This window comes from Cenococcum geophilum, assembly GCF_001692895.1.
Source record: "Cenococcum geophilum 1.58 unplaced genomic scaffold K441scaffold_33, whole genome shotgun sequence".
Taxonomy (NCBI): Eukaryota; Fungi; Ascomycota; class Dothideomycetes; order Gloniales; family Gloniaceae; genus Cenococcum; species Cenococcum geophilum.
In genome coordinates this window covers 1,773,753-1,843,232 of record NW_027137591.1, presented here as the reverse complement: position 1 = coordinate 1,843,232, position 69,480 = coordinate 1,773,753, and the positions used below count along the sequence as shown (strand labels likewise).

The 69,480-nt window shown below is 43.6% G+C and overlaps 15 protein-coding genes across 15 annotated transcripts; 12 read left to right on the top strand and 3 right to left on the bottom strand.

Annotated features, from left to right (window-relative positions):
- Positions 1–4,000: 4,000 nt before the first annotated feature.
- K441DRAFT_688558 (carbohydrate esterase family 4 protein) lies at positions 4,001–4,714 on the top strand (the record flags this gene model as incomplete). The annotated part of the gene is made up of 1 exon (XM_067652205.1): positions 4,001–4,714. One exon carries the CDS (start codon positions 4,001–4,003, stop codon positions 4,712–4,714), a length of 714 nt encoding a protein of 237 aa, XP_067501808.1.
- A 20,569-nt stretch (positions 4,715–25,283) lies between these two features.
- Positions 25,284–25,595, top strand: K441DRAFT_571298 (uncharacterized protein; the record flags this gene model as incomplete). Its single annotated transcript, XM_067643977.1, is given in 2 exon segments — positions 25,284–25,361; positions 25,377–25,595. Coding segments are annotated over 2 exon segments (297 nt in total), but the record flags the coding sequence as incomplete, so codon positions are not given.
- A 3,153-nt stretch (positions 25,596–28,748) lies between these two features.
- On the top strand, positions 28,749–29,333 carry K441DRAFT_467646 (kinase-like protein; the record flags this gene model as incomplete). Its single annotated transcript, XM_067641831.1, has 1 exon — positions 28,749–29,333. A coding segment is annotated over one exon (585 nt), but the record flags the coding sequence as incomplete, so codon positions are not given.
- A 3,932-nt stretch (positions 29,334–33,265) lies between these two features.
- On the top strand, positions 33,266–35,615 carry K441DRAFT_469774 (ankyrin; the record flags this gene model as incomplete). The annotated part of the gene is made up of 4 exons (XM_067641852.1): positions 33,266–33,675; positions 33,725–33,756; positions 33,820–34,573; positions 34,625–35,615. Coding segments are annotated over 4 exons (2,187 nt in total), but the record flags the coding sequence as incomplete, so codon positions are not given.
- Positions 35,616–37,880: 2,265 nt separating this feature from the next.
- On the top strand, positions 37,881–38,105 carry K441DRAFT_461523 (ankyrin; the record flags this gene model as incomplete). The annotated part of the gene is made up of 1 exon (XM_067641781.1): positions 37,881–38,105. A coding segment is annotated over one exon (225 nt), but the record flags the coding sequence as incomplete, so codon positions are not given.
- A 663-nt stretch (positions 38,106–38,768) lies between these two features.
- K441DRAFT_190422 (uncharacterized protein) lies at positions 38,769–39,514 on the top strand. The gene is made up of 2 exons (XM_067640433.1): positions 38,769–39,451; positions 39,513–39,514. The coding sequence occupies exon 1, from the start codon at positions 38,909–38,911 to the stop codon at positions 39,296–39,298; it is 390 nt and encodes a 129-aa protein (XP_067501803.1). The 5' UTR covers positions 38,769–38,908; the 3' UTR covers positions 39,299–39,451; positions 39,513–39,514.
- A 912-nt stretch (positions 39,515–40,426) lies between these two features.
- Positions 40,427–40,651, top strand: K441DRAFT_663580 (uncharacterized protein; the record flags this gene model as incomplete). The annotated part of the gene is made up of 2 exons (XM_067649219.1): positions 40,427–40,527; positions 40,561–40,651. Coding segments are annotated over 2 exons (192 nt in total), but the record flags the coding sequence as incomplete, so codon positions are not given.
- Positions 40,652–41,348: 697 nt separating this feature from the next.
- K441DRAFT_663576 (uncharacterized protein) lies at positions 41,349–42,790 on the bottom strand. Its single transcript, XM_067649218.1, has one exon. The coding sequence runs from the start codon at positions 42,533–42,535 to the stop codon at positions 41,636–41,638; it is 900 nt and encodes a 299-aa protein (XP_067501801.1). The 5' UTR covers positions 42,536–42,790; the 3' UTR covers positions 41,349–41,635.
- A 679-nt stretch (positions 42,791–43,469) lies between these two features.
- Positions 43,470–44,136, bottom strand: K441DRAFT_688555 (uncharacterized protein; the record flags this gene model as incomplete). The annotated part of the gene is made up of 2 exons (XM_067652204.1): positions 43,470–43,672; positions 43,746–44,136. 2 exons carry the CDS (start codon positions 44,134–44,136, stop codon positions 43,470–43,472), a joined length of 594 nt encoding a protein of 197 aa, XP_067501800.1.
- A 1,222-nt stretch (positions 44,137–45,358) lies between these two features.
- Positions 45,359–48,758, top strand: K441DRAFT_679189 (uncharacterized protein; the record flags this gene model as incomplete). Its single annotated transcript, XM_067651235.1, has 5 exons — positions 45,359–45,381; positions 45,429–45,602; positions 45,659–46,042; positions 46,094–48,481; positions 48,533–48,758. The coding sequence occupies 5 exons, from the start codon at positions 45,359–45,361 to the stop codon at positions 48,756–48,758; spliced, it is 3,195 nt and encodes a 1,064-aa protein (XP_067501799.1).
- Positions 48,759–49,080: 322 nt separating this feature from the next.
- On the bottom strand, positions 49,081–50,167 carry K441DRAFT_190060 (U6 snRNA-associated Sm-like protein LSm7). The gene is made up of 3 exons (XM_067640432.1): positions 49,512–50,167; positions 49,384–49,455; positions 49,081–49,320 (listed from the first exon to the last, which is right to left on the bottom strand). The coding sequence occupies exons 1-3, from the start codon at positions 49,711–49,713 to the stop codon at positions 49,190–49,192; spliced, it is 405 nt and encodes a 134-aa protein (XP_067501798.1). The 5' UTR covers positions 49,714–50,167; the 3' UTR covers positions 49,081–49,189.
- A 496-nt stretch (positions 50,168–50,663) lies between these two features.
- K441DRAFT_571263 (uncharacterized protein) lies at positions 50,664–52,583 on the top strand (the record flags this gene model as incomplete). The annotated part of the gene is made up of 2 exons (XM_067643974.1): positions 50,664–51,270; positions 51,343–52,583. 2 exons carry the CDS (start codon positions 50,664–50,666, stop codon positions 52,581–52,583), a joined length of 1,848 nt encoding a protein of 615 aa, XP_067501797.1.
- A 4,869-nt stretch (positions 52,584–57,452) lies between these two features.
- Positions 57,453–58,952, top strand: K441DRAFT_706889 (uncharacterized protein; the record flags this gene model as incomplete). Its single annotated transcript, XM_067653688.1, has 2 exons — positions 57,453–58,873; positions 58,935–58,952. Exons 1-2 carry the CDS (start codon positions 57,512–57,514, stop codon positions 58,950–58,952), a joined length of 1,380 nt encoding a protein of 459 aa, XP_067501796.1. The 5' UTR covers positions 57,453–57,511.
- A 5,958-nt stretch (positions 58,953–64,910) lies between these two features.
- K441DRAFT_571034 (uncharacterized protein) lies at positions 64,911–65,171 on the top strand (the record flags this gene model as incomplete). Its single annotated transcript, XM_067643955.1, has 1 exon — positions 64,911–65,171. One exon carries the CDS (start codon positions 64,911–64,913, stop codon positions 65,169–65,171), a length of 261 nt encoding a protein of 86 aa, XP_067501795.1.
- A 744-nt stretch (positions 65,172–65,915) lies between these two features.
- On the top strand, positions 65,916–66,242 carry K441DRAFT_571523 (uncharacterized protein; the record flags this gene model as incomplete). The annotated part of the gene is made up of 2 exons (XM_067643985.1): positions 65,916–65,988; positions 66,091–66,242. Coding segments are annotated over 2 exons (225 nt in total), but the record flags the coding sequence as incomplete, so codon positions are not given.
- Between the last annotated feature and the right edge of the window lie 3,238 nt (positions 66,243–69,480).

The window sequence follows — 69,480 nt, the reverse complement described above, 5'->3', positions numbered from 1 at the left end:
GGTGATCAAACCCTTTAAAGTAATACGCACGGCCATTTCAACGTATTTTTACCTTCTTTTAGGTATAAATCTACGCATTTTAATTAGCGTGATCAACACGCGCTTCCAACCGGATGCGCCAGGGTGGTGTAGATATACTAGGCTAGGTTAGCGTTACGCTACATTAAACCAATTACTAAGTTAGGTAGATAGGCGGATTCAGTTTCTAGTAGGTGGAGGTCGAAATAAACGAAACTTTGAGGGTGGGTTTCGTATTTATCCCTTTTCACGCAGTTGTAGACAAGTACGCCAAATGCCAGTCTAGCTCGGTTTCCTGTACTAGTGGCTTGTGTGCTCGTGGCTTGAGCGCTCACGACATGCATGCCTATTTGCTGGTTGAAATATTTCCGGTTATACCATACATAGATCCTAGGGTTTATCAGGAACTGGATTTTTCTAATTATTGGCCGCATTTCGGTTGAATCAAGTTTAGAGTAGACTTTTATGAGGTTTAACTGACAGTTCTGGGCAAGTCTGAAGGAGAGAAATGTGTTTGCGCTTTTGAGAATCTTGCGGTCTGTCTGCTGGTCTACGCTAAGCAATCAGTATACCCCAATCCTTCAACTAAAGTCAGTGATCTTCTTGGACTGGGTTAATTCTAGAGCTCCGTGGCGGAGCCGTCTTTGGATTGGAGTGGATCCTGTTAATTTAATTAGTTGGATGGAGTGGATTTAAAGCTACGGAGCTCTTAGAGCTCCAATTCTCTAACCCAATTTAGTAGGTGTCACATAAGGATAGAGCCAATTAGCGACGTCAACAATAAGATCCGATTTTAATTGGGTGTACGAGCTATATAATCTAAAAACTCTGGTACATACAAGTGTAGTTCCTCCTGCCCCCGTCGTCGTCGTCATCATCATCGTCGTCACTTTAATTAATTTATCCTTATCTTCTTACTGCCACCATAGATCGATATTTGTCAACTTAATCGCCCCCTACATCCGACAACATAATTCTTACGCCTAAGAGCTTTAACCTAAAAGCTAATAAGTCAAAAACGTTTAATAAGTTTAAGCTTTATAGAAAGCAATATATTCGGTGTAAAGCTCTTACTAAAGCTCCAAAGCACACCAAGCAACAATCCTTATACATTTAAAAGTGGGGTAAGGATATCCAGTTAAAATCCTCTATAGACCAGCAAATATTCTTCTACTACTATATTTGCGAGCAATTAAAGCATAAGCAAGAGCTCTGCGTAGTATCGTCAGGAAGATTAACGGCCATAGATCACCTTATAAAAGATTACCAATTAGATAAGGTAACGGGCGAGATTCTCTCCAAGAAGAAGGAGCCAGATCAGCCAACGATTAAGCAGTATCCAGAGGCTAGATCGCTTAATCTAAATCGCAACTTTAAAGGCTTTAAGGCTCTCCTAATTCAATGGATTGTTTGCTACCATATTGCCTTCTTCCAATTTAAAAACGCCTACTTCCGACAGCTCTTATTTTATCTCTACCCTAGGCTCCAAAAGTTTCTTCCACAAGTAGGGAAGACGATTCGCGAATAGGTTATACAATCGTTTAAACAGCGGAAGGAGTTATTAAGGAAAGAGCTTAAAAGCGCCCGCAGTATAATATCGATTTCCTTTGACCTATAGACGTCACCAAATACGCACGCGATTATTAGGGTAGTGGGCCATTTTATCAACAAAGACGGCAGGCGTCGCCACGTTGTTCTCAGGCTTTGTGAAATTATAGGTGAGCATACTGGTGAGAATATAGCGGGCGTCCTCATAGATCTATTTCGCAACTATAGGATCACAGGTAATATTAGGTATTTTATGGCCGATAATACGGAGTCGAACGATACGTGTATTAACGCAATCCTTCATGCACTATATCTAAATATATCAGCAAAGCTTCGCAAAGGACGCCGACTATATTACTTTGGCCATATTACAAACCTTTATACCCAGGCCTTTATCATTAAAAGCAATGCGGAGGGAGTTTATAAGGAATTAGCAAGGGCTTATCGCGAGATAGACTTTAAGAAGGTTAAGGAGTTATAGAAAAAGCGCGGAGCCGTCGGATTGCTTCATAACCTCATACAATATATTCGTATAACTCCTTAGCGTTGTAGTTTCTTTCAGAGGATTAAAATAGGAGGCCTATTAGCAGAATTTAATGGCTTAGAGGTAAGTAAGAAATCTTATATAGAGCTTTAGTGTTAAGATTTAGCAGCAGCTTAGCGTCGGATTTTATTTTATCTAAAGGAAAATTAACTAAATCGCCTCTTATATACTTATATAACCACCTATTAGCTCATTTAAAATAACCAGACGCGTTAGAACTCATTGTTCTTAGCTATATTACGCTTTCTAAACTATAAGGAACGTATTACGAAGTTCTATAGTAGCTACCACCTAGTAGTAAGTGCAAAGCAGCTTTCTAAGGATGATCTACTTTAAGAGCACCATTGGAAATAACTTAAACACCTATATAATTACCTAGAAACGTTCTATAAGGCTACTATAATAGTAGAAGGCAAGCATACCGGCCTTACTAATTACTTCCAAACCCTAGACTGGCTTTTGCTTAAGCTTAAAAGAACTAAGCATAGGTTTATTAAGCTCTTAAAGCAATTAAAGAAGAAGGCCGAGGCGTAAGGTTATTGCTACTTAGCCACCTACATAGAGGCTGCCTAGCAAAAGTATAAGAAGTATTACGTTAAGGCTAATAATATAGGAGCTTACTATACAGCAATTGTTCTTAACCCAACGCTTAAGATGTAGTGGTTTTATAACTAATGGGCGCAGTATAAAGAGAAGGCGGCTTAGATCTTAAAAGCAGAGGAGGCAGTAAGAGAGCTCTAGCTCGAATATAAAGGCAAAAGCTTCCTACTACCACCCTCATCTACGCCAGTAACTCTACAGCCGCTAGTTACGAGAGAGAAGATCTATGCCTCCGCCCAAGCTCACAAGCGCCTTAAAACAACTCACCCTAAATATAACAGCCCAACATTAATTGATCGCTTTAAAGAATATCTTGCTACCAACCGTGTACTTCTTACTAAGAACCAACACTTTAACGTCATATAATACTGGCAGGATCGCTATAAGAGCCAGCCGAATCTCACCCGATTTGCGCTTAATATATTAGCCGTGCCTCCTATAAGCGATAAATATAAACGACTCTTTAGCAGCTACAAGATTCTTCTTAAAGACCGGCGCTCCCAATTATAAATAGATATTATTAAGGCAAATAAGGTTCTTTGGCATGCGTATAGGCCACCGCCAAAGGGTATATTTAACGATAAGGAAGTAGATAACTTAGTAGGAGAGCCTTGCAAAAGGGTGTCCCTTAAGAAAGCGGCAAAGGCCTAGCTTGCTGCTGCGGTTACCATAGAGGCCTCTAATCAGGTAGAAGACGACATAATTAATAAGAAGGAAGAGGAGCTAAATAAGTAATATACGGCTATTAAGATTAACTATAAGACTAAGGTTATTGGTAAGGAGTAATATAGGTAGCTTTTAGTCAGTTATTCTACATCTACTCTTCCTTTTACAACACCATGCCGATGCCAAGCCTTTCTATTTTTAGTATATAAATGTACTGGAGCTCCAAGGAGCTCTTGGAGTCAAACAATTTACTAGCTGGATGGAGTGGATTTGAGCTCAGATCCACTCCACTCCAGTCCAAGAAGATCACTGACTAAAGTTCAGCTTCACATTAAAAAATGCTTAGCTCTGAGCAACTCACGGCTTAGTTGAATTACGTCCAAGGACAGGAAGATCCGAGCCTCTTATATCAACGGATGTCCCAGTCACGTGCACCGAGCCGTTAGCGCGGGGGCTTTCTACAACTGTCGCTCCTTAACTGGCACTTGAACAGCCTCCTAGCAACGTCTCCTACCTCTAACACACGAAATATGGGAAGTTGACTCTTCCATGCCTCATGTCTCCTTTCTCTTCCGTCTGCCCTCTAGGCTACGCAGGAGAGCCCGCCGCTCCCGTCTTTTCACCATGCTTACGCTCCTAAGCATCATGTGCATCGTGATAGCAACTCTCTACATGATCTACAAGCCGCCTGGCTTCCTAATCCGCTATTTCCAGCGGCGCTGGCCGGATGTGCTCTGGCAGGTTAACACATCCTCCAAAACCATTGCGCTCACAATCGACGACGCGCCGTCCGAATATACGGACGAGATCATGGAGATCTTAAAGGCAAATGATGCAACGGCCACTTTCTTCATCATCGGCTCGCAAGTCTCAGGCCGCGAAGAGACGCTGCAGGATCTCGTTCGCAACGGGAACGAGCTGGGGAACCACGCCATGCACGACGAGCCCTCGCGGTCTCTCGCCGACGCCACGCTCGTCGAGCAGATCCAGACCGTGGAAGAGAAACTCGATGCTGCGTACGCCGCTGTTGGAGCTGGCGAGGCGCCTAAGTTCTTCCGCCCTGGGTCGGGGTTCTTCAGCACTAAGATGCGCGAGATGCTGGGGCGCTTGGGGTACAGGCTTGTGCTTGGGAGTATCTATCCTCATGATCCGCAGATCCCGTATTGGAGGGTTAATGCGGGGCATGTTCTAAGTATGCTGAAGCCGGGGGGGATTGTAATCTGTCATGATCGGAGGGGGTACACGGTGCCCATGCTGAGAAAGGTGTTGCCGGAGATGAGGAGGAGAGGGTATCGGATTGTTACTGTTTCGGAGTTGCTGAGAGAGGCGAGGGCCTAATTGTTTGAGGGCAATTTTGTGCTATGGATACACCGGTGTTGCAAGGTACGACTCATGCAACAGTGCGCCGCAAACGAATTCATATGGCCACGGCTTTGGTACCATCTGTGGTGCTTTACCCTTTAACTTCTAGAACTTCCCTCCCGCCTTTTAATGCGGCCATTGGCTTTCTAGAACCATAAGACATGACATTCTTCCCCCGAATGAGGAGATGGCCATTTGGGGGGTAAGAGAAAGTTTAAGTGAAGGCGAAGATGCGTCGGATCGAGCACTTACACAACAGGGATACCCTAGAGGTGTTTGTAAAGAAGAGCACGCCACTGCCCGATCTTTGGAGGCATTTTATGTCATTGGAAAAGCAATAGTAACCCAACAGAAATGTTGGAGATTTCCGATAAAGAGAGCAATCTTGATGACGCCGACTCTCCCATCACTGCTCGCTCTCCGACAGCTATCCCAAAGTAAGGCCTCCCATTACTCTTACTAACTCAAGCCTCACCCTACCTCCGCCCTCTAGGCAAATCAGGTGCTCATCTGAAGCGACCAAACAAAGTACATTACAGCACTCACTCACTCACCCTCATTTCCGGTCTTCTTACCTGCATTCCCCCGCCTCTCATGCCATGTTTCCTTTCACTAAATTCCTCCGACACAGAATTTCACAGGCGCAGGGTCTCGGACCTGTTCCGGGTCTTCAAACAAGTCCCATCAGGACACAAGGGGGCTGAGGCGGAGTAAGTCTGTCCGCTTCATGCCCTATTTTCCTTCCACAACAGCGATAGCAACCGTTGTGATATACAAAAGACCCTAACCCAGGGCAGAAGATGATCGGCTACCGGAAAGGGGAAGGGCTGCATTTCTAGAGCGTTGCCTGGGAAGTGGATATTCTGTGTGCTGTTAGGAAGGAGGACAGACATTATTGAACTGGCCAAGACTGGCTGGTGGGTAGCAGACGACTTGGGTAATGGAGTAATGCTGGTGGTTTGTAATGAGTAGTGAGGCTAAGTGGAGTATAGGGTGGCGATAGCAACTATTATTAGAGTGTGGAGATGAGGGAGAGCGGGACCCAGGAAGGTGATAGCGATGAGCGTTAGAGGAAGATTGATGATGAAGGAAAAAATTTATTATGAGTGACGTCAATCAAAGCGCTCATTTGTTTTAGTATCCAATGCCATTGTAGGTTGGGCCGGCTGCGGATTTTAAATCGCCGTTAGTGCTTTAGGGTACCGCGGAGATTGCGAGGGTTGCGGATATTGTAAGAGGATGGAGGTCTTTTGTTAACTTGTATTAGAATAATAATCGGAATTCCCACTTTATCTTAATAACTAGTATTTTAGTGGATTCGCCTAAAAGGAGCTTATATATTTAAATGTGTAGTTTAGGCGGTAGTTTAAGAAAAGGTCTACGCCGCAGCGAAGGGCCTTTTGTAGGTTAAAGCTTACAAGACCTTAAGCGTAGGGTTAACGTATTTTAAGTAGGCGTTCTCTAAGACTATTTCTTAATGCCAAAGGGCGATGCTGACGCGTTTTTTAGCGGATTATTGGTTTTGTAGCATATCATAGTCGTAAAATTAGTATTAGAATTGGTGAACATTAAAGAGGTCTTAGTTAGTAGGGTAAGTATTTATAAAAGAGAAAGCGTATAAACTAGATATAATTAACTAAGCGGGGAAGATTATGCAAAAAATCTAAGGGATTAAAGAGTGCTAGAATGCTTATCTGTATATCTAAACAGCGAAATTCCGCGCTAGAAAATCCTATATATTAAGGCAAAACGGAGATTTTATTAGGTATATTAGTTAATTTAAGGACCATCTAATGGAATTAATATAGCAGTTAGTACCAGGGAACCCCCATCCACTAGGCACTCCGGATACACTCTACTCTAAGAAAAAATAGCTATCCCATGCGCTGTTGAGGCGTCCAATAAATGTGGCCCGTGCACGAACACCAAAACATCAATAAACGCCTCTAGTATAGGATCTATGTAGCTTTCTACCTTAATTATATCACTACAATGGGTCGAAAACGTACTTCTAATGATGCAGATCTTGTGCAACCTGATTAATATATTGTTCCAAAGAATAAGCGGGCCAAAATCCCACCGCTAGAGCCCTGGCCACTGCCTAAATTCGACCCCTTACCTATCAATCCTCATACTAATGGAGCTCTAAATCTACCACCCCATATAGATCCGACTGATCCTCTTGCCTTATTTAAGCTTATATGGACGGACAACTTACTTAAAGAGCTAGCAGCTTATATAAACGAGTATGTAAGGCTTTATCCCTACTAAGAATATAAGGATAAAAGTAGGAAAGTTCGGAGACCTTATAAATAGAAGCCAACTACTGCAAAGGAGCTTCTTACATACTTGGCAGTGACAATTTATATAGGGTTATCACCAGAATTAGACATTGGAGAATATTGGACGAAAACCCGTAGAAGAAGAGTCGATTATTTTGCTGTTAGGGAATATATTAGTAAGGACCGTTAGCAGCAGATTAATTTAAAGCTTTATATATTACTACCTAAGCGCCCTAACAATAAGACAAAGGAGTCCCCTTTCTATAAGATTGCGACACTTAGTGATACCTTACGCGACCGCTTCCGGCAATATTGGAAGCCTAGAACTCACCTCGCTGTTAACGAGACGATTGCTTGGTTTACCGGCCGAGCTTTTGAAACTATTAATATTCCGAGTAAACCTACACTAGAAGGCTTTAAGATATAGGTCGTGGCCAATTAGGGCTATATTCTAGACTGGCTTTGGCATGCAAAGGGTAATAAGAAGGGCCCTATTAATTTAGACAAATATTGAATAAAGGAAAAGGGATTTTCAAAGACGTAGGTAGTAGTGTTAGATCTTCTCCTACAGGAGCTCGACGGTAAATGATATTTTAATAAGCATAAATATATTGTCTGGCTAGATAACCTTTTTATTTTATAAGTGTTAAGCTACTTAACCAGCTTCGCGAGGAAGGAATTGGGGCTGTAGGAACAGTACGAACAACCAAGACAAGACGTAAGGTAGTGGAGGAATGGGAGAATAACTCCAGTATACCTGCCAAGCGGTTAAAAAAGGAGGGTCCTGAATAGATTAATCGGTCACTCGCAGATCTTAAGCTAGTGCATTCGGGCTAAATTGAATGGGGTAAATTATACGGAAGGCTTTTAAAAGACGGTTCTGTTATGGAGTTTGCTTGGAAGGACGCCGATATAGTGCTTTTTATGAGTATAGTTGATTCGGGTGAGTTGGCCTCCTAAAAATAAAGTTCTGCGAGCTCTGATGTTATACATCGCTAGGTAGAGTTGAGGTTTAACAAACTCGATGACGCCCAGCTACAACTATATCTGGCGCCCGCTAGACCCGGAAGATCTTTGGCGACCAGGCTATAAAGGAGCTCTTAATACCACAGTTTATTGATATGTATAACCACTTTATGGGCGGTGTTGACCAAGCTGACTAATTAAGGTCTTATTACAACACGTAAAGGACGTATTTAAAGGCCTGGAAACCTCTCTACTACTTCCTCCTTAATATAACTGTTGCTAATTGCTATAAACTCTCTACTAAATCTATCCCTGGCTGCTGGCTAAAGCGCAGCGCCTATAAAGCTTTCCGCGAGGACCTCGTTGAGGCCTTATTCGACCACGGCGAACGTCTTACCAACCCCCCCGGTCGCGTTGCTATAATGGAGGAAAAGGATATACATAAGGCACCCGCAGAGGAGCACGGGCAGGGCCCTGTTCGACTGTTTCCTAAGAAGCCTAGCTGCGCAGCCTGTGTGACTGCAGGCAGAGGAGCTACAAAGGAAGGATTCAAAAGGAAGCCTCTTATGGAGCTTTCGGTGAACACTACACAGAAAGCTCGCGATAGTAAGGAGTGGGTAAGACGACGTCGTCCTCCAAGAACACGATTTGGGTGTGCTCTATGCAATATACCGCTCTGCAAAGAAGGACCTTGCTGGCAGGAACACGTTACCTTAATCTAGTCACGATAGAGACGATAGTATAGCAAATTTGAGATTTATTATAATGATTTGGAGCCTCACTAATTGATTAAACCTATGACCTCATTTTGCCAAGACTCCATTTGATTTAATGCCTTTGGTTGGCTCGTCTATTTGGACGCCTTTATCAACAGCGCATGGGATATGATCCTCCTAATTTTCCCTAAGCTGGACTAGTAAGCGAAGTTAGGAAACTAAAATAGCTCCACCTTATAATAAGCTAAAGAACATAAAGGTTTCTTATTATAAGTTAGCTTTAATAGCGCCTCGTTAAGCCACGTTGTAGTCTATATAGACTTTAGTTGCGCTACTAACTATATAAAAGACACCTAACACGTTAACGAAAATAGTACGCCCAGCTGTCCTATATAATTGCTGTATAATAGCCGCTCCCTATAAACTTAGCTATCTCTTTCTATGCCCTACCCTATTTCTTTATCTATTAAAACCTACTTAATAGCGAAAAAGAAATGCGAAATATATTACAGATTACTATTATATAAAAACTATAAAGATTATTTGGAAATATATAACCCTAACTAGAGAAGACCTTATAAGTGCATATATTCTGGTTGTAAAAGAAGATTTATAAGACTTAGCAATCTTAAAATTTATTTACTAACTTATAACCTTACCTAAGTAGAACCTTATAAATGCTTATATACTAGGTATAAAAGAGAGTTTATAAGAAGTACTAATCTTTAAAGGCATAGGCCGGTAAGAATAATTTAATATTAGTTAGAGTATATACTAAGCAATTATAGTGCCATAGCAAGCAGCGCAATTATAAAAAATGCCCGCACTATAAAGAAGAATTTAGTCAGAAAGATTTGTTATAGAGGTAGAGTTATCTATTAATCTATACACGTAATACTAATATTATTATAGGCATAAAAGGCGTGGGTGCCCTACACTTAAAGAAAAAGTGAAAGCAGTATTAAAGAAACGAAGTTTAAGTCGTCGTCTCCCCCTTCGCTCCTAAGGACACGTCACCGGACGCCAAATACCAGACACATCACAACCTCTACTACAACCAGTCTACAGCCATCACGCTGCAGACGACCTCCACCATCACCTGTCTACAGCCATCGCACTGCAGACGACCTCCACAACCTGTCTACAGCCATCACGCTGCAGACAACCTCCACCATCACCTGTCTACAGCCATCGCGCTGCAGACAACCTCTACCACAACCTATCTACAGCCATCGCGCTGCAGACGACCTCTACCACAACCTGTCTACAGCCATCGCGCTGCAGACGACCTCCACAACCTGTCTACAGCCACCGCGCTGCAGACGACCTCTACCACAACCGCCACCACTACCACCACCACTACCGCTACAATATACCACACAACACCGCACTATACAGCTTGTACCAGCTTCGGTGTCCCCCCCCCCGTGCGCGCGCAACACCACACACCTAATTTCGCTTCGTCTGCAGCTAAATTAGTATGTAGAGCTAGCAGAAAGCGGTGTAGTACGTGGCCAGGGCTTAAGCCACGGCCCACATCAATTCGGAGCTCGGAGCTCAATTTTGAAGCTATCCTGAACTTCTCTCCCTCACCAAATTGTGATATCACCTCTAGATCTTAGTGTTTTACCCCGTTACCTTCCTTAATATGGCTCCAAATATGGGTGACTGGCAGTACGCCTTTATTGAAATCCTTCTTGCAGCCGGCGCCAGTAAGCGTATATGCGCCCGTTAAGCCGATTGCTCTCCTAAGGCAATCCAACGTATTCGGAAGAAGATAAGGCTGTATAGAAAAATAAGGCTCGGTTGCAAATATAAGTTGAGACGTATACTAAGTAATGAGATAATTGTCGCATTGCTCTGCTAACTATATAAGGCTCCGAACTTGTATCTTAACGAGATAATATAGTTTATCTACAATCGGTTTTAGGTAGCTATAAGTAGGCAGACGCTTAGTGCAGAACTAAGAGTCGCTGGCTAGAGCTGGAAGCTGGTAAGAAAGCTTTTACGGGCGTACTTAAGGAAGTTACTAACTATATATAAGGCTTGTTAAGTCGCCCGCAAGTAAAGCTAGGAGGATCGCACCTTATTCTAGGCCATAATCTCACAGTTTACCGTTAATTAGTTAGTGTTTATAGACGAATCTAGAGCTAACTTAAAAACGGGTATATAAAAGGCGTCTTAGTTACCGGTAGGAGTTACACTAGTTTTATATACACTATATAATTATAATAAGTAGCGAGTTAATATACTACCTGCCTATACCGTTAACGGCGTACTAGTATCGTTAGTATATACTAGCTTAATAAATTTAGAGGGCTACGACTACTAGATTAAGCATGTTTTTCTACCTTATTATAATCCTTATCTAAAACTAAGATTAGTAGTCGTTATAAATAACGCGAGCTTTTATTACTTAGCCTATATTAGCCCCCTCTTTAAGCGAGCTAGCGTAAAGCTTATATACTTGCCTATATACTTACCCGATCTAAATCTAATTAAGGAGTTCTTTAGTAAGCTAAAGGAGTTTATTTAACAATACTTTATTATATGGAAGGAGGTGCTAAAGTAATAGGGTAATAGCTTTAATAGCTTTCTAAGTTAGTATATAAAGATTATAGGAAGTAAATCTAACAACGCAAAAGCTTATTTCCGCCATAGCGGGTATATTAGTAAAGGAGAGTGAGATTTTATTATACGAAGGAAGGCGTGGCTATACCTTAAGCTTATAATATTTAATTTATATAAGAATTACTACTAAAAGAGTATATTATAATAGGTGCCTGCAAGTAGGCGCATACTTAAGTTAAAAATCTACTACTAGCCGAGCCTAAGGCTTTCTAGATTACCACTATGTACGCCTCTTAAACTTCTCTACTCCTTAATATCTACTTATAATCTCTTAGCAATTGCCTCTGGAACGCCTACCTTAATTATTACCTCAATTGGTGTCTTTCCTTGCTTATCTAGCTTCTGCTCTTTAATTGTCTTTAAATCCCACCGCTTAGTAAAAGCAACTTAGTAGGCAGCGTTAATATCTTCCTTCTAGGCCTTTAAGTCTTCTACCGCCTTCTTATACTACTTAAAATACTTCTATAAATCTACAAGCCGATTAAAGCCTTAAGGATATAGTAGAGGAGCAATTAGTAATAACTTTAAGCTAGAAAGCGAGGCCGCTAGAAGTATAGATGGGCGCCTATAGTAACTGCTAGTTAGGTTAATATAGAATTAGTTAATAACGCCCAGAGTACTTAGTGTAGAGGCCTTAGAGGTAAGCTGCTCCTTCTTTTTACTGCCCGTCTTCCTCTTAAGAAGCTTCTATATTAAGCTAACCGGAGGAGTATATTTAGTAGTAAGGCCTTAATTAATTGCCCAACCCTATTCTCTTACATCCTCCTATATAAGCTTATAATTAACTTGCTAATATACCTAGCACTAGTTACTACCGCAGTTTTTACAACACTGCTACCGTTAAGATACCTTTATAAAGCTTATTTTAGGAATTATAAAGAAAGCGGTAATATTACCATCTACTAGCTATAGCGTATTTAGTAAAGAGCTCTATAAGGATTCTAGAGCCGACTGTAAAGCTAATTATATTACTATAGAGGAACGGGCAGGAGCACAAGCAGCTTACTACTTAATTATCTTAATATAATCTATAGCGAGTTCAACTTTAAGCCGCTTAAATAAGCCGTCGTCGCGATTATAACACCCTTTCGCCACTCTTAAGAGTTCTTCTTCGGAATTAATCCAATTAATTATACGGCTTAAATTAAGATAGAACGTAGATCTAGTAGAGTTCAATCGCCCGGTAAGCTTTATGGTAGCATTACACAACTTCCTTTAAAAAGTACAACCAGTAAACTTCTGCTGTAAAGCCTTATTAATTTTAAGAAGAACTTCGCGATTATATATCGCTAAGAGGCTAAGGCGAGCCTTAGGAAATATATAAGCCAATATAATAGTTAAGCGACTTGTCTTTTAAAGCTTTACTAATAACACTAGGCGATACTTAAAGAATAAGCCTCCGCCTAAAGGCTTCACTATATATTCCTCCTGCTCCGTTTAAAGCCTTAAAGCCAACTCCTCTTCACTCTCTACTAAAGGCTTATATACTGAAGTCTCTAGTAATTAAGGCCTCTTAGCGGGTGGCTGGCCTCGTAATATAGGGGGAGCTACGCCCGCACGCCGCGAGGCTCTTACTATATTCCGTTCCGGCGGTATATAAAAGTGTTAAACTTCCTTATCGTCGTACTTTTTGGCAGCTACCGGATTAGTTAGAATCTTATTAAGCTCATCTACAGTAAAATAGGCAGCCTATTATAATATATGCGGGGTACTATGCATTAGCGGTAAAGGGTAGTTAAGCTGCATATTAAGTTGGCTACTATATACGGGTGGAAGATTCACGACCGTACTTATACTTAAGCTCTATATAAAAGGAGGTGGACCACTAATCGCTAAGGGAGGCGGTACTAGTAACAATCGAAATCGCTAAGTAAGTGGGCGACTAGAGGGACTACCTGCAGAGGCAGAAGTAGGGCGTTTGGAGCTTATATTAATAAGAGAAAGAAGCTTTACAACACCACGATCCGGAACAGATATCACGACTTTTGGTAAGGGAGAGAAGTTTAGGATAGCTTCAAAATTAAGCTCCAAGCTCCGAATTAATGTGGGCCGTGGCTCAAGCCCTGGCCACGTACTACACCGCTTTCTGCTAGCTCTACATACTAATTTAGCTGCAGACGAAGCGAAATTAGGTGTGTGGTGTTGCGCGCGCACGGGGGGGGGGACACCGAAGCTGGTACAAGCTGTAGGCGTACCGCAGATGCGCAGATAGGGTAGCTACAGTAGGGGGGGAAGGGGGCTGGCCCGTGTTACTTTAGCACGTAAAATATAAGGTGTATGGGCGAATTGGTATTTATACCCTATACAGACAACCTCGTGAAAATTTTCCTATGGGAGTGGGTTTACGTAACGAGGTTCGCCCTTATAAAATACCATTAGTAGGTTACTTTTGGGGAGAGTACCTACTAATTACTAATTCCTTACCCTTTTCTTAAGCAAGGAGAAGAAATAGGGTACAGAATTCCAAAAAAAGTTATATAGGGGTAATTGGTAGCTGCTTCCAAGCTAGCAAGCTATTAGGTTTCTCTTATTCTTATATACAAAACTATTTTATTAAAATTAAAATCTATCTTTTAGAGCGCTTTTTCTACTCTAAGAACAGCAGAATACGGCAGAAATAGATAAAAAAGCCAGGATTTCCTTTTCTTAGTGTAAACTGGACCATAGTAAGCAAAATACTAAAACGAAAAAACACCAGTTGCTAGAGCTCCCCTAGCATTTTAAAAACGGGCTAGAGTGTCCACTTAGCTACTAGTATATATTAAGCTGCCTAGGAAGGATTCATATATATAGAACTATAGCGCTATAGCCTAGAGGCTGCATGCGTAGTATTATACGTAGTATAATACAACGGATTAAAAAAAAAAAAAACCGAAGTTTAAAATCACCTAAGTCAACAGATATTGATAAAGAGTATTTTATAGCGGAAAGTATATCTGCTATTAATAAAGAGGAATCAGATCTTAAATAAGTGGTTATATTAATAAAGTAGGAAGGCATGGGAAGTACAAAGCGCTCCTTAAAACTATTTAAAGTATTAAGTCTTTACGTAGCAAGAGCTCTAAAGAGGACCTAAATAGGCTTATATAGTTATAATATCAATATGCTTAATAATATCAATATGCTTAATAGTAACAATAAATAAATATATAGATTTTTTATTACCCTATAAATATGCTTAGTAATAAGGGTATAAAAATATATAGATTTTTTATTATACTATAAATGTCCTTAGTAATAAGGGTATAAAAATATATAGATTTTTTATTATACTATAAATGTCCTTAGTAATAAGGGTATCCCTTTAACCGCTAAGTTATATTTAACGTTATTAATAAGGATCTAGGCTAATTAGAGACTCTTCTATATAGCTGCTATTACAGTATAGCTATCCGTGCGGCCTTAGCGTTAGACGCCAGCGGTTAAAGAGATAAAAATATATAGATTTTTTATTATAACCTAAATTAGCTTAGCGGTAAGGGTATATAAATAAATAAAAAAAATTCTATTTATTGCCTAATTCGGTCCCTCTTTTAGGTATAGGCTTTTACCTTCTATATATAGGAAAAAGCCCCTAGTAGGGGGAAAACCTAAGTATATTCTTCTAGCTAGTCTTATACGCTCTACCTTTACTTAGCACCCGTGCTATATATTTAAGTGTATAGCGTGCCTGGACCCTTATTAAGGCGCTTTAACTTTAGCCACGGTTTCTTTAGCTAGAGATATATATAGCTACCTTAAGAATACACTAAACTCCCTTTATTTATTAGTTGTTTTATAACCTATAATCTAATAGCCCTCTATATAGTAGCTTTAGAAAACTAAACAGTACATATCTAATCTTTAAAGTGTGCTATGCCAAAATAAAGCATATCTGCCTTTCCCTGGCGGTATTAAGTTATATAGTTGCCCTATATATTTATAATTTCATTATTAAGTATAGAGATCGCTAGATAAAGCCACTAATTATCTAGCTGTTTGCTAAAGGACAACCTACTAACTAGACTAAAGGCTGATAGGGCTATTAGCGAGCGCTATAGATGTCTTCCGCCTCTAAGACTTTAAAACTAAAGGCTACTAGGTATTAACCGCCTAGAGTAAGTCTTTAGAGCCAATATAGAGTCTTAATTAATAGAACTATTCCTTTTTTATTTCCGCCAAATAGGAAATACGCTTAAGTAAGTCTTTCTTAGCATATAATCGTTTGGTACTATTAACCTAGCTAACCTTAAGGCTATCCTATCTACTAACTTTAAAGGTCTGTATAAAGCCTTAAAAATTATCTCTTACCTACCCGCTGCTAATTTTATTTAGACTAGGGTATGGGAGCGCGGTAATAGATTACATTCCCTATATTTAGAGATAGTATCTTTACTTAGGAAGGCGCATTATGGAAGCGTTTACGAGAATTACTAAAGCCGTAGTTTTATTATAAGCAGTATGATAACCTAGAAGTATTCTAGAAAGCTATTAATAACCTTATTAATATTATCTCTTAAAAAGATAGTATTGTTAACTTATAACCTCTTTTCTTCTGTATAACCCTAGATATAATAACTAAGTTTCTTTTTAGGGAGTTAGTAAAAAGCCTAAAGGCTCTAAAATTAACTAGGGAGCAGATATTTACTAATACCTTTAATATAGCATAGGCGTATATCGCAAAGAGGTTTCGGCTCCTAAATCTCTACTAACTTATTAAAGGAAAAAAGTTCCAGGACACTTATAATAAAGTCTATTATTTTACGGACTAGATTATAGATTATAAGCTCTTATAAGATATATAAGAGGATAAAGGACAAAAATATATCTTTTTAAACTCCCTTACCTAAAATACCCCTAACCGCATAATATTAAGGGGTTAGATAATTAACATTCTAACTATAAAAAGAGACACTACGGCCTACCTTCTTTTATGGACATTGTAAGTATACTCCTAATACGGCGTAGTGCTTCGCCTTTTCCACTTCTAATCTTTTGTACAGCTTCCTCCTCGTCTAATATTTAAATATTCTTACTAAACTAAGAGCAGAAATAGCTGCTGCGTGTAATAGTAGTGTAGAGTTATACCGCACAGACCTCCGGAATATAGAATATCTTTAGAATATTTTAAAAGAGAGTAAGTTCCCTAATCGTTAATCTATAAAATATCACTAAAAAACGTAGCTCTTTAACTCTATCCTTCTATTCCTATAAACACCCGTATAGCTCTAAGAACTACTATATTACCTATAGGCGGCGGCCTTAATAGAACTTCTCCTGTTCTGATTTTTAAGGGAACGGCTATAGTATATAGTGTTTATATAATGCATAGACGACCTAACCTTTACGGAATAAACGCTAAGCTTTATCGTCCTAAAAGATAGGATAAAGATATACCTCTAAACCATAACAAAACCGACGCGAAATGGGGTTATTTACTATATAATGGTAGTCCAAGAATATATCTAGGAAGTAAGCGCCCTTTACTATTAGTTAAGCTGGGATCACTTCTTGATATTAATTTATACTTCCTTTTATAGTTAATTTTACGCTTATAGAAGCCGCCTACGCAGTTATACGGATTATTTAGAGATTCTAGACAATTAAGTTACCTAATAGTGCGGTTATAGAATTAATAGGAGTGGAACAGCAGATAATAACTTTAGTAATATCTACTACAGAAGGCTGTAAAGTAGAGTTACGATAGTGTATAATAGATGCTATACTATAACTATTTAAGGCTAGTAGGAGGGGGATTAATTCACGGTGTTATATAATTAAATTTTATATACGTATAAGATAAGAATAGAGATAACTAGTAGTATATAAGTTAAAAGCTTTTATAAATATGCACGTTCCTACTATATTATTAAATAAATAATTAGGAATAAGAACTCTGTAGTATTATAAAAGGCTTTAGAGCCTCACTATATACACTAAATAAGTTAAGAGATAACTAAAATAAAGTACGTAAATACGATCTAGGTTAATAGACAGTAGTACGATAAATCTAAACTCTATAACTAGTGACTCCTAATAGGACTTAGAAGTAGCAGGTTATACCGCCTTAGTTAGAGCTTAAGTAGGCCCAAGCGAGGCTAATAAGGTATAGAGTTAGACTAAACGGAGGCTTTACTTTAATCTGGTAAAATTCTAACCAGACGGCGCTATAATGGCGCTAGGGCCATATTTCTGCTATATTCCGCGATTCTACTATTAGCTCGCTTACGACTAGCGCCTTAAGATATTTGTTTATACTACCTATAACAGCACTAGGGGCGCGTCACCTACCAAATTCAGCCGTAATACTGCCATATTTTGCCAACTAGTGCCTTGGCGGCTAGCTTATATATTTATTTATATCGGCCCTAGAACACCCCTTTTCCTTCTCTTAGCTTAGTATCTTTATAATATAGCATTTATTTAAGCTTTATCTTAGAGGCATTTGTTTAAGCTATAACACTACCTTTAATAACCTTTTCCTTTTTCTTCTTCTTCTCCTTAGCTTAGTATCCTATAAGCTTTACCTTAGAGGCGTTTATACGGGCCGTTATAGGCGCCAGATTACATTTTAAAACTTAGATTAAAATAGTTAGAGTTTTGTACTAATTATAAATAACTATTATATATATATATTATTTTTATTTTTAGTTTATTAAAAAGCTTTAAAGCTAAGTGTTTATAGGCTATTTTTTATTTAAAAAAGAACCCATTTTATTCTCTACTTTTTATATCTTTAAGATGTTATATTCTAGTACTATTACAAAAGTTATATTAACTAAATCGCCTCTTAATATAAATACGCCAAATATAAATACCAGCCCTATTCAAAATCAACTTCTAGAAATAAGAAAAAATATATAAAAGATAGAAAGAGATAATATCTAGCGCGTGGAAGACTACCTTAGTATAAGACGCCGTATCTTTAATCTAGAACTAGAAAAGGAAATGAGACTTTCTATTAGTAAGTAGGATAATGTAACCGACTACCGGTACTATACCGAGACACGAGACTGCAGCCTAGAAGGCTCCAAGACAACATCAGTACTACTCTCGTATATCTCGTATATCTCGTATATGGCTTAAATGAGTCATAGGTCAAGTCATAGACCCTACTCTACAGGCTTCTACTTTCATGTATTTATATCACTTGATTTCCATAGATTTACAATTAAGTCGCTCATTTAATTCTCCTACACTGCACTGTAACAGATAATCTAGGGCAGTAGGTTAGGTCTATAAGAGCAAAGTTTAAAAGGGATTATATTAAAGTTCTAGATTTAGTAGAGAAGCTTAAAAAGAAGGTTGCTAAGCTTTAAAGCGAGAGAGAAAAGCGTTACGAATATCTTACCTATTGCATTAAGTTTATTCTTAAAGGGAAGACAATATAAGTGCGTTAGTTAATAAATTATATTCGTCTAAGCACTTAAGAAGAATAGGATAGAAGGTAGTTAATATAAAACCCTTATGCTAGTTATATATAAGCTTTAAACAGAGCCTTATAGTATATAGGGGGAAGACCTCCTTAGGCCCCTTAACCCCCTAGGCGTACCGCGTGCTCTATTTACGCAGAGCTCCATATATAGTTTGCCCTAGGGCTTTATTTATAAAGCTCCTCGCTAAGCTACTCGCAAAATTCTCTACCTCTACACAGGTGCAGAGTATGCAATTATTACTCCTCTACTACCCTAGCTTGCAGAGTTCTATAAAGTAGATGCATTATATATAAAATTTAAAGAGTTAGTTTAGCGCGAGATAAAGAGCTAAATTTTTCTATTAGTTTCCCCCTTTTAAATCTAATTTTATCTAGTAAAAACTAGTCTACTTATTAGCGACTTAGTTAATTAAGGCACGAATACGGCAAAAGGGTCGCGTAAGCCTATATAATTGGATTGTCTATAAACAAGGATCTAAAACTAGAGAAGGGAAAGAAGAAGAAGAGTAGCGCTAGTCGAAGTAGGGTTCTTTTATACGGTTATCTAGTTACGTAACCGCAAAGTTCTGCCAAGTTCTGCTAACTAAGTTCTACCGTTTTCTGCCAGTGCCGTGACACAAATTATATAGAAGGGCTGCTATTAAAGAAATACTTTAACTTTATACCCCTAATCCTCAGTATATTTAGTAAAACTTTTACTTACTCTCTCTCTTAAGCTATAATATTTAGATGGGCTAAGAACTACTACCTATAGAACCTTAAACTTATATAGAAACTTAAGACGGATAGTTTTATAGATGGTAGTTTTATTATAACAGATATAGTTATAAAGAATCCTTATATAACGTAGGCTATCTAAGCATAGGACTCCGTACCGGACATCGCAGTAGTAATAATATCGTAGATGTTTCTTAAAGTACTAAGCTATCCAGTAATCTTTATCTTGTGGATTTACTAGGCGACAAATTAATATAACTAGAGACGTTAGGAAATGGACTGTTTAATAGTAATTACTTTTTATGGCTACTATAAAAACTTGTATTCTATATCTTTAATAAAAGAGGTAGGACTAGTTATAGGCGACCGTATATAACCGAATTAGAACCTTTTAAATATAATTTTAGGATTTAAAATACTCTAAAAAAATCCTAAACAGTAACCTCTCTTTAGTAAATAAACTAAAGTAAAGCTATTCTAATTGCGTTTCTAATTAGGTCTTTATAAATAAGACGTAGTATAAAAAACGCACGGGAAATAAGTAATTAGAAGGCTAATTAGAATATAGGTAGGCTAAAAGAGCTAAAACCTATTAAACCTAAGGACTTGTCAATCTAGGTCGGATTTTAGTTATCTTATAACTTTATACTATTTCTATTACCTTTTTATTACCTATTAGCAATGTTAATTAATTGGCGATAAGGTAACAGTTTTAAATCGACGTTAATGTTAATATTAGTCTTTGCCACCTATCTAGTATATATAGTAAGGCTCTAGAGCCTCTTATAATGGGACAGAGTTACTATTTTTTTTTATCTTTTGGTTTTCCAATTAATAGGACTAGAGATATTAGATAAGGTTACGGGAAGAGATATTAAGTAAACTAAGTATAAGCACCCTTTCCTAAACAGCTACTCTTTAGCTACTACTCCTTTTTAAGAATTCCTTATCCCCTTATTTAAAGCGAAAGAGGATTTAGACGCTTACTATTACAATATATAAATTAAGCCTTTAAAGCCTCTATACGACTACCTATAAAGCTTTACCCCTAATATAACTACCTCTTTCCTTACCTCTCCTTCTTCACGTTATATTCTATATGTAGAATATATTTCTAGCCTACAGTAGCTCTGCATTCTTACACTTAATATTAGCTAAATCCTAATAAGACGACTACGAACGAGAGTACCTCCCTAAATCTACTAGTACCTATTAAAAACAGCTTTTAGTTCTTTAATCTTGTCTATTAGATATAAATTTTAATTAAATATATAAGAAAGTAGCGTATGTGGCTACGGGATGCGCTAGTATAGGACTAGGAATACTTTTTTTTCTAGTTATTTTTAGTAAAGAAAGAAAGACTAAAGGAGTTCTTACTTTATACGTTAGTAAAATAAAGTCTAATAAGTAATTTTACTAATTCTAGCCTTTAGTTTTTATCTTTAGAGTATAAGTCTAAAAGTTTAAAGAATATAACAATTGGAATAAGATACTTTTGTATAAGTTATATAAATGCTACATATTGTAATCCACTTCCTATTTAAATTTCTTTACTATTAAATAGCTTATTAACCTCTTATCCTATAAACTAGCTTATTTCTTTAGATAACGCTTTAGCTGCACTTCTTTATAAAACAGCTGCAGGTTGCTTAATTATTAGTACTATACTCGCATTTTTCTTATAGTGTATTTTAGCACTCTTACTTTCTATTTTATAATGTGGTATTAATATATGGAATCCATTTCTTATTCCTATATATATTGCATATGGAAGTGTTTTTTATATAATTTCTATATTTCCTTACTATTTTATTTTAAAACTAATATACTCTATTACTTACTTATTATAACCTAATATTAAAGTAGAAAAGGGAGATATAGAGGTATTTTATATAGGAGTATCTTGTCTTAGTTTTTGTATAGTACTATTTACAAGTATTACTCTATTATTAAGTAGGTAGTATAGGTAGATATCTATAGATCGCCTTAAATAGCTCTAGAGAATTAAGCTAAGATTAATCAAGCATATTTACTGTATTACGGCGCTAGTGGAAAACGGTGGACGTTGTGGTAGATACAGAGTTACGTAAGTTTACGTGACTTAGGGACCGCATAAAACCTTAAGCGGCGCTACTATTCTTCTCCTTTTATAACGGTGCTGAAGCGCGTTACCTGCCAATTTGCCGTTTCTAGGACAATTTGCCCTTTTTTAGGCAATCTGCCATATTCTAACATCTTCTGCTAGTTACTACTTATGGACCCGACTAATTAGGATTTTCTATCCCTGGGATAGAAAATCGCTATTAGCTTACTTGCTACTAGTGCCTTAGCGACCCCTTTATATCTTACCAGTCTCTACTAGTTTCTTTTCCTTAGCTTAGTATTCTTGTATAGTAGTAATCTATAAGCTTTAGTTCAGAAGCATTTATACAAGCCCGTTATACCTTTCCTTTCTCTAGCTTTAGATACCGTGCTCGTGCCTTAATTAACTAAGTCGCTAATATACTAGACAAGATCTTAGTATTAGCGACTTAGTTAATTAAGGCACGAGCACGGTAAGAAGGACGCGCAAGCCTATATAATTGGATTGTCTATAAACGAGGGTCCAAAGCTAAAGAAAAGGAAAAGAGAAGAGTAGTAGCGCTGCTCGACGTTTTATAAGATCCTCTAGTTATATAACCGCAATCTGCCGTTTTCTGCTAGCTTTCTGCCGTATTCTACTAGTACCGTAACACTTAGCTAACAGAAGTTCTATTTAATTAGGCCATATAACAATTTCCTTTCCTTAAGAACCCCTTGCCCACTTATACTGTGTTACTCTCTCTTAGTTAGCAGCTACTTTAGCTTAAAAATATATTACTTAGAATTTAATGTTCTAAGCAGAATCCTAGGCTCGCTATTATCGTTATATAGTGTTAAGTACTGGCTAAGCGAGTTAAACTCCTTCTCTGTTCTAGTGTTATAGTTCCTTAAAGTTAAACTTATTAATACTCGTTTATTCTTCTAATAGAATAACCTATAAAACAGTTAAGAAGTATATAATTTAAATTAATTTTGCTTTATTAGAATATAGAAAAGTAAAAATTATAATAAGTAATTAAATATACTTTAAAGTATTTAGAACTTTCTTTATATATTTTTTAATAAATATACTAGCTATTAAAATTATAAATAGTAGATTTAGGTTTTATAAATAGGATTTTTTATATAATAATAGACTTACTTTTATTATTATAAATAATAGTTAAGTAATTTCCTTAATTTTACTAGCATTATGGATTCTACTAATTCTACTAACTTAAAGATAAGTAATAAGAGTGGAGTTGAGCATTCTAGTAGTATATTTAGAACTATTCTCAATTTATTACAAATACAAAACTTTAATATAAAAGCTTAAGGAGCTAAAGCAAAGCAAAAACAAGAGATATTATGTAAAAGAACAAAGACCCTTTTTAAAAAAGCAGACGAGTTACGATCTATAGCTAGGGCAAAAGTATTCTATATTCTAAACGTGTAAAATAAATAGTACTTTTACACGTCTATAGAGTAGCCGTCATAGCTACCAACTATAGAATAGCTTGTACGTTAACGACCTTTGTCTAAAGATATTTTCTAACTAAATACAGAGTTAAATATATCCAGTGCCTACAAAGCTTACGCTAAAAGACTTTAAAAAGGAGAAGAAGAACTAAATATAAAGAGAACAATCGCCATTTTCTATTAGCCCTTATAGTTTAAACAACTAATTTAGTGTTATAGCTTAAACAAATGCCTTTAAACCAAAGCTTAAACGAATACTATATTACGAAGATACTAAGCTAAGGAGAAGGAAAAGGGGTCGCTAGGACCGATGTAATTAAATATATAGAGGCAATGCTAAGGCGCTAGTAGTAAGCGAGCTAATTATAGGGTGTGGCAGAATTTGGCAGGTAACGCGCCCTAGCACTATTATATATAGTTTACGCGTAGTAACTTCTCTTAAAGTAAGCATAGCCCTATTAAAGCTAGTGAAATACCTTATATATATCGTATACGTTTCTCTTAAAGTAGACAGTGTTTTGTAGCTACTTTAGGTATTAAGTGTAGTTATATAAGAACTCTTTTTATTACTTAGGCTAATAGAAGTGGGTTTCTATATACTAAGACGTCTTTACGCAAGATGTGGTGGTATATTAAGCAGTTTATGTCTATAAATCACCCTCAGTGCCTCCGCTGCTAAAAAGAGCCGCAATTTCTTTAGTAGTTAGGAACCGTCTACAAGGACTATATAATCGTCTCGTTATATGCTTATATTAGGATTTATACTAATATAGCTTTCGTCCTTTCCAAAACATGCTGTTAAATTATATACGAGCTTTACGTCTTACCAAAATCCAATTATACTACTTTACGTTAACGTATAGGGGCTTAGCCTCAATAGCTTTAAGCTTAGGTAACTGTTCGTATTGCTTAATTAAAAGTGCCTACTAAGGATAATAAATTGCAGCACCGCTTCCCTATGGGTCCCTCCGCCTCTATAGCATATTAGGTAAGAAATAACCTCCTTTATTAATAAGTTCTGGCGATAGATCTGGCTTAATTTATATTATAGTTACTAAGACATTTAAATATCCTGCTAATTAACCTTAATCTTCGCTAAGATAATACCGACCCGCGGCAGAAGCCTACGTAGCTTTTTATATATCCAGTTAATATATCTAAAGAGGAAATCCATATATATTGGTAGTTGTATCCTTTTTAGGATTTAGGTATTATAGGTTCTGCTAAGTAGTATATACTAGAGGGTTTTAATAGGCCGGGGGCTAAGGAACCTCTTATAGTATATAACTCTTACTTAAGATTTTATTATCTTGCTCTGCTAGAAGCCGATTCCTATATACTATTTACTATTACTAATATTAGAGGTCTAGCTAATGTTTTAATAAGTTCTATAGTAGACCTAAAAGATTTAAAATAGGTTATTCCTTGCATATATAAAAGTGTATAATGGCTGCATTATTTATAGTTAGTAGTGCTTATTATTAGGGTAAAGTAAGAGCGTCTAGTTCTTATTTATTAATATAAAGATTAGATAGAATAGCTAGACTAAGTATAGATAAGGGTATAAGTTGCAAATTCCGCCAGGCCTAGTAGTGGCGGGGCGCTTCCAATATATACCCTATACTGACCCCTTTTTCTACGGTATAGTCAATAGTACGGAGCGGCGTGAAAAAAACGGACAGATGGCCTACAAATTTGTAATAAATCTCTACCACTAATATATAAAGGTTTTGCTTCCCATACTGCACTTAGTAATTAACTAGCTACCTAGTCTAGAGCTCTAGTATTTAGCATTAGTGTCTTAACGGAGAGATAGTTAGCCCACCGCTCCCAATTCTACGGATCTTCACCTTTAAACACCTGCATAAAAGAGCTCCTTAAGCCTATCGCCATCTCTATAAATTTTCATTTTTTAATTCCTCCTTGTTATTCTTTCTAATGCTTTTTGCTGGCCTTATAGATAAGGCCTAAGTTAATATAGTTATTACCGGTGTCTTTCTAAATGCCTTTTACCAAGACTACTTATTAATTACGCCGTTATTGGAACCCCTACCTTACTAGGAGATGCCTATAATTAAGTCTTCTAAAATTAGTTTTCTAAAATAAGTAGAGGGGTCCTCTTTAGCTCTTCCCTAGTTTCCCCTAATCGTGTTTTATAAGGCGAACCCAAAAATAAAACTACCAAATTATATATTAGAAAACTATATTTCCATCTTAATTCTATTATAGCGGATATTAATAATAGTAGACCTTTTATTAAACCTAACCACTCCCTATAAAGCTATTATAATTCTTTTAAATCTCGAATAGGCTATAAACTTATACTTGGCGAAACACGTTATTATAGCTATTATCCAGTAAAAGCTAAATAGCCGTTTTTAATTACTAGGGCCCTTAGGGCAATGGAAGACCATCTATTTAACTCCCTAAATCTTAGCGCTAGAGCTATAGTACTTAACGTAGGATATAGAGTAGGACACGTTATAATATATATGGCAAAGAAAGGGTTACGCGTTTTTAGAATTGACGTCGTTAACCATTACCTTACTAAGGCGAATAGAAATATTAAGGTAGAAAACTTTAAACAGTAAGTATCTGCCTAAAAGATAAACTATTATTATCTAAACGGCCTTTAGAACAATTTAATTGACGAAGTTTATATTATAAAGACTCTTATATATATAACAGATCTAGGATAAGTCTTATATAAGTTTTACCAAGTCCTTAAACTAGAGGGGTCCGTTATATTACATAAATACAATTTTAAATTTAGTAAAGCGCCTAAATACCTTAAAGATGCTATAAATAAAATTAATACTTTCGCATCTATGCCAGTAAATAGGAAATTTGAGGAAGGAGTCCTACCGCAAATGCTAAAGGATATAGGTTTTTAAAATATTAAGGTACAAGACCTATCCGACAATATTAAGCCGATATTCCGTTTATTCTTTGCTATTACCTACCTACCTTTTCTAATTATTTAACTTTTTAGCCTTAAGAAATAGTTTATTAATACTATTTTAGGTATAGAAGGCTATAGGGAAAGAAACTATTAGAGGTATATTATTATAACCTATATAAAGCCAGGAGTTCCTAAAGTTAATATACTATTAATTAATCTGGGCCTTCTAAAGCCTTAAGCGGTGCATAAAACCTAGGTATTGAACGTTTATCTAAGCTTATAATAATTGTCTTTTAAAGTATACTTTAGATTAGTAAAGGGTGATTTACTTTTAGTAATACTTATATAAGTCTAGTAATTAGCTAGTAGTGGTAAAGAGTTAGAAAGAACGGCTGTAAAGTAAATCTATTAGAGCCGCTCGCCGCTCTAAAGCTAGACTAGGTAGTAATGAATTTTACTATAGCTTAGACGGGCAAAAAGTAACTAACTTAGCTCTACCTGCCCTAGTAGTTTATATAGCGTCTAGCTAGGGAGCCCTACAAGATAGAATAGTGTATATTCTATTTAATCCACTCGCCCGGACTTAAGGCGGCGTAGCTATTATATAGGCATTATCTAGATACTAAATAAAGATTAGGCAGTACTAGTCTTTCTATAGACTAATTAGGGCAGTGTAATTTTATAAGAATATTGTTAGGGGAGGATTAGGGACTAAATTAGGTAGTGCGAGCCTTTAGTAAATATAAGTGTTCTTAATTACTAAGCTTATCTTAGTCGCTACTAGCGCAACTGCTAAGATAGTCTACTATATCCGGCGGGATAAATTGGGCCCTACATGGACCTAGAAATTTTAGGATTGTTTTACTATAGATTAAGCAAACTCATCTTAGATAATAGAGGATTTTATAAATTTCTCCTTTATTAACATAGCTTGCCTTACTTAAATCGTAGCCGATATAGATTATGCTTAGAGCCTTCCTAAACCTATTATTGAGCCTAAGGGGTCCCACTATTAGACATATCTTTATACTCTATAGGATAACTAGTCTAGAACCAAGTTATAGCTAAAGAACTTTTATCTATAGACTAAACCTAAATTAAAAATAGTTAAACAAAAGCTTAATAAGAAAAATAAAGTCGTTAAATAAATAAAAGCTATTATAAAGAGATTAGAATAAGAAATGGAGCAAATCGCTAAAGCACAATAGTGTAAGAAAGAGGGTGGCTAATGCCAGAATTAAGTAAAAGCAGACGGTTAAACTCTCTCTTCTTTAACTAGTATATAAACTAACCTTACATTAGATTGTGTCTATATAAGTAGAAGAAAGAGATGCTAAAATACGCTTATTTAATAGTATAATTGCCCCAAGTCTAAGAAGCCTTCTCCTTTACTAATGTGCCGAGTTTGGTTGTAAATTGGAATACGGCGCGTTTATATATACTAAGATTATATTTAACCAAATGGATTTAGAGAGATTATGTTAGAGAATTTTAATAATAATAATAATTAGAACCTAATATAGGATACTATAACAGCAAAAGGGCCAAAGTAAGATAGTTTAACTATAAATTAGGGAGAATCTTCCTCTCCATAAATTTTAACCTTCTATGCTGGATGCCTTCCATAAGCCATTTCACAGAGACTATTTTGCACCGGGTTTAAGATTGGAAGTAGAGGCTTTGGCCAAGAAGTCGTTTCAAGTCCTATGGCTTAATCTTAGCGTTGTTATAATAATGTAGAAATGAACGTACCATTTATTGCTACAGAGACTTGCAAAATCACCTTCGGCTTTTTCACATGCGCACGTCCTTTCTGCGCACGGACTTTTGCCAAGACCCGTTGGCATTTTATCGGGCTTCCCCAGGGTTTCTAATATATACAGTACAGAATATAAGTCACGTGGACCGCGCCTAGCGGTTAAGATTCTCCACCAGAACCCTCAAAGCACTGTGCACGGCCACATAAGTGTGGCTTATGATCGGCTTATCTTATCATTGGCTGTGGCGCAGATAGTGTCCGACAATCAGTTCTAGGCCTCTCTGTTTTGCTAGAATCCGTCAAGATCTCCACCACCTTGTTCGCGTCTCTGGCCGTGTTAAAGTCGTCGCTCACCAACTTGCTGCGGTAAACCGTCCTCGCCGCCTTCGCCGTATGAATTGATCCTGTTGCCGTCTGTTGGCTACTGCCCATTCCACGCACTGGAGCCACTGTATATCGTCAAAGGCGAGGCAGCACGAAGACGTGCCCGCCGCAACACAGCCGGAGAAGGCAAGTGAACTAATCCCGAATTAGTTAGTCACAAGCTAACAACCGCTCGCGGTAGAACGAAAGATTCGCAAGGAGCTTCTCCACGTCGTACAGCGAACCGCTACCTCCACCGTCCTTCCTCCACTATCCTGCCTTCGTCGAATACACTCCACCTCCGCCTGACAATCGCAGAGCCCTAGCCAGAAGAGCCCCTTAGCCCAGCTTACCCGCAACGATCGACTTGTTCCCGTCGCTTCAACTCCCTTCCCGATTCAACTTTCTCAACAGACAAGGATGGATGGTGCTGGACTCAGGCTTGTGCGTCGAGTATTTTTTGGGCTAGCTCAACGTGCGCTGGAGCTTCCTAGAAATATTGCACTCTGGTTTGCTAGGAGTGTGCGAGAGATTATTGCTCCTGGAATAGCCTGGCTTGACTATCGAGTCAAGACTCCTCATGTAAAATCTATGGAGGACCTACGGACCCTCTGCCATCAATCCACAATAAACAAAGATGGAAATGTAGAGTTTCTGTACTCTGCATTCACCTTCGTCGCTAAGGAATACACAGTGTATTATGGCCGATCATCGAGTGGGAAGCTTACTCTCGAAACGATCAATAAGAGCTTGGAACGCGTTCCAGACGAAGATGTGTATCCCATCGCTCCGTCGCATATAACAAGTGTCACGAAAGCAGATAGCAGTTTCTTCTTCAAGGGGCCTATGCTCACGTTCTATGTTGAACTCGGGGGTTCTGGGCTGATCGCAAAGGCACTCCTGCAGGAAGTCGAGATGCTGGAGTTTCTACAGTGCAATCCTCACCCCAATGTCATCCGGTATTACGGCCGTCAGGTCCACCGAGGTCGTATTGTGGGCCTGCTATTGGAACGACATCCTTACACACTCGAGGAACGTCTTCGCAATGACGGCCACAATCTCGACTTAAAATCAGGCTTTGACGGAATCAAGTCGGGAGTGAGGCATCTGCACAGTCTTGAGCTTGCTCATAACGACATCAAGCCAAGCAACATCATGGTCAGCGCAGAAGATACCTGGATTCTAATCGACTTCGGCTCTTGCAGGCCCGTCGGGGAAAGCCTCACAGTAGCAGGTTGCCCAGAGTGGCAAACGTCATCAAAGGAGCATGACGAGGCTGCCTTGAGTGAGCTTTGGGCCTGGCTAACAAGATAAGCGTTACGTGAAGAAAAGGGCGCTCTTGCAATGAATCATTGTCCATGTATCTAGCCAACTTCTGCGGTTCACATCAACATGAACGATCTGACTAGCTATGTTTCAACCTCGGAGTTCCAATCACGATCAACCCGACCGGGCTGTACGACTTGATAGTTTAAGAGCCGCGACCTTGCTTGAGCAGCTCATTCAAGGCGGTTTCGTTGATAGTTCCATTATTTGCCGGATTGGTGGACGATGCTGGACACTCCGGTCTTCGACAGTCCACAGTGTTTACGGTCACCGTTCTTCTAGGTTGGCCGTCGACTAATGTGACGACGTGCGAGCTTCTGCGATGGCACCTACTCATCACCAGCTCCCTTGGCGAACTTCGAAGGGCGTAGCATACATAGCGGTGGTGCACAGTGTTGACTTCAAATTGGCTTATGTAGATATAGTGGTTGAATGAGATATGGATGCCTTTGCCAGGCTCTGGGCAAGCGGAGGGGAGAACTTTCGCCTCAAATGGAGGGTGGAACCCCACTTTGATTTGATTTCTCTTACGCCAATGTGGGTGCCTAAGGCCTACAGGCTAGCTACACTGAAAACAGAGCCCTGTCCCTCTGATGTGCCTGGCACAGCTGATTTGAGTGCTCGCCCATCCGAAGATTTTCCGTGCCTTGGTATTGCTTTCCATCACGTACCCTCAACTTCCACCTTCACAACCACAACTCAGCAACAGAAACGTAGCATCTTTACTATGGCACCACGCCTAGCAGCATCTCGGCACCAGCTCATCGGTGATATGATACTTAGTGGCGCGCTCAAGCAGGCTGACATTGCTAAAGTAGCAGGTTGTACTAAACGCTTAGTTCAAGCCATAGCTTCCAACCTTCGACACTTTGGTACGACGAGAGCGCCATCGAACGGCGCCGGGCGACGACGACGAATCACCCCTCCCATGCTTGAAGCCCTCCGTGAATACTTGCGGGTAAAGCCCGGTCTATGCCAGGATTAAATGGCTGTCTTCTTGTACGACGATTTTGGTATTCTCCTCAGCATATCTGGCATCAGCAGGGCTCTGAAGGATATCGGATGGAGTAAGAAAGTTACGCGACATGTGGCCCAAGAGCGTAACGCAGACCTTCGGGACTACTACGCGCACAATTTGTCCGAGTTTCGTTCATGGCAGTTTGTCTACGTAGACGAGTCCGGGTGCGATAAGCGTGTTGGTTTTAGGCGTACTGGCTGGTCTCCCCTTGGAGTGACACCCGTACAAGTAACTCGTTTCCATCGTGATCGTAGGTATCAGATTCTGCCGGCATACACTCAGGACGGTATACTTCTTTCACGGGTATTTCAGGGATCCACTAATGGTACAATGTTCGAGGACTTCATCGAACAGCTTCTACAACACTATAACCCATTCCCGCATCCGAAGTCGGTTATCATTATGGACAATGCATCATTCCATCACAGTGAGCGGATCAAACAGATGTGCCAGGACGCAGGCGTCATACTGGTCTACTTGCCGCCGTACTCGCCAGACCTTAATCCCATCGAAGAGTTTTTTGCAGAGCTCAAAGCCTTCATCAAGAAGCAGTGGCACGAATTTGAAGATAGCCCCCATCAAGACTTCAAGGCATTCCTTGAATGGTGTGTTGGTGTCGTTGGCGGCAAGGAGCGAAGCGCGAGAGGACATTTCAGGCACGCAGGAGTGGACGTAGGAGAGTTCAAGTAACATAAATTACAATAACCTCCCCCCTTGCGTGGAGAAATCCCTGTGTGCGGACAGTACTTTCACTTCAAAGCCATCTGGAGGCTGCAAACTCGCGTAAAAAATTTCTTAGCTTAATACCAAAATATTCTTCGATCACTTCTTAGTATCGCTTACTTATCCGACTTACGAATTTCTGCTTACATAGCTGTTTATTGTATGGTTTTCGTAGGGAATAGCAGAGTACAGCTCCATGGCGTAATAGAATTTCTTCTCCACGACACCAACATCAATCTTTGATCCCTTCTAACTCTTATAGAAGGGTCGTTTTCAAACTTTAATATCTACCGGAGATAGCAGAAAGTTATTAACACAGTGTCTGGCGTGGCATTAAAGTTCGCCGTGCCGGGAGATACAGGCAAAACTCCTTAGTACGATACCGGGTATATAACGATACCATTGGTATTACGATCTACACGCCCTGATCAAGCCTTTTTTGGTGTAATTAACGATAATCTGACTTTTGACGATATCGTTAGGTGCCTCCACCAAAATCGGTATAACCAGTTTTAATTCGTCGGATTTGGCCTCACCTCACCGCGAGTTCAGCCATCAGCTTTCATCACACAACGATCAAAATCTATCAAATTAAACCTTAGATCTTACTCTCCATACTTAATTCTACCTTATTAATTACGGGTAGGTCTCAAAATTCTAAGAGGCCACGCCGTCATAGATTCTCTAACGCCAGAAAATACGCGCCTACCACCAAAAACACCCCGGTCTACTACAATTGGAGGTTGCTCGCTAGGTAAGCGACTTCCTCCGTCGAAAAATTAACCAATCCTTAATATCATACTAAGCGATAAATTTAAGCAGCTTAATCTAGCCAAATTGCCTCACAGGCAAGGCCTACGAGAGCGGAAGAGGCCTGGTGGTTATTGTAACTCTGTTAAGGCACAATCATCGAATTTAAGACCGACGGCTTCAAAACACCAAGCAAGTGGCAATCACCTCTTTTTTTGGTAGAGCCAGTCGCCCAATTACGGCTTCGCGCATGTAGATACACAATACATACTATAATTTTGATTTTTGGTGTATCTTACATACAAAACCTGAATACAACGATACCATTGGTATTACGATACGCTCGGCTGCAGAAGCCATATCGTACTAAGGAGTTTTGCCTGTACATCCATTAAAATTAAGCAACGAATCTGGTTAGTGCGGCTAATTAATTAATTAAGGCCACTGCTAATTACACACCCCCTAATTACTGCTCGTACACCCCCCAATTGATACGCGCACACCCCCAACTAAACAGGCTTAGATCCTTCCTCTTCAGGTTAGAAAGTCACGTGTGTTTGACTTGTTTACACCCAAATCGCGAAAATAACACGCGCCCATGCCTAAATTAACACCTCGCATTTGCATACTTTTCCCTACACCTACCATAGCTCTCAACCCACCTCCGTTGAAGCTATACGATTGCGCAAACATTGCCCTTAATAATATCAACGAGCTCGCCAAAGGGCAGGGCTATACGGTATTACAGGCGGCGAGAATAGTGGTGGAAGTCAAGATGCCTCTGCAGATGGCTTGCCAGGTATTAGCGGCAATATTTTACAGGCTTACAGCGGTCGTGGGGCCTTGCCCTTTTAGCACAACTTTACCAAGGGGTCCTTTGGCGCATTCTAGCTCTGATTTAAACTCTACAAGTTATACTATAGTTAAAATTAAGACATGATTGTAGTGGTATAGTCATAGAAGTTGCATTTTAAAAGTTTGATTTTCGCGATTTGGGTGTAAACAAGTCAAACACACGTGACTTTCTAACCTGAAGAGGAAGGATCTAAGCCTGTTTAGTTGGGGGTGTGCGCGTATCAATTGGGGGGTGTACGAGCAGTAATTAGGGGGTGTGTAATTAGCAGTGGCCTTAATTAATTAGATTATTCAAGTACTTTGCATTATAAAATAGGTAATCCGCGCCACTTCTGCGCCACTCCCATTACGTCACTAGGTGTCTTAAGTCGGTGGCGAAAGCGGTCTAACCCCTTTGGATGACGCAGCAAGTTCCCTGCGTAGTCTCAAGCGCTAGGAAGACGCGGAAGTCCGGTCTTATCGATAAGATGCGGCGCAGCATAATGCGGACTGTCTGTACTTGTAGCTGTCGAGCCGCTGCTGCAGCCCTTACCCTGCGGGCCATCGAAGCCAGCCCTCGCCTAATATGGATCCGCTCAGTATCACGGCCAGCATCGTCACGGTTCTCCAGCTCTCGACCAAAGTCCTCGGATATCTGAACGATGTTAAGGATGCCTCGAAAGAGCGCGCAAAGTGCGCTATTGAAGCCTCAAACCTGCATAGCCTCCTTCTCAACCTAAGGTTCCGTCTCGAAGAGGGAAGCGCCGATAAGCTATGGTATACCGCAGTACGAGCCCTTGCAGTCGAAAGCGGGCCGCTTGACCAGTTCAAGCAAGTGCTTGAGCTGCTACGGACCAAGACAACGGAGGGAGGCAGACTAAAGAAGACGGGCGAGGCGCTAGTGTGGAAGTTCAAGAAAGAGGAAATTGCTAGCATATTAGCTAGAATGGAACGCCTAAAAACACTAGTAGAGATTGCGTTACAGATGGACCACTTGTAAGTTTCCGCGCTAGTGTCGCGAGAGAACACTACTTATGTATTCAAGCAAGCTTTCTCAAGCCATCAAAGACGACATGGGTTTCGTTCGGACATCCATCCCCACCATACAATCTACACTTGTTACGATGCGGCAAGACCAAGACCATGCAAAGCACGACAAGCTGATGGCATGGATATCGCCAATGGATTTTCCCGCTCAACAATCCGACTTCATAGGCCGCAGACAAGAAGGAACAGGCCAGTGGTTTCTCGATGCACCTGAGTTTAAGGTTTGGCTCCACCAACCAAAAAAAACGCTGCTCTGCCCAGGAATTCCTGGTGCCGGCAAGACCATGATAGCCGCCATCGCGGTCGATCACCTGTTGAAAATGCAGAGTAGCTCAATTGGAGTCGCTTTCGTGTACTGCAATTATAAAGCGCAAGAGGAGCAGGATGCTATCAGTCTGCTGGCGGCCATCCTCAAGCAGCTACAAGCCCAGACTTCGCTGGTGGAGCCTGTAGAACGATTGCACCAGCAACATGCCAGTCGAGGGACTAAGCCTTCATTTGACGAGATCATTGGGGCTCTAGGATCTGTGCTTGCGAATTATTCTACAGTTTACGTCGTAATTGACGCTCTGGACGAGTGTCGAAACAACGGGACTCGCCACCAGCTTCTAGCCAAACTCCGAGATCTACAAGCGGGGACAGATCTTCGCCTGATGATTACCTCGCGCTTTATACCGGAAATTGTAGATGAGCTTAAAGAAGAACTGAGGCTGGAGGTGCAGGCTAGTGATGAGGACGTGAAACGATTCGTGGCTGGCCAGATTTATCGACTGCCCAAATGCATTCAACGCGACTCTGCACTGCAGGGCATGGTTCAAGAAAAGATAGTAAAAGCTGTAGACGGCATGTACGTGTTTTAACTAGCTTATTGGAGTGGTATGAACTTACAAATTTCTAGGTTTCTTCTCGCTCGCCTGCATACGGATTCGCTCCTGGATAAGAGGACTCCGAAAGAGGTCAAATCTACATTGGCTAAATTTTCCAGAGGCTCCACCGCGCTAGATAATGCATACAAGGAAGCTATCCAGAGGATAGAAGGCCAGCTAAGCGGAGACTACGAACGAGCCAAGAAGGTTCTATCTTGGATTATATATGCGCAAAGACCGCTCAAAACCAATGAAATATGCTGTGCTCTCGCGGTAGAGCCAGAGGAAGAGGAGCTCGACCTAGAGAATGTACCTGACGTCGAAGACTTGGTGTCGGTGTGCGCCGGCCTTGTCGTCGTCGACGAGGGTAGCGCCATAATTCGTCTTGTGCACTACACCACACAAGAGTACTTTGAGCGCATTAGGAATGAATGGAACCCTAGTGCCCAGCTCGATATTGCTTCAACATGCCTTACCTACCTCTCATTTGGCACATTTAGAAGTGGTAGCTGTTGCTCTAACAAAGGCTTTGAGGAGAGGCTTCGACAGAGCGAGTTCTTAGACTATGCTGCCAAGCACTGGGGACAACACATACTACCAGTTCAAGACGAGCTGTGTAAGCAAGCTCAATTGTTTCTTCTCCACAGTGGATCGGTTTCCTGCGCCGCACAGGTAATGTTGGTTCCAGATGATAAGTACGAAAATTATAGCCAAAACTACCCCAAAGGAACAACAGGCCTCCACCTCACAGCTCGGTTAGGATTGTCCGATCTAACACAGGCGCTCTTATGCGGGCTAGAAACAGAAGTTACGATTGCAATCAACACGAAAGACAGCCGCGGCCAGACTCCGCTGCTCCTCTCGGCAGAAAATGGGCATTCTAATATGGTAAAACTGCTGGTGGACAAGGGCGCCGACGTCAACGCGCAGGGTGGAGAGAGGGGCAACGCACTCCAAGCGGCTTTGGATAGAGGCCACGAACAGATTGTGAAGCTATTGCTCGACAAGGGCGCCGACGTCAATGCCCAGGGTGGATGGCATGGCAACGCACTCCAGGCGGCTTTAGGTGGAGGCCACGAACAGATTGTGAAGCTGCTGCTCGACCAAGGCGCCGACGCCAGCGTACAGGGTGGATACTACGGCAACGCACTCCAGGTGGCTTCAGCTCAAGGTTACGAACAGATTGTGAAGCTGTGGCTTGACCAGGGCGCCGACGTCAACGCCCAGGGTGGTGAATACGGCAACGCACTCCAGGCGGCTTCGTCGGGAGGCCACGAGCAGATTGTGAAGCTGCTGCTCGATCGGGGCGCCGAAGTTAACGCCCAGGGTGGATTATTTGGCAGCGCACTCCAGGCGGCTTCATGGGAAGGCTATGAACAGATTGTGAAGCTGCTGCTCGACCGAGGCGCCGACGTTAACGTCCATGATAGAGAGGCAAGCAACGCACTCCATCAGGCTTCGAGGAATGGCCACGAGCAGATTGTAAAGCTACTGCTCGACCAGGGCGCCGACGTCAACGCTCAGGATAGACTGATGGGCAGTGCACTCCAGGCGGCTTCGTCGGAAGGCCACGAGCAGATTGTAAATCTGCTACTTGACCGGGGCGCCGACGTTAACGCGCAGAATAAATATATGGGCGGTGGACGAATAGACAACGCACTCCAGGCGGCTTCAATGGAAGGCCACGAGCAGATTGTGAAGCTGCTGCTCGACCGAGGTGCTGACGTTAACGCCCAGGGCGCCGGCGTCAATGCTCTGGGTGAGAAGTTCTTTTCGGGCACCGCCCTCGAGATGGCTTCAGTTCGAGGGCACGAACAGATAGTGAAGCTGTTACTTGACCAGGGCGCCGATGTCAATGCACAGGGTGGAAATTACGGCAACGCGCTCTACGCGGCTTCATCTGGAGGTTACGAGCAGATTGTGAAGCTGTTGCTCGATCATGGCGCCGACGTCAATGCCCAGGGCGGTGAATACGGCAACGCACTACCGGCGGCTTCGAGAAAAGGCCACGAGCAGATTGTGAAGCTATTGCTGGACCAGGGCGCCGACGTCAACGCACATGGTATGTTCTCCATCGACGACCGGTTTTTATCCTTCGGCAACGTACTCCAGGCGGCTTCAGTTGGAGGTTACGAACAGATTGTGAAGCTGTTGCTTGACCAGGGCGCCGACGTTAACGCGCAGGTTGGATCCTTTAGCAACGCACTCCAGGCGGCTTCATATGGAGGCGACGGGCAGATTGTGAAGCTATTATTTGACCAGGGCGCCGACGTCAATGCCCAGGGTGGTGAATACGGCAACGCACTCCAGGCGGCTTCGTATAGAGGCCACAAGCAGATTGTGAAGCTACTACTTAACCAGGGAGCCGACGTCCACGCACAGGGTGGAAAATACGGTAACGCACTCCAGGCGGCTTCTGCTGGGGGCGACGAGCAGACTGTAAAGCTGCTACTCGACTGTGGCGCCGACATTAACGCGCAGGGTGGACACTATGGCAACACACTCCAAACGCCCTCAGAAAAGGGAATTACGCAGCTATGCTGCGACAAGGGTGGATATATGGGCAACGCAATCCAGGCTGCTTCAATTGAAGGCCACGAGCAGATCGTAAAGCTGCTGCTCGACCACAGTGCCGACGTCAACGCCCAGGGTGGATTATTTGGCAACGCACTTCAAGCGGCTTCAATGGAAGGCCATGAACAGATTATAAAGCTGCTGCTCGACCGGGGCGCCGACGTCAACGCCTATGGCGGACAGAGGGGCAACGCACTCCAGGCGGCTTCAGAAGGAGGCGACGAGCAGATTGTGAAGCTGCTGCTAGACCAGGGCGCCGACTTAAACGCCCATGGTGGATGCTATGGTAACGCACTCCAGGCGGCTTCGTCGAAAGGCCATGAGCAGATTGTGAAGCTGTTGCTAGATCAGGGCGCCGACTTCAACGCCCAGGGTGGATTCTATGGCAATGCTCTCCAGGCGGCTTTGGATGGAGGCCACGAACGGATTATGAAGTTGTTGCTTAACCAGGGTGCCGACATTAACGGCCAGGGCGGACAGAGGGGCAACGCACTCCAGGCGGCTTCAGAAGGAGGCGACGAGCAGATTGTGAAGCTGCTGCTCGACCAGGGCGCCGATGTCAATTCCCAAGGCGGTGAATACGGCAACGCACTCCAGGCGGCTTCGTCAAACGGCTATGAGCAGATTGTGAAGCTGCTGCTCGACCAGGGCGCCGATGTTAATTCCCAGGGCGGTGAATACGGCAACGCACTCCAGGCGGCTTCGTCAAACGGCTATGAGCAGATTGTGAAGCTGCTGCTCGACCAGGGCGCCGATGTCAATTCCCAGGGCGGTGAATACGGCAACGCACTCCAGGCGGCTTCGTCGGAAGGCCACGAGCAAATTGTGAAGCTGCTGCTCGACCAGGGCGCCGACATCAATTCCCAGGGCGGTGAATACGGCAACGCACTCCAGGCGGCTTCGTCGGAAGGCCACGAGCAAATTGTGAAGCTGCTGCTCGACCAGGGCGCCGACATCAACGCCCAGGGTGGAGAATACGGTAGCGCATTCCAGGCGGCTTCAGGAGGCAATGAAGAGGTAGTAGAGCTATTAGTCAACAAGGGCGCTGTCGCATTTGAGAAGCGCACCGAAAACCTTTAACACCTTGTACTCAGCTTCTACTATAGGCAGTTTGTTGAGCATTTCTGTTTGCGTAGTTTCTCTTCTGCTTTGCTAGTCATAGTACAGAGCGGAAGCAGAAGCGAGTAATAACTTCAGTAAGCGGTAGTATCAATTGTTAACGCTATATGCTACGGGCTCGATCAGAAACATGCTGATTACCTTATTACAGTAACGTTAGTGCCTCAACACCGTCTTTGCTATGGTGTCGTGCGAGACGACATAGCTGGAAGCAGATTCCAACATTCGTTTGACAGGCGGGCATGAAGTGGCTTCAGGTGTTTTTCCGTAGCTAAAAGCTACAGTAAGTGTCACATGGCTCCTAAGGATGGAATGGTTCCTAAGCCACAAAGTATCGTGCATCACTGCGCGTATGTTTTGCCGACACGAAGGTTCACAGCTGAGCGAAAAAATCTCTCGAGATTGGATCTCAAAGTCGAATTCACTCGACCTGCAAGAGCTTTTCTCTTCGAATGTCGCCCTTCGCGGCCTCAAGAACTCAAGACTTGAAGACGGCTAAAAATAGAGGCCCAAAAATGGACCCTCCTTCAGGGTCTAGCTCAGTCCCACCTCGGAGAGTGCGGTCTGCTAGGCCGACTCTTCCTCACTCCTTTCCCTTTCCGACACCAGCACGGTAAGTCAGTATGGATCGTGCCAGTCAGGTACTAGCGGACGGTCTTCCTGAGGGCGTGCCAACAACATACGCCAATCTATCGGAATGGGGACAAGTCCCCTACTCTACCATCTATCACCGGGCACGAGGACGACCCTCGAAAGAAGACAAGGCGAGAAGCCAACAGTATCTCACCCCCACGGAAGAGAAAGCCCTCGCCCAGTATTTGAAACAATCAGCAGATCTGGGGAACCCTGTTCCCATTAAACATCTCCGATTGCTTGCATTCTGCATCCGACGTCAACGCTCCGCAGCGGATGCGGCGGATGAAGCGATCAAGCCTCCAGGCAAGAACTGGCCAAAAGCATTCGAGAAACGGAATCCAGTGCTCAAAGCAAGGAAGGTCAAGGCCGTAGACTAGAATCGCCACGACAGCAACATATATGCCAAGGTCTCACACTGGTTTGAGGTGATTGGAAGGGTATTAGAGGATCCAGACGTTCTCCGCGAGAATGTCTACAATATGGATGAGACTGGCGTTATGCTCTGCATGCTAGGATCCATTAAAGTTCTTGTAGGTAAAGACGACTTACGAAATTATCGAGGCGCGGGTGTTAAGCGGACCATGGTTACAGCCATAGAGACTGTGTCCGCGGACGGTAGGTGTCTTCCTCTTATAATCTGGCCAGGTTCAACCCATCGGAGTAACTGGACTACGTACCCCACTCCGGGGTGGCATTATGCATGTTCCGAATCTGGATACACGGACTCCAAGATCAGCTTGGAGTGGCTTATTCGGGTGTTCGATCCGCAAACCAAAGAGCGGGCGGGTCAGAAACCGCGTGTTTTGATCTGCGATGGTTTCGGGACGCACGAAACGCTCGAAATCTTACAATTTTGCCTTGAAAACAACATTCGCCTGTGCCGTATTCCATCTCAAGCTCTAGCCCTGTGATATAGGAGTGTTTGGACCCCTGAAGGCCGCCTATCGCGACCAAGTCGAGCGGCTGTATCGAGGAGGTGCAAACACCGTCGGTAAGGAGCATTTCACAGCCCTCTACAGCGCTGCACGGGAGAAGGCATTGACTCCTCACAACATAAGGGCCGGTTGGGGTAGAAGCGGCCTGTCTCCATTCAACCCAGACAGGGTGCTCGGAGGTATTCAGAAGCCACCCATCGAATTAACCGTTGTGAAAGTCGATGTTAAGGCTTTGTCTTATTCACAAGACGAGGCATTGCGAACCCCAGTGACAGCAGATGCTCTCAATACGCCGCGTGGCCTAGTCGAACGAGATACACGCGCACTTGATGACGAGAGCAAACTGCGCCTAGAGAAGCTCCTCAACGCCGCCCAGATATCCTTCGCGGAACGTGCCCTGCTCGAGAATGATAAACAATTGTTGATCAAACAGAACGACGAAGCCAAACGTCGCCGGTCGACGAAGTCCACAGTATTAGGGAAGGCGAAGGTGATGAGTTATGAGGACCTTGAGGAGGCACGGGCGAAGCGTGCTGCTAAGGCCATGTTCGATAACTTTTTTTGGCCAGGTCGACTCACCAGGTGGGCGCTCTAAAAAAGCCACCTGGGCCCACCTGGGTCCACCTGGTCGCGAACGGGCCACCGATATCGATATCCACCTGGTGGATACTGTCCGTTCGACGCCCTAGGTGGATTTTGGGCAGATCGGTCGTCTTGGCAGCTAAAAAGGAGGTTTCGCCTGGCCAGGTGGAGGCGTTCGCGCCAACCGCGATTGCGCTCCCAAATCTAGTATAGCAGCAAGTTTTGTCAGCAATTTAAGCCACCTGGGCAGTCCACCTGGGCGAATTCCACCAGTACCTACCGTTTTGAAGGGGGGGTCCTGGTGGAACACCGACACGACCGTAGAATACCGACACGACCAGGTCGATCGATTCTACCCATTTTTGACCCATTCTCACCGTCACGTGATCCAATTCGACGCCAACTATGAAGCCTTATATATTATTAGCTATAGTATCGACAGGCTTTTCTAACGCCCTGGGCGGATTATATAACTATCAGCCTCATCTGGCGACGTTCCACCAGGTGGAAAGCACCCCTGCTTTGGCGTCTGGAAGGGGCGCTTACATCCTGAAGATTGCGCCCGGGTGGGCCTTAAAATCGTCGACCTGGCTGCGCCCACCTGGTGGAGTCGACCTGGCCAAAAAAAGTTATCGAACATGGCCTAAAGAAGAAGCCGTGACGAGCAAAGAAAAGGGCGGGCGGAAGCGAAAAGGCCCTTCGGCAGAGGGAAAGGTGGCTAGGAAGGCCAAGAGAGCGCGGAAGAGCGAGTTGGAGGCCGCCGAGGATGAAATTGCTGCAGCTGGAATAGAGGGCTGCTGTCGATTCGGAGTCCGTGCGCGGATGTCGGGAAAGAAGAACTCGTGTGTAGATTGATCTACGAAGAAAAGAGACTATATATACATGAAATCGACGAGTCATATACACCCCTGATCTAACCCTGATACGGTAGTGATCGGCGCTACATCGACAGCTGCTCTGTTCTGCAATTGTGATACGGGCTCTCGCGCAGGATCGCGACCTGTTAAGTTATCATAGAGTCAGACTTTGTTGCATAATAGGCGCAAGATCCAAACAGCCTCTCCGGCGGAACGGGGTCGAGCGGATGCTCGTTTCCATGCTCTCTAGTACAGTATTATTTCTTATATCCCTTTCTCGCGCATTCGATAGAAGCATTATGTTTGCCAATGAATGAGTTGACGGATATGCGAATCTTGACTAAGCACACCATCTCATTTCGATATTCAACTGAAAACAGCCATTCACTCTTTTCTTGAACATGTCACAGTTTTCGCAGATCGCATTACTGCTCAGTATGACTGCCCGTTTCAACATGAACATAATAGAAGGCTCATTTCTTGTCAGCTCCATTAGGGAGTGATGTGTCTTGTTTCTCTTCAACAGTATGCGCTTCATCTTCTCTTGAGCTCTCATTTTAGCTAGGTCAGCGTCGGACTCGAGGCATAACAGTTGTTCATCAATCACATGAATCTCATGTTTCAGTCTTTTGACCTCCTGTTCATCGTATGAGTCACACTGTAATCGGTCATCTGCGTCAAAGAGCTCGAGGTCCAATTTTGCTTTCCGCTCTTCCAACTGACACACCTTTGCCCAAGCTACAGACGAGTTCTTTCCATCTGCAAGAGAGCTTTCTACTTCATAGATTGAGCCTTCCAATTTCTGGTCAGGCTCTTTGTCTTGAGGCATGAATACATGCCTGTTTATGAAGTAGGCTATCAACTTCTTCTCCGCATGAGAAGCGAAATACTGCCCGGGTTTGCCGTGATCCCAAAGGGAGTCTGGCGCTTCTGGAAATCTATAGCCCACTGTCCTTGCGATAGAGTAGACTCGCTCGATCCAGGTTGGTCCAGTCTTGTCGTTCAGAGGTAAAGCATCGGCGCCCCAACCACTAGTTGATGATATACGAGGGAATTGATTTCCCCTGTCGAGAACGGCGGCAGTTTTGTTGATACGTGGCACGGGGTAGCTGGGAATTGGTCCATACAGTGTTATTGACATCTCAGATTCGGATTTCCTGAAGCTGTATTTGTTTCGTTCGCTCTCCAAGAGTGGTCCGGTATATCCATGTTGCTTTTCAACATTCGGGTCATTAAGCATGGGGAGTTAGTCGGACGCTATTATACAGAACTTATTCTAGTTGAGTGTATGAGGGTCATCAGAGGTTGGTACTGAATCTGTCGTATTAGCTTGTGTTGACTAGCTGTTTCGGTGTTTCATATGGTTTCTTGCGAGCTGGATGCGCCTGTCTGAGCCTATCTCAAATTCTTCAGCTGTCAAAGGCTGTCCTACCTTTGCTGATATAGCGTTTAGCGATCTTTTATCCTCCATGTTCTCGCGACCCACATTGCCCCTTCATATCATGGATTCAACTAACTTCGTCTGGCACGTTTATGTAGAGCCCCGCTTAGCTCTAAACTATCGTAGGTTTCGTAGTGGGTCAATGGTGAGGCTGTGAGGAAGCCCTAGATGCCATGGTGAGAAATAGTCACAAAACCGGGCGCCGGGTTTAGATCTCGTTAAGGGAAACCAGAATTTCGGATAATAGATAGAAAAGACTGTTAAACAGCTGTTCAGCCAAAAGACCCAGTCAGAGCAGAGCAGCAGAATCTCATCCATTCCGCAAGCAGAAACTTGTATTCTCATTCATTCCCCAAACTTTTGTCCTACGTTCTAAACCCAAGACCGTGAACGCGCCCAAGAACGGAAATTGTGAAAATCCCAAAACCGCCGAAATGCGTCAATATGGAATAGCAGTACAGACGCCCCCTCTCGCTTTCATTTCTCGGAAAATCGTTACATGCACTTGAGAGATCCTTGACCGTTTGAAACACCAGCTGTAATGCAGAAGATAAAGGGATAGGATAAATACAGGGTGAAGGACCAGATGAGGATAAAGTGAAAGGTGGTGGTTTGTATAATATATGCAAGAATGTGGTTTGGAGTTGTAGATAGTATCTGTCGGGCAAGCCGGACGTAGTGCTGACGGTGGCAGCGTACCTATACAGGTGGGTGGGTTGATGTGGTTTGAGTGCTACGAGGGAACCTCAAGGTGCGACTTCTTCAGCGCCAGTTCGAAGTCCTCTTGCGTAAAGGGCTGGCCGGCCTTGCCGCTGGTACTGGTGTGCTGCGTCTGCGGACGCGAGCCGCCAGACTTCATGGACTGCGAGCGGCGGCCCACGCTCGACGAAGGGCCCGGCCTGATAGACTCATGGGTATGCTGGCGGGATAGCCCAACTGCCAGACGTCAGCTCTTGCCTCCGGTCTTGTAGAGCAGAAGAATTGGCGATCCTGCTCTGACGCTGCTCACCATTTGTAACATCGGCTTCATCATCCATATCTTCCTTGACCTGCCCCACGTTGCTCGGCGTCCGCGGGACCTGCATGCTGGTGCGGGTGGCCTGGAAACTCTTGCGGCCCTGGGTGTGGGTGCTGTTCTTGCGGCTGGGGAGGCGGGAGCCCATGGGCGAGTACTGGCTCTGGTCGCTCTTGCGTCGCCAGGCGTGGGCGAAGGAGAAGGATTCCAGCTTTTCCTTGTGCTCTTTCGCAACGGGACGGCGGTACTTCAGCGGCGGCATCTTCTCGCCGGCCTGGTAGACATTGCTGTTTTTGCGCGAGTTTGATTTGCTGAGGGAGGTGTCGCCGCTGCTGCTGGTGGAGGAGCGGGTGAAGGCACGTTTGACGCGCTGACGGAAGGGCATTGCTGGGGAGGACGAGATAGGAAGGACTGGTAGATCTCAGATCGGGGATAGGGCGTATGGCGGAGCACGTGGGAGTGGAGTGCGGTTGACGGGGTCAGACACGGCAGGTTAATTCATCTGGTCTGCGGGGAAAGTTAAGGAAGAAAAGGCAGAGGTTGTCGACACTCGAGCCGGTGGCAATTGGGCGATCAGTGGTCCAACAAGTCCGGAATCGGCAGATTGCTCGAGTGCTAAGCTTTCCCGTTGGCCCAACGCCACTGGATTCGCAGGATTCGCAGGATTCGCTGGATTGTGGACTCGAGGGAAATCCCCGGCCAAGACATGCCGACCACTTGCTTGTTTGAGCTGCGCGGGCCCGCCCGGGGCACGTCACTCGTTGTCGGCTGACTGTGGCGAGCATTCGAGGTGAGGTTTTTATGTAACACATGGGACACGAGAGTGCGACGGAGAAGGTGGGAGCGAAGAATTCATGGCTTACAGATCGATCCAGGGATTGAGAACAGGCCATTCAGCCAGAATCTCTGGCCTGCCATTGACATCACGTGGCCCAGGGTGCGGCGGACTTCAACACTTTATCTGCACTTCCGCCCTTCTAAGATCCGATATATTGCTTCGTCTTACTGTGGAGCGACACCTCTCTTTCCGATTCCTGCGGGATTTGCTTGGCCGAGAGAGCGATGATTCTGTGGCTGGTGCTGTGGTGCGCCTCTTTGCAGGGATCTATACTGTAACCTGGTCGATCAACGCGTCATGGCTACTGCTTTCTGCGAGCGGGGCTCTACCTAGACCTGTTTGCCTATCACGAAGACACGGGTGCTGGCGGCTTGGTTGACGGACTGATGCGTAATGTGCTGATGGTAGAGTTGCAGAACCGGTTGGCGGTTACCAACATCAATCGAGGGATGTGAAGCGTCTGGAATATGCCTGGGAGGCCCGTAAGTAGGCATCGAATAAAAGCGTAAGCCCAGTCAGTGCTTGTCTTGCAACTCTTTCCCAGATTTGATTTGCAGTGTGACGCTCTTTCTCCTGGGAATCGCGCTACTGTACTGGTAGCATATGAGGTCACTGCCCTGGAGCACCTTTCCTTATGCATAAGACCTTCCAACAATCACCCTTTAATGCGATTTCTAAACCACTCTTCTCTAGTCCGGCGTTATCTTCCTTCTCCTCTTCCTCCCTGCTCCTTATTCCTTGATTACCATCATACGGCAAAATCGTCGTCATGGAGAAATTAAGGAGTCTCATGTTAGTGGTGACCCCTGTTTGTGTATGCTATGCCTAACTTGCGCCAGCTCTCCCGGCCATCGCCACGATGACGAACTGCTCTATGGTCAAGGAGAGTCCACCAGCCCTACCGGGCCTCACACAGGTAGACTCTCGGGAGAAGGGACCCATCTTGCTAGTGCACGGCAGCAGGATTCGCATCCAGTAGAGCGGAAGGGCCTTGAATCACAGAAGCAGAATGTGTAAGTTCGAGCCTGTGAATTCACTATACATATAGGCGTTCTAACAGTGATTACAGAAACCCTAGTGACAATCAGCACACGCAGACGCATGCTGAACCAACCACTACCACTACCACAACCACTACTACCGCTCCTCAAAATTCCAAAAGAACCCACGATCCAACTCAGGCGCAAACTGAACCAGGCGAGTATATGGGAACCGATGGTGCGATTGGTGGAGTGTCTGACCGTTCTCATCTTGCGCCAAACACACGAGAGAATGTCTCCCGTCCAGGCCAGTCGAACGGAGATGCGAGCACAACAAGCCTCAAATCAGGCGTAATAGGTTACCAACCCCAGGAGAAGTCGAGGGACCCACTCGCTGGAAATACGAATAAGCCTTTGCCAGGTGCTCCGGCAACTGGCGGCTCGACAACACTCCCAGAGCAGAGTGCTCCTGGGTAAGCTTCACATATATATCTATGTTTTGAGTTTTCTAACTTAATAGATAGGCCGAATCAAAGCCTCTCAAATAACCAACCTCTATCCAACATTCCCAGAGAGACCAGACAATCGCATCTTGGACGCGATGCGGCATTGGGCGCAGGAATCGGGGTATTGGCTGGACATGAGATGAACCGCCACCATGAGCCAAACACCACCGAGGAGCGTATGACCACGGACCACGACCGTGCTTTCCCACTAGCAGGTGGTGCTGCATCCAGTGACACGACTCATCAACCTACCGAGGCGAGAAACGCAGGACTCGGATCCAATCAAGGCCGAGAAGGCTTAGCTACAGCAGCGGCTCCTATCTACGAGCACGAACATGGTGGCCATGGCCACGAATATACTGGAGATCCATGCGGACCGAACGAGAAGCCTGTTGGAAATCCTCACTTCGCACAGGGACCTCACGCAACCGACACAACTAACAGGCTGGACCCGCATATCCCAGGTGCGTATCCAGCGCTCACTCCTACAGAAGAGCTGCAGGAGCCGACTTCTCAACACCACTACGGCCGTGACGCTGCTCTTGCGGGAGCTGGCGCCGCGACTGCTGGAGGTCTGTACGAAGCCAACAAGCAACGTCAACCTGACACTGGATCAGCTTCGTATACTATCGGTCCTCACAAGAGCAACCTTGCCAACATTGCTGACCCCAGAATACAGCCAGATCCACAGCTAATGGGGCACCATCAAGCTGGCCCTACACCCGAAGACCCTGCAACCAAGACCGTCGGACCCCATAAGAGTAACATTGCTAACATTTTTGACCCGCGAGTGGAACCCGAGCCCGAGAAAATGAAGGGACACACCACGACGGGGCCACATAAGTCCGACACTCTGAACAGGTTGGACCCTAAAGTCGACTCGAAAGCCCAATCCGAAGACCAGCATCACTACGGCCGTGATGCCGCATTGGCAGGAGGTGCCGAGGGCGCAGGGCTTGGGGCCTATGAAGCCGAAAAGCGCCACCATAGCCAGCCGTCTGGGAATGCCGGTGCACCTTTGACGAATGAGCCAGAGTATTCAAACCCGTACAGTGCTTCCAAGCTTGACCCCCGCGTTGACCACTTGTCTGAAGGCGTCCAAGGTAATTCTCGTCCGTCGGAGCATCACCATGGCAGTGGTGCGGCCTTGGCCGGAGGCCTTGGTGCGACCTTGGCTGGAGGCCTTGGTGCGGGCGCTTATGAGGCCGGCGAATATCACCGTGACCATGAAACTGCTCAACCTGTCGCTACACAACCTATGGCAGGTCAGCAAGTCGATCCAAAGAAGGAGCGTCATTATGGCCGTGATGCGGCCTTAGCTGGAGGGTTAGGTGCCGGTGCTTATGTGGGTGAAAGGCACTACAAAGCTCACAAGGCTGCCCAGCCTGCTGCAACACAATCAATGAGTGGTCAGCAGATTGATCTAACAACACAATGTGCCCCTGTCGCCCATGACCAAACTTATCCAACCGAGCACCATTATGGCGGAGACGCCGCTCTGGCTAACGGAGCTGGAGGCGCAGGCCTTGGTGCGTATGAAGCCGCGCAGAAATATGATTCGCATCGCAGCGCTCAGCCTTCGTCTGTTATGAACGAACAGCGCTATGACCCCACAGCTGCGGGCGCTCATGATCCTGCTCACCCAACGCAACACCACTATGGTCGCGATGCTGCACTAGCTGGTGGTGCTGGAGCAGCAGGCGTTGGTGGTTATGAAGCCGAGAAGCATTATGGCCATGATGGGGCGCACGATCCGGCGAGTTACGAAAATAAAGAACCTACTGTAGGCCATCAACGTTATGACTCGGTTCAAGATCCTCAGAACCAGCATCATCACCATAAGGACCGTGATGCCGCTGTTGTTGGAGCTGCTGGTACCGCTGGTGTTGGTGCCGATGGTGCTGGTGCCGAGCATGAATACTCTAAATATGAAGCCGGGAAGGCAGAAAAGGAGAGGCTGAAGGAGCAGAAGAGTCATGAGAAGCAGATCGCTCACGAACAGAAGGTACACCAGAAGGAGATGGAGAAGAAGGAAAAGGCTCACGGGAAGGAAATCGAGAGGGAACAGAAGCATCACCAGAAAGAGATTGAGAAAGCAAAGAAGCATGGAGAAAAGGAGAAGAAGCATCACCATCTGTTTGGTTTCCTCCATCGTGATAAGAAAAACAAGCATCCGGAGGAGACGGCCGAACCAGAGGATGCTCATCACCACGAGGAAGAATATGCTGCTGCTGGAGCTGCAACCGCAGGTGTTGGAGCGGCAGCCTACGAACATGACAAGGAAGGTCGCAACAGACTCCACAAGGATCCGCCTGCTGGACACATGCCTCAAGAAGGTTTGGCTGATAATAGTCGACATTTTGGCGCGGATGGCGAAATTGGCCGATCCGGCATGTCCGGAATAGGGTAAGTTACGCCCTAGAAAATAAATTACCACAATTCTAACGTTACCTCTAGAGAAACTCATCCTGGTGTTATGGGTGGAGAGAATGAAGGGCGAGTCGTTGAGCCGCAGACAGGCCTGCCTATGAATGTCGGCAAATACGGAGACGGTCATGACGGCAAACCCGCGATTGAGGGCTTCTACCAGCATGCGCAAGCTGCTCACCCGGAAGTAGGCAGCACTGGAAATGAGGCTGGTACTGATTGGCAGGCTATCAAGAAGGCTAATGTGCCATACTAAGCTAAGAACCGGCTACGTCTGGCGATAAATTGGCTCGGATAGAGTTTCTAAATGGGTTGGCTTCTGTGTGGTGCTCTATACCTTCTGTACGCATATGTATATTGTAGTCATGATGAACGACAAGCATACGATAACCAAATATAACGTCTTTTAGAATTCTCCGGATTCGTTTTGCGCGATGAGGACAGTACAGTCCTTGAATCGATGACTTCATATCCAAAGCTCAATGCGCACGCCAGGCGCGGATATATTCCACCCGCATATTGGCACCTGTCTGACCCTTCACATGCAGCGGGTGGCGTCGTGCTCTCTGGTAATCATTCGGCAGCCTGCCCTTTCCACAGCCACATAAACCTCATTTCTCATTCGGCTGGTCCTTTGTAGATCTACTTCATTTATCGAGCAAGCAAACAGACTTCGCTTTTTTTAATTCACTCGTCCTCTGCTTGCATAAAAGGATTTGCAATCTCCTCGCTGCCGTCGACGGGGGAGATGAGGACGAGGAGTGTGCCACGGGCGACAATCAACCCGAGAGGCCGTGAAGACTCATTGCCTTCGTCGTCTGCAAGTAGTCAGCGCTGCGCAAATCCAACACGTCACGAATGCCATCGCAAACGCTGCTCACCTCGCATGACTTCCTTGACATCATCCAGCACCAGGTTCATGAGCTGGTCATATCCTTTCAGCGTGCCGACAACTGGCGCCTAAATCAGCGTTTTCGCGCAAGGCAGTCAACAGTGGAGCGGAAGCTACCTTCTCTGCCGCCGTTGAACTTGACGGTGATCTCCTTGTCCATGTACTTGCTCAGGTCGAGGATGTTTTCCTTCCTGGGCCGGTCGTGCTGCTGGCTGTGGCCCGCTGCTGCTCCACCGCCACCTCTGGCTCCGCCCCGTCCTCCCCGGTCGCCTCTGCCTCCTCCTCCTCGTCCACCCCGGAATTGACCGCGGTCAGACATGGCTTCGTAGGTTGGGGGGGGTATGGATGGAAGGTGTTTTTATTCGCAGTCGCGGCACAGAAAATTGCGCGGGCAGATGGGAGTGGTTTTGCGAGGACCTTCCCGTTTCTTTCGTCACGGCGTGGGTGGGCTGGCAGGGTTTGGCGTGGGTGCGGGCGCAGATCCCGCTGGTTTTTGGCGTCGCCTAGAATACTCGATTCCGGCGGAACTTTCGAGCTGCGGCGAGAGTCGGGGGTGTATGGGACGCCCCACCACGCGCAGAGGCACACGAGCAGACGGACGGCACGATCAGAGGAGGCAGCGCTGGCCAGTCGTTCTATACCGACGCGGTGCAGAGGCGTGAGAGGATGTGCAGGGCGGTGTCGTCGGTGGCTATGGGCGGTGGGCGAAATGGACTTGAGTCGACTTGGCTTGTCAAGAGTATTCTGGCGAGTGTCCTGGAAGTGTCCTGGCGCGTCCTGGCGCCCTGGCGTGTCGAGCGCCCGGGTGCGGCACACGATTGGACGGATCTGGCAGCTCCGCTACCTCGTGCAGGTGCAGTGTGGTCCCCGACGTCCGGCGCCTCCACTTCGGTGGGCCACCGGTGGGTTTCCTCTCCCTCTCCTCCCTCTCTCCAGATATCCACCCACACAGTCGACTCGCAGCCCACTCTCTGTCCTCTTCATTTGCTCTCTGCTGCCCAGCGAGCGCGTCTGCACCACCAGTTCAGCGCCTGCCTCGTCTCCCCGACCAGCTGTCTGTCCGCAGAGAGCCCTGCTCTTTTACGCAACGGCATTGGGCAACGCGCGGTTCTCCCGCCAGCTCCGCGCAGCCCGTCTCCACCCTTCTAGATCTCCAGACCCCAGGGCCCGCATTTCCACCACACCCTCTCCCCCAGTCTCCATAAATAAGTGCCGACGCCCACCACCATGACCAGCGTCAATACCGCCACCCAGAGCGAAACTCAAACCATGAACACCAACTCGAGCGACCTGAAACGCAAGCGGAGTCCATCCAACGATGCGATGCATCCCGCGCCGCTGCCCAAAGCGGCCAAGACCAGCAACCACCTCCAGATTAACTACCTCGCCCGCCATTGCGACGACGACCTCCCGCTCATCACCAACGACGACACTCTCCCCAACATCCTCACCCTCCTCAGCGACTACCAGGGCGTCCTCGACCGCCATGAGAGCATGGCCTGCAACCTTGGTGCGAGGCCTCTCGGTCCAATCCTCATCAAGCGGTTCGAGAGGCTGTTCGACGGACCTCCGAGAGTCCTCAAGTCGCATGGCAAGGACGGCACCACCGTCACCTGGCTGGACGTCGTCGAGTTTGCCCGCAACAAGCCCGAGCAGTTTACCTTGGGCCAAATGAGCGAGGGCGTGCGCGTGTGCCAGTTCTACACCAAGCAGTGTCGCGTACAGATATCGGAAGAGGACTTCGTGCTCATTTCCTCGGGCATCCCACAGAAGATGATCCCGCCGCAGCCAATTATCGAGGATGAAGAGAAGGAATTGGGCACGCTGGAGATCCTGGAGAGGAATCTAGGTCAAATTTGCCAATTGGCTGATCAAGGTAATTAAAATAAAATCCTCTCAACTCCTACATTTGCGTATCATGCTAATCGATTTACTTTTTTGTTTGCAGTTGCTGCCCGCACCCGCCAGCTAAACCACCGTCTGAAAGGCCGCAAGCAAGCCATCCTAGACAGACGCGCAACCGCTAGCCCAGGCGCAGCAATACGCGCCTCAAGCCCTTCCAACGTCGCCCTCATGAACGGCGCCGCACAAGCCGCAAGCTCCACGCTCGCCAGCCTAACCCAGCCCTCGCAATCACCCAGCGGCGGCTTCGTCGCCGTAAACTCGCGTCCACAAGCCGATCTCAACGGCAGTAGCAGCAGCAACAACCACACCAACAGCGACAGCCCCCGCAACGGCAGCGGCGCCTCCCTAACCACGCGCCACGAGCTGCTCAGCAAGTTTTTCACGCTCAGCGACCGCCGCCCATCCTCACAGCCCGCAAACGGTGACGCGCGCCGCGCCTCTACCGGCGCCACCCTCACCCCCACAGCTACAAACCCCGCCTCCTCCACGACCTCCAAACTCTCCCTGAAACCCACCGCCACCTCCGTCCCCGCCGCAACCACAACCACAGCCACAACCCCCACATCCACCACCGCCGCCGCTGCCGCCACCGCCTCTCTCCCCCCCTCCACCTCCAACCTCGACACCGACCTCGCCGCCCTACTCCTGCACTCCGCATCCCCGGTCCCCATCCCCGGCACCCCAGCCTCGCTGCTTCCCACACCGACGCCGCGTGGCGCCGCCCCCGCCGAGAGGGACGACGGCGGGCCCTTCAAGACCGAGATGGTGCACCGCATGGAGGGCCTCGCCAAGGGCGAGCGCATCCTACCCCCTTGCGACCGCTGTCGGCGCCTGCACATGGATTGCCTCAAGAATCTGACGGCGTGCATGGGCTGCACGAAGAAGCATGCAAAGTGCTCGTGGAAGGAGGTGCGCGAGGCGGAGATCCGCGCGCTGCCGTCCGGCGCGGGGGGGTTAGGGTTGGTTGCGGGGAGTAGTGCGGTGGGCGGGAGCAGCGAGACGGAGGCGGAGGAGGCCGGCGAGGCGGCGAGTACGGGGTCGCCGCCGCCGCTGCCGCTGCTGCAGCAGCCGCTGACGGCGATGGAGGGAGCCGGGGGCGTTAGGGGGAGTCCGGGGGGGTTTGGGGCTGGGCTGCAGAGTCCGTCGGCGCGGGAGAAGGAGAGGGAGAGGGAGAGGGGCGTTGAGGAGCAGCTTCAGGAGGCCGCTGCGGCGAGTATGGCGCAGGTTCGGTTGGAGGGCGCGGCGGGCCAGCCCAGGGCTGAGTATCAGGCGCTTGTTGCGTAGAGCGGCCGGTCGGCTGTCTATCTGCGGGCGCTGGGATGCTGAGGGGCTGGCGAAGTGTACGACGTGTTCCGTGTGTCTATCCTGTCCTACCTGCTGTCTGGCTCCTTTCCCCTTCTATCTTTCTGACCCCGTCTATCTCTGCCTCTGCTCCTTCCAATACTGGTTTTTTTTCCTCTCCAAAACCTGCGCCAGTCGGGATCAGGATGAACGCGATGCAAACGCGATGCACATATTCTGGGCGGTTCTCTCTCTGTCTTCCTTCTCTCCCGCTCCATCTCTCTCTATACATACCCCCTGTCCTTTTCCTCCTGCACGGCGTTTCTTCCATCGGGTCCTCTTTTCAATACACGCTGGGTTTGATGACTGCCTTACCTTGCTATGTTTTTGCTATTGCTATTGCTTTTGCTTCTTTTGCTCTTTTTTGGCTTCGGTGCTTTTCTTACGTCCGGGGATGCTCGCGTCTTGGAGCCCCTGAGAGATACATCTGTGATATCCAAATCGGGCCTGGGCCATTCTCTCCCTGCTCGGGGGAAGAGGATTCTGGGAAAAGGGGGGGAAATCGGGTTTTTCAGTTTGTTTTTTCTGCTGTTGTTGGGCTTGTTTGTTGCTAATAGGGATCTGTTTTTTTAAACCTTCCTTCGTGTTCATTTTTTTGAGGGTGGGTGAGGGGAATGAAGGGGCCCTGGGTGAGACCGAGGGCTATGAAGAGGGATTGGGGTGGAAATGGGTGTTTCGGTTTTTTTTGTTAAACGGTGGAGAGGGTTGGACCGGTCACTTTTTCCTTACGTGAGCGGGAGCGAGGGAAAAGGAGTCGGAGGGGCTAGAACGCGGCTCTGGTACCAGAACCGCTGAATTGTGCGGAGGGGGGCTTGGGCTGTCGTTCACTTATCCTGGTGTTTGTGGGCTGGTTGGGGGCGGTCTGGAATTTGGGGATTGGGGTTTCTTGGGAAGGGAATGGTGGATCAGGGGGAGGGATTGGGGGAACGGCTTAGGGGATGGAGGTGCTGTACAGGATTATTGAAATTCATTCCTTGCTGAGGAAGTTGCGACTCCAACTTGTTTTGTTCTATTGCTGCACTCGCGTGAAAGTACCCAGCTCTACCGCTGCGGATTGGTTGCCGCTGCGGTCTTGATACTGAACTCGACACTGAGGTCATCCCCCGCTCCTTCTACGGATGGCGTCTTACCCTAAAGCGAAGACGAGAGTGTGTGGCATGGTACGGAGTAAGCAGGACAGGCGGTTGGCCCAGGGCGCGCGTCTGGTCCAGTGCTTGGATGTCTTTGATTGTCCAGCTAGCAGCTTCTTTTGTTAATCTAAGCGAGGTTGAGTCGCTTTCTTGATAAGGCGTAACTGCTCTATTGTTGACCAGTATGTTGTTTTTCGTTCCAGCCAATAAGCTCAAGTATGTTACTCTCCAGCAAACATCCACGAGGTCAGCCAAGCCTCTCATGCAGTTGCCCGTGGGCTTCACGGATGACTGCAGTGGGTCATGACCGCGAGCATAACTCAACCCCATAGGTATGAATCTGGCAGTCTGAAGACATAAGAGCAATTATAAAGAAAAGATTAGAAAAATCTGTCTAGAGGGTCTAGAAGGGGAAGTGGTGTTGAGAAATGGGGATGGGCTACTTCCTTAAGGAACAAAGGAGAACAGCGCGAAAACGAGCTGCCCCAGCCTCTGCGGTGACGGTGATCTGCCCGACGGTGAGCTCGCCGACTCCCCAATGCACATATCTAATTTGGACGTCAAGTCTACTCCAACCATACCTTTAAACCATCTAGACGCCCTCGACGCAAGAGAACGAAAGGAAGACATGATGAAACTCAGCGATCAACTCCGAAAGACAACACACCAAAGCCGTCTTAGTCCACAAGCATCCCTCGACACCACCTTTAGGCCATCCCGCAGACTCTGAGACCAGCAAAGCACTACCAGCAAAATATAGCAAACCGCCACCACCAGATAATAGCAGCAAACCGCAGTGGCGATCGTAGTTCGTGCAAGCCACGCTCTTTTCTGCCTTCGTTGGGTACCACAAACAGGAGAGAAGTGTGCCTACTTGTCTTTGCTCAGCTAGTCTAGCTAAAGTAAAACATCTCGCCTAGCGTCAGGTCATACCATCCCGCGATCCGGCTTTACCTGCTCATACGTCGGAGCTGCTCGATTGCGTACTTGGGGGGAAAGCTGGGGAAAGCTGGGACCAGGAGGCACTTGCTCAACGCATGCCATGAGATTGCAGCCTGCAGCCTTTCAGAGCATATCTCTTTCACAGGAACATCCTAGCAAATGGACCTGCGGACGCAAATGACATGGCCCAACCCTGCCCACCGCGTAAGTGGTCGCACAGGGTCCAATATAAGAGCGTCCAACCACCTAGGTCCGCCGACTCGGCCGCGTCTGGCGCGTATTTAGAGGCAGAAGATTCGCGGCCCATCCAATCTCAGGCTCCTTGTCGGATCGCATGCGCTTGCTGAAACTAACAGGTCACTTTTTTTTACCTCTGATCTTCCCTCAACAGGTACCCACAGTCCCGCGATCTGTGGGATGTGATTAAAACCACATGATCGCTGAGCAACGGCCGTTTCGACGCGAGGCGAATATGCCTGCCCGTTGAAATCAACCTAGTCAGGTTTCCCACCACCTCTGCAGACGCTCGTGGTGTACTATGACCACATGTCATAGCTACGCTCAAATAGTTGGTGTTGACTCCACAGCGGATTCAAAAAAAAAAACATCTGGGTAGCGTGCTGCCCTTTAGGATCGACTCAGCCTCCTTCAAAGCCTCTCAAGTAGTCAAAAGGAGTATTGTGAACGTGGCTGGCGGATTGCGTTCGGAGTGAATTGGCCACAGTTCCAGCCTCCCCCACAGGTAAGTTGAGGCGCCGATATCGCAATCCCGGCCGAGCCCGATTGATCGTCCATACAATGACATGCATTCCATGAATGCTTGTTACGCCACCCCATTCCCTGTAGAAGACATCAACACTTGAAACAGTCTAGTCAATCTAAGCACCGGCTCTTATCTGGATGGTTAAAGCTGTCCACGGAAATTTTTGCTGCTAAGTTTTGCGAACGAGTTTTGTACGATCGGAGCCAGTAGCTTCATGCATCTAAGTATGTTGTGCGACATCTCCGGAATGAGGAGCTCACGGACAACAGAAGGAAACAAAATAACACTTAGGTAAAATTCAAGTGGTCAAAAAGGTCCAAATGGAGGTCGGAGCCGACATCTTGGGATACGCAAATATGTAGTTAAATCTTTACTATTTGCTGCAGATTTCAATTCAACATAAGTGCTATTGATCATCTGTCTTCCGTTTAGCTGGTACCCAATCGTACAATGCTGTTTACGACTATCCCTCCATTCAGGTGGATTTGAGTCTAGTGGTCCTGTTTAGGCAATCCGAGAAAAAGTTACTGACCTGATGGCAGCTTGACCTCACAGCAACAGCTTAAACATTGGTTATGTGATAAGCTAGACTTAAACTAGCCGCAGACTGAACGAGTACAACATGCCCGGCAACTGTTATAGGCCTGACTGGCCTTTCATTCGAGGCCGGATGCATTGTGCGACCACAGACTGAGTCCAAATTTCAAGTCCAAGCTGCATTCCAGGGTCTTCAGCATCGCCGTTGGAAACAAGGCAAGCACAGACGAGAGAGATATACCGGAGATAACTCCATCATCATTTCTAAGGGAAACAATAACAGTGCTAAAGACGGTTCGACATTTTGAGTGGATCATTCAAGATCCTGGCGAGTGCAGGCCTGCAAGTAATACTGAAGTTGCATATGCAGATCCGGTTGCGGCTTGTTGAACCATAGTTCTCAAGGGAGTATCTCATGCTTGACTCTATTAGAAGTGCAATGAGCAAGAGACGTCCTCATGCTTACTATCTTACCACTAATCGGAGCTGTTGAAAGCGCGTAAACGTTGCTGGATCGCGGTGGCTGCCGGCATGGCGTTAACTCTATGGTAGGTTCCTGGGGTATCATTCTCGAGAGAGGCGTTCACGAGTGGAGGCTGACGTTACAGCGGGCAGACACACCTGTTGGAATACCAAGGCAGACCCCCAATTCCCTTCCGTTCCTACGGGTCCAGTCTGGCGATCTGCAAGGTCGGGTGCTTGTGACTCAAAGCTTAAGAGACTGAGCTCTCATCAGAATTTCTAAGTTTTTGAGGTTCTGCAAGGTCCTTGTGTACCTTCTCTAATGGCCGTTTTACCTTCCAAACGGCCCATCTACCGAAGCATTCTGTTCCTGAATCCTGAACGAGATCAGGCTGTCCCTTACTGTTCCTGCACAATCTAGATCTTCGCTTGGTAGATTATTCGTCTAGTCTTTCCTAGAATCCTAGCTTTCGTCAGTCCTCATCTCGGAGAGTCCGGTAAAACTGTCCTCAGAGCCCTATTGTCGTGGCCGTCTTGAGTAGAAGATTTCCTGACTTCGTGCGCGAGTCCCACCACCATTCCAACACCCTGCCTCAACTTTATCTCGCGACCGCGCCGTTAGTTGTAAAATGTTCCACAGCGGTTAGTACAAGATTTTCGATACTTGCTTTGCCACTCTAAGTCTCAGAAATTATCAGGGCTGGTTGGCTCCAAGTGAATTCAAAAACGCTTCCTGAACCCCCTTTTCCTCGCTTTTCATACCGAGACGATTTTACCAGTGTTGTTGATCATCCCTCCGTGACATCCTTTTTCGTTGCAACAGTATCGGTGAGTACTTGACTGTTGTCTAAGAAAATGATACTGCCATTACCCTGGCATGCCCCAAAGATTGTAATCAGCCATTGGCACTATATCGATTCTCCTTCTGTGCCTTATAAACATAGTCTTTAAATGAAGGTTCTGAATACGATTAAGGCTGATATTGTCTTACAGAACATCCATCAGCCAAACGGTCCGATACTTCGAAAAGTGCCGCGATGGATTTCGCCCAGTTGGATTCGAAAGACATATTCCATCATTCCCAAACAGGGTACTCGCCCTCAGGCTTCCTTACACCTTCATCGTCAGCCTATGAAGGCCGCAGGGACTCCATAGCGTCATGCCAGTCAACGAGCTCCTATGCGAAAAGTTTCTCGTCGTCTTTCTACTCCCCTCAAATGCCACCAACTCCGTCTTCGCAGAGGGACTCCTTAGCCGATGATTTCACATTCGTTCATTACCATTCCTCCTTTGAAGGAGCCTCTCCAAATAGCAGTGTCGATGCCAGCTTTGGTGAATGCCAGCCAGAGGCTTCGTTGCCAATAAAGCCTCGACCACGAAGCATTGAAGACCATTCAACCTTCGGTCATGAGCCAGGATTGGCTTACGTCCAACCTCCAGAGCCCTACAGTCCAATGAGGTCAATTCGAACGCAACAAAATGATATCTTACCAGCTGCCAGTGACTTTGTTTCCGTCCTACACTCATTGGTCGGTTCTCAACCAGGCCAGAGTCCAATCCAGGCCCCAATTGAAGAGGTCTCAATGTTAAACTCCTGGGGCACTAGTTCATCTTATATGACGTATCCAGAACAAGACCTCCCATACGCAAGTTATGACACTCATCCACCGTCCTTCTCAAGTAGTATGCAATGGGAGTGGGGGGGACTGCCCTCGGAACCGATTCTCCCGTGCATGGAAGCGCCATCTGCCACCATTATACCGTCTGACTCTATAATCGAGGTAGAAGAGGGGTCGTATATCCCGATACAACCTGATGCCTTTGAAAACGGTCCAAGTTCGTATGATGGCTGCAGTTCTCCGATCCCGAGCCCACGTTGTGAAGTCTACGTGGATACCAAGACTGAGCCTTTTCATCAGATGAAGGAGGAACCAGAAGAGGATGCATATGAAGAGAAGTTTTCAAGGTCAATAGATGTATCGCCCACTGGGGGGAAAGGAGTCAAGAAAGAGCGCCGAGGCTCAAGGGTTCCCAAGAAGAAATCCAAAACAGACAAGCACAAGGTAGGATACCTGCGCCTTAAAGAGGGGCCTCTGCGGGTGAAGATCGACTCCAACTTTGAGATGGATATCAACGGAAATTATTATCCAACCAACAGACTAGGCTCAAAGAAGTTGGTCTGCAACGTCGGCAATTGCGATAGAAATTTCCAACGACCAGAGCATTTGAAACGCCATAAGGACACACATTCTGGTATACAGAACTTTCATTGTGTCATATGCGTCAGAGACTTCGGGCGAAATGATAACTGCAAGGATCACTACTTGACGCACCTTCTGATTCCAGGCCGTAGGCCCAAAAGAAACCGACGGTGGTCCCTTGAGGAGCTCGAGCAGAGGGTCCAAAGAGCAACCAAGTTCCCAGATCCTGGCAATCCCCGACCGGCTACAATTTCTACAGAAGAGGCGGCAAAAATAATTGAAAAGTTAAGAAGCGAATTGGAAAAAGAGTGTCCGAAAGGATAACTGAGGAGAGGCTAAAATTGCAAGAAAAAGCAAAAGAAGGCTCAGACAGGAGCATTTCGGATACCCTACTGCTATTTTACTTCTCTTACACCTGCAGAGAAATTATAATATTTCTGGTATTTTGGTTGGCATGTTGTGCTATTTATTCATGTATTATGGACTCCTTGGATCTGGGAACTCGTATGTAGTACAGGCTCATTGCCTTGGATCATAATAGAATGTTGATCGTGTACCCAACTTGACAAGAGCCGACCATGAATATGATGAGGGATCATGTCGCGTCGAAGTCCGTTAACACTTCGGCCGGAGATCAAGCCATTAAAAGGAATGACGCGATGCGTCAGGGTTGCAGGACGGGGAAGGAGAAAGATGAGGTTGTGCAAGCCCGCCACTCCCAAGGTAGTCACGTGAAATGGGGCTCTAGCGTGTTTTGGCACCAACTCAGCGCTTTGGGCTTAACGTCTTAGCCACCCAGTCGAGCCACCCACCCGGCCGAGCCACCCCAAAACTGTAAGGGATCTTTTATCCCTTACTCGGGCCTACAGCCCTTTCCTCCTCATCAGTTTGTCTCTGTACTAGGGTATTGCTAAACCTACTCTTTACTATATCGTCCTCTTCTATCGACTCTCTTGTAACTTATCCCTTGCACCGATGGCGTCCTATAAAATGTGGCCCGTGCACGCAGTCAAGAACATCAAAACTTTCTTGCGCACGCTGTGGACAAAAAAGTTAGCAAGATGCCTGCACCCACCTCTCCCTACCTAAATTTGTATGCNCACGCATNAATGCANTTATNCGGCTTATAGTAATTAATTTAGTCGTTATTTTAAGGAGTATATAGGCGAGATATAGTGGTAATGGGTGCATTCATGCGTGCGCATACAAATTTGGGGTGGGTGCGGGNATCTCGCGTNTTTTCGCAGTCCTGGTGATGCGGCAGAACGACTTACCGCCCATATATGATTGGTGCGCACGGGCCACATTTTATAGGACGTTATTATCGGTGCAAGGGATACTCGGCTTACCTACTCCCTACTATATACCTAGGCAATATACCTTATAAAAACATACTAAAATCTACCAACTTTAGCCTTTTATAACTTTACCCCTATTAAAGATATTTAAACAAATTTTTTAATATAGCTACTTATATATAAAAGGATTTTATTTATAATAATAATATTATTAATTCTATTTATTGCCTGATTTAATCTCTTTTTAGGTCTATATAGGCGTCTACCTTTCTATATAGGAAAAAGCTCTATATAGGAAAAAGCTCTATATAGAGAAATACCTAAGTATTTCCTTTTAACTAGTCCTACGCGTTCTACCTTCGCCTAACTAGTATATCTTTATATCTTTAAATCTACCTTATATACTATGCTTTTTAGGCATATTAGAAGATTTAAGGGGGGGAGGTAGTAGGAGGGTTTAGTAATGTCGGTATCACCCGGGGGGTACAGTCGAAACTCTTTATAACGATGCGGGTCGTACGGTCAGGCGTATCGTTATAACAAAGGTATCGTTATATTTAATATTTATACGTTAAATGCACCAAAGGTCAAAATTATATAATGATATCATATATCTACATAGACGACGGTAAAATCGAGCAATTAGCTACACCAAAATAAGCCGTAATCGAATTTTGCTTGGTGTTGCGAATTCGTCGTCCTCGAATTCGGCGATCGTGCCTTGTAAGAGCCGTAACCAAGTCTGTATCACCATCTTCCTGTTGTTCCTCATAGAGACGAAGCTTTTGTAAGGCTTATAAGGCCTCGTCGACCTTGATTTGAGGTTGTACAAAGTCGTCCTCATCCGTTTCTGCATCGCGATCAGGCCCCGCATAGAGCTCTGCTACGTGCTCAATAAGATCCTCAGCTGAATCCTCTACTTCCTCACCTGGAAGCTCAATAAAATTGCGAATATTCGTAACGTCATAAAATCTTCCTACCGTATGTAACTGTTCTGCTATCTGCTAAATCTCATCTAGAACGGGAGGATCTATGTAATCGTAAGGGCGATTTAGTGGGCCCTCCCTTATACCAAATAAGGTAGATTTAATGAAGCAGCTCTTGATTGTCTGTGGTGTTACCTCCTTCTAAGCAGCAATTGTCCATCGAATTACCCAAAGGACGTACATCTGCTTAATTGGATCTCGATTCTCTAGCGAGTGTTCTACCATAAACTGCAGCCAATATCGTCGGTAGAGAGCTTTAAAGTTTGCAATTATACCCTAATCAAGTGGCTGGTAAACGGAGGTGCAATTAGAAGGAAGGAACTCGACTCTTATATTCTTTAAAGATCTATTCTCAAGAGCTGTTCGAACAGCTACTTAGTAGGCGCTAAAGCCGTCGATCAATAGAAGAACCTTCCTATTCTGCATCCTTTTGTTAAACCAAGTAAGCCACTCAAGCATAATCACTGTTGTTATCCAGGCCTTCTTATTGTACCTCCAATGTGCATTTAATGAGCTGATATTGATTCAAGCTTAAGCAAAGCAACGTGGCCGGTTTGATACACCAATAATCCAGAGAGGGATCTTATCAGAGCCATCCGCATTGGAGTAATTAGCGAGAGAGATTCTTGCCTTCTGCTTCTTAGTCCCTAATTATAACTTAGTAGCCAATGTAGTATCTAGTGTAGCCTTCCAAAATAGCCTAGTCTCGTCCATATTATAAACGTCCTTTAAAGGATAAGGCGCAACGATTGCACGAAGCTCTATCATGCGATCTTTAGCGCCTTCCATATTGACCAACGCAGCCTCACCGTGTTGCTTTCTCTTGCGAATTCCGTTGCGAGATTTAAAGCCTTCTAACCAGCCAATCAACCACTTGGGCTCTAGTAACTCTGCCAATATAGGTATACGATTCTATAATTAAGTCGCAGCAGTACGAATAAGGTCACCCGTAATAGGAATGCGAGAGTTCTATAGGCGTTGGTGCCACTCAAAGAGAGCTTCCTCTAAGAGAGGCTGCTCAGCGTCTCTTCTGCGCTCGCGTACACCTTACCCACAACAAATTTTAATCAAATCTAGGTGGCTAAACTTGTCGCTGAGTATTTCAGATATTATAGATTAATTAAACTTATGGCGGAAGGTGTCGGTGGCCCATATCACAAGGTGTTTTTGCATAAGGTGAGGGTGCTCGCGTTGGTAGCTACGAATCTTCTGGCGCTTGTAGTCAGAAATACCGTGGCGACGACGCCTTTCAGGATTTTGGCTTCTTGCCATATCAAAGAGACAGAATTAAGTGTAGAGAGTAAGATTTAAAGGTTATTTTGATGGAATTTGATCGTTGTATGATAAGTATTAATGGCTGAACTAGCGGTAAGGAATCACTAAATTAGCTCTATAAAATACTGGCTATACCGATTTTAGTAGAGAAAACTTAACGATATTATCAATAGTCAGTATATCGTAATATTACACCAAAAAAATTTTAATCAAGGGGTGCAGATCGTAATATAGAGTATATCGTTGTAAGCAAATATCGTACTAAAGAGTTTCGACTGTAGTAAAATATAATATAGTGTAGGAGAAAGCTATTAACTTATTTTGCGGTATAAGTTATTATATTAAAGGTAAATTTATCCTAATTTTTATTAATAAGTTTCGCGTACGAAGCTACCCCTAGTAGTAAGGAGTCTTCCTAGTTGTTTAAAGTAGGCGTAGCTATGTTTTTAGAGGGAGGGAAGTGTTATTAGTGTAGGGATTATCGTTTAGTACGCGTTTATAATATATATTTATAATTATAGGGCTTAGGACTAGTTCTAGCCTTAAATTGTAAAGACTTATAAAGTATATTATTCTATATAATGGATATAAGAATCTATAATCTTAGAAAGGCTTAGGACTAGTTCTAGCCTTTAGATCCTTAGATTTATAGAAGAGTTCTATTTAAGGTTTAGGACTAATTTTAACCTTAAAAAACAGCTTTCTCTAGCACGAGTAGCACTGGTATAGTAGCTTATTTCTTCTTAGTAAAATACCTAGCTGTTCTGTGGTATAATAGTAAAGTTAACTATTAATTAGTGTTAGTAATATAAGGTAATATCACGTATCTATAAGTTGTAGGTAGTATGACGATTATTATTATATATTCTTTCTCTTAATAAGGGAGGGCGAGGAGTTTAAGGCTTCTCGCTACGCTAGTGCCGCGGCGATATATGACGGCAACTTGCTATATATAACGGCAATATACCTTATATGGTGACCACTTGCCTTTATTCCCAACAAGAATATATATAAGAGGTAGGTAAGGTATAGAGAGTATACTAATACCTATAATATTAAGGACTGCCCTAAGGATAAGGGAGCTAGATATATAAATTATAGTAAAAAATATAGAGTATAGTAGAAGACGGTATATAAAACCTATTAGGTATACCTAAAAGCCACTAAGAAAAGGTAAGCCTAGTTATACTAGATTATAGCTATATTATAGGGAAATATATATAAGGAGAAGCAGATAAGTAGGGTAAATAATAGTAGGTAGATAATTATATAATAGAAAAAAGCTAGGGTACTTACCCTAGTAGGAGTAGCGTTTACCTAATTAGTAGTAAAATAGGGAGTAGAATATTTATAAGGTAGTATTAATATAGCTAGGGATCTGTCCTAGTAGAGAATTTTAATTATAGCAGCTTTAAATAAGACGCTCTAAATATAAATAGAAGATATCTATAAGTTACTAAATAAGTTATAAAAGGGCTAATAATAGTATAATATAACTATGGACACTTAAACTATAGAGTAACTTGCCCTTTATTTAATAGCTTAAACCTAAAAAAATACTAGATAATAGCCCTATGGGAACTAGTATATAATAAGTAAACCTGTAAAATATACTAACTAAAAGAATATTACCTTTTATATAAACTAGACCTAGCTATTTATAAAATTAGCTAATATATTAATATATAGGCGTAAAGCTACTATACTATTGGCCCTAATATAACTAAATTATAAATAGCTATAAATAGGGGCTAAATTAATATAATTAATGTCTATAACCTAAGATATAATAGACCCTAGATAACTATATAAGAACTACTATAATATACTATTAATATAGCAGAAGGCAAGGCCATAGTCCTAGGGGACTTTAATATATATTATATAGCATAAAGAGGACAGTAGGCTATAGTAGAAGTATAGGTAATATATATACTTAATAAACTAGAAATATAAGCCCTTATTCTAACTACTTAAATTAATAAACCTACTTAGAAAAGAGGGATTTAAGAGAGTATAATTAACCTAATATTTATATAAGAAGTACTTATAAACTAGTTAGTGTTCTACGGGCTAGAAAATATATAGGTAATAACTATAAACTATATACCTACTTAAATACATATAGTGGTGGGATTGCATCTATTTTTGGGGGTCGTTAGCCACCGCTTTTAGCGGCGTTCTCACCTCGCTTAGACCCTGTCATATCGCCACTTTAAAGAAGCTCTGTTCGCTTAAGCGCTTCTATCCCTATTATGCCCCGTCCTATTATCTTAGAGGGGTTAGAAATAGGACACGAGCTTTAGCAAAGCTCGTCGGCGTTAATTTAACAATGGTATAGCCTATATAGAAAGGCCAGCGTCTACTTAAAGGAATGGCCTGCTCGCCCTCTTTCTGCACTTTCTCCCTTTACCACCCTCGTTCCACTTCCTCTCTCTCCCTTTACCATCCTCGTTCCACTTCCTTTCCCGCAATTTAATCCTTATCTATAATGCCCACCTTACCTATTTAGTAAACTCGCCGTCGCCAGAATAGCAGTATACCTATTAAAGTAGTTACTCTAGCCTATAGAACGGAGAAGAGAGGAGCGCTCTACGCCGCCGCCGTTTATTAAAACTTAAATTTACGACTTTAAAGTCTAGACTTAGATATAAACACCGATCTAAATATATATATATGTTTAGTATAGATTTAAATTCTAGAGAACTAGATATGGAATTAGATACGGAATTAGATGCGGAATTAGATATAAAATTAGATGCAGAACTAGATATAGAATTAGATATAGAATTAGATACGGAATTAGATATAGAGTTAGATGCGGGATTAGATATAGAATTGGACTTTAAAGCTAAGGAAATACTAAAAGACATTGCTAAATTAGAAGAGGAGGGACCCGCGAAACTAAACTATACTTCTTATACTAAGAAACTATAGAAGAGGGAAGGCGAAATCTAGGAGAGGTAAATTATAAAAATTTCCGCTAACTTGTTATTACACCCTCTAATTACTATAAACTAGGTACTGCCTAAAGATTAAAAAGAAAACTAAAAAAACCCTAGATAACTAGCTGCGTAAATACGCCCTAAAGGTGTTTAAAGTATATCTCCGCTAGTAGAAGAAATATTTTTAAATTAAAAAGGAGAGCTTAATACGGAGCTATTAGAAACAAATTAGTATATACTATATAGACCTTATACGCTATAAGATGGACAGTAATATCCTTACTAATGTTTGTAATATAAGTTCCTACCCCTTCTTTAAGGTATACTAATAGCTATAGAAGTGGATCCTAGACCTTAAGCTTAATAAGTTAAAAAAGGAAAAGTACGCTATATTTGTTTAAGACCTTTATACTATCCTTTACGCTCTTTAAATTAATAATACTAAGCTACTTTATAGCTTTATTTAAGTCTAAATTTTACTTCTTCTCTTACTTAGCGTAGCTATAGCTATAAGACTAGGCGCTCTAGTAGAAAGTGCTAGCGCTAAAGGCAGCAATAAAGCTGTCTAGTTTAAAAATATTAACGTTATAGTTATTTATAGCGAGAAATACTCTAATAAGAGTATAGTTATAGTAAATATAAACCTAGAGTATATTAAGAATAAAGAAAAGGATAGTAAATTATAAGCTTTATGCTATATCTAGATAATATATCCTACTAACTATAAATCTATAGAAAGAAATTTACCTTCTATCTTAAAGACCTTCCTATATTCTATATTATTTCGTATATCTTAGCTATTAGCATTAGTTAAGACGCATTTTAAGATAACTTTATAAGTATTTAAGACATCTTCAACCTTAAGGTACTGGCGTACTGTGACATGCTACACATTAAATGGAAGAATAAAGTACTAAATCGGCTATTCTTCTGCGACGTCAGCTATATAACTAGGGGTGGCAATATTATAAAAGAAAAGGCCTTTCTATACGCTAAATACCGCGATATATTTATACGCCTAGGGCTTATTACTAGGTTTAAGGAGGCACTAAAGCTATACTAGCTGTAACGGGCTTTAGGTAAAAAATATTAACGGTAGGTCCGCTTAATAATTACCTCTAAACCTAGTTATATATTAATTATATAGATAGACACTGTTACTTTAAAAGAGCGGAACTAGACTATCCCTTGAAACGGCAGTGTCCTTAGAGTAGTGGTCTATGCGCGAACATCAGGATCAAAATAACGCGTATATCTATATAGAATTCAATCATTAATTACACCACCACCATGCCTTCTAATTATACTAGAATTAATACAGACCTTATTTAAAAGACTTAATATAACATTCCTCTAAATTAAATTGCAAAAAACCCTGCCCTAAGCCCTGGCCGTTGCCTAAATTTAAACCTCTCTATATTAACAATTAGGACGACCATAGCTTACTAAACCTACCCTCTAACGTTAATACACATAATCCTTTTAAGTTATTTAGTCTATTCTTTATAGATAAGATTATAGATAAGCTTATAAAGTGGATAAATACGTACGCGGAGTTATACCCGCTAGATAAGGAAAAGAAATACCTACGCGTATAGTAGCTAATATATAAGTAAGAACTCTAGGCGTACTTTACAGTGCTAATTTATATAGGTATTACCATAGAATCGTGCATTAAGGACTATTAGAAGAGTTTAGATGTATATAGCTGCGAGTATATTNTTAAAAAGTATATAGGACTTAAGAGATTTCAGTAGCTTAATCGCCACTTTTAAGCCTTANCTCTATGGCCAAAATCTAATAAAACACCTAAAACTATATTTAATAGAGTGGATAAACTTACTAAGNACCTTCGGCTTACTTATAGGAAGCTCTATACCCCTAGAACCTACCTTACCGTTAATAAAACNATCTAGCGCTTTATAGGCCGTGCTCCTAAAGTAGTTAATATTCCATCTAAACTAACTCTANAAGGCTTTAAAATATAGGTTTTAGTTAGTNGGGGCTATATATTAGACTTTATGTGGTATACTAAAGGTAAAAAAAAAGGCCTAGTTAATCTAGATATAAGCTTTACGGAAGGGGAAGGGTTTTTAAAGACGTAGGCAGTTATATTAGATCTGCTTCTTTAAAAAGATAAGACTAAGGGGCGCCTTTATCCTCTAGAAAAGCACGTTATTTGGCTTAATAATCTATTTATAAGTGTTAAGCTTCTTATATAACTTTAAGAGCTTAGTATTAGAGGTATAGAAACCATTAAAATAATAAAAATAAAGCGTAAGGAATAGGGGGACTTTAAAGGCAATATTAAGGTAGCTATAACTATATAAGGAAAAAAGAAAAAGAAGGTACCTACTAAGTAAATTAGCCAGACGCTTGTAGAGCTTAAATTAACCTACGCCGGTTAAATTCTGTAGGGTAAACTCTATAGTAAGCTTTCTAAGGACGGCTAGGTAATAGAATTTACTTAAAAAGACGCTAATATAGTGCCTTTTATAAGTACTATTAATAACGGTAAGTTAAACACCTTAACTATATAACTTAAAATCTAATAACGTTATATATCGCCAGGTTACTATACTAAAGTTACTATACAGAAACGCCCTCCCCTTACTACTAGCGGTGCTAGATAAACTCGGAAGGTCTTTAGTAATAAAGTTAAGAAGGAATTACCTATTCCTACCTTTATTTTCTACTATAACTACTATATATACAGTATAGATATTACGGATTAACGACGCTTATATTTTATAATATAGAGGATCTATAGAAAAACCTAGAAGCCTCTATAGCACTTCCTTCTTAATATAGTTATTTATAATTACTTCCTACTGTCTTCTTATACGCCTACTAATTATTAAGTAAACTATAAAGATAGTTATAAGTAATTTTAAATTAACCTCTATAACGCCTTATTTAAACAGTTAATTTAAAAACAAAAGCTTTATACGCAGAAGCCTCCTATATAACGCTTAACTAATTAAATTATATAGGTTTCTATAGCACAGCACAAGCTAATTAAGTTATTTAATAAGCTAGTTAACTGCTTAGCTTACGTAGAGGTTTATAGGTATACTTAGGTGCAGCGTATAGGGCGTTAGAAAGCTCTATTAGAGCTATTACTAAATACTATAATATAAGCACGCGATAGTAAGGAATAGGGGAGGCGGAAACGGGCTCTGAGGACCACTTTTAGGTGCAGTATCTATAAGATACTATTCTGCAGAAAGAAAGAGTGCTAGTTACCTTATATTAAGCGACTTAACTCTAAAGAATAAGCCTATATATTAAATAGCTATGAAATTAAAAGCTTCGTATTTCTAAGAACGGCTGCTTAATTCGGCCAGTTTGATTAGTGGGCTCTTATCGATACCCTAAGGCCCAATTTTGCCGTATTAAGGGCTATCCCTTAACACGGCAAAATTGGGCCTTAGGGTATTAATAAAAGCCCACCAATCAAACTGGCCGAATTAAGCAGCCGTTCTCAGAAATATGAAGCTTTTAATTTCATAGCTATTTAATATATAGGCTTATTCTTTAGAGTTAAGTTGCTTAATATAAGGTAACTAGCACTTATCCTTTCTGCAAAACGGTATCTTGCAGATACTGCACCCAAAAGTGGTCCTTAGAGCCCGTTTCCGCCTCCCCTATTCCTTACTATCGCGTGCTTATATTATAGTATTTGGTAATAGCTCTAATAGAGCTTTCCGACGCCTTATATACTGCACCTAAATATACCTATAAACCTCTACGCAAGCTAAGTAGTTAACTAGCTTATTAAACAACTTAATTAGCTTGTGCTGTGCTGTAGGAACCTATATAATCTAATTAGTTAAACGTTATATAGGAGGCTCCTATATATAGAGCTTTTATTTTTAAATTAACCATTTAAATAAGGCGTTGCGGAGGTTAATTTAAAATTACTTATAACTATCTTTACGGTTTGCTTAATAATTAATAGGTATATAAGAAGATAGTAGGAAGCAATTATAAATAACTATATTAAGAAGGAAGTGCTATAGAGGCTTTTAGGTCTTTCTATAGATCCTCTATATTATAAAATATAAGTGTTATTAATCCGCGATATCTATACCGCATATATAGTAGTTATAGTAGAAAATAAAGATAGAAATAGGTAATTCCTTTTTAACTTTATTGCTAAAGACCTTCTAAGTTTATCTAGCACCGCTAGTAGTAAGGGGAAGGCGTTTCTGTATAGTAACTTTAGTATAGTAACCTAGCAATATATAATATTATTAGATTTTAAGTTATATAGTTAAGGTGTTTAACTTACCATTATT

Excerpts from the sequence above, each read along its gene's own strand:
- K441DRAFT_190422 (XM_067640433.1), top strand. The coding sequence starts at position 38,909 with ATGGATCGTGCCAGTCAGGTACTAGCGGACGGTCTTCCTGAGGGCGTG.
- K441DRAFT_663576 (XM_067649218.1), bottom strand. The coding sequence starts at position 42,535 with ATGCTTAATGACCCGAATGTTGAAAAGCAACATGGATATACCGGACCA.
- K441DRAFT_190060 (XM_067640432.1), bottom strand. The coding sequence starts at position 49,713 with ATGTCTGACCGCGGTCAATTCCGGGGTGGACGAGGAGGAGGAGGCAGA. Across the intron at positions 49,456-49,511 it reads GTTCAACGGCGGCAGAGAAG|TTGTCGGCACGCTGAAAGGA; the intron begins GTAGCTTCCGCT and ends TTTAGGCGCCAG. Across the intron at positions 49,321-49,383 it reads TGTCAAGGAAGTCATGCGAG|ACGACGAAGGCAATGAGTCT; the intron begins GTGAGCAGCGTT and ends GACTACTTGCAG.